We start from the raw sequence: 72,089 nt of genomic DNA, 5'->3' as shown, positions 1-72,089 counted from the left end.
TTCCCTTGGTGATCCTACTCAAAATATCACAGACAAGGTCGGATCTCCCGGATCAGAGAATGCTGCTTCATGATCCTATCCTATACCACAAAGGCCCTAATCGCCCTGTACCTCGGCTGAACTGATGCCTCCAAGTCCCCAACGAAGTCGTAGATTAGCCGTCTAAGAGATATATAATCAAGCTCGTGGTTCAATACTATCCCGTCAAGGAGTCACAAGAACCTATGTAGAATAGGAATGACGGTCAAGTCATACTCCCAATTCATTAGGATGGAGAACGAAGATACATCGTAGAATAGAATCAAGCATAGATTGAAATAGAACAATGATATTATTAATCCATAAAAATCAGCAGAGCTCCTAACCTTAACCTAGGAGGTTAGTGGCTCAGAGCTTATAGAAAGTAGTAATATAAATTCGAAAATATGGCATCTGGTCCTGGACAAGGGTGATCCTTGTTTTATATATACTAATCTAATAACTAAGAAGTACAAAAAATATGATAGAATATACTAGAGGTGCAAAATCCATCCTTGGGGCCACTTTGGTTGAGTACTTAGGCTAAGTTTGGCATCCACTTTGAGGAATGGGAAGTGAACCATGCTGCCTTCTGCTCTTGGTGGCCATTGAACGCCCATTAGGGGGTGGTTGGCGTTCAACGCCAGCTTTGGATCTCTTTTGGGGCGTTGAACGCCAGCTAGGGGGTGGCTGCTTGGCGTTCAACACCCAGAATGGGTAGGCTCCTTTGAAGAAAAATATAGACCATTATATATTGCTGAAAAGCTCTGGAAGTTAGCTTTCCAACGCCATTAAGAACGCGTAATTTGGATTTTTTTTAACTCTAGAAATGCTCATTTGAGTGCACGGAGGTCAGAATCTGACAGCATCTGCTACGCTTTCCTTGCTTCTGAATCAAACTTTGCCAAAACTCTTCAATTTTAGCCAGAAATACTTGAAATCATTATAAAAAAAACAAACTCAAAGTAGAATTCAAGAATGTGGATTTTGCACTAAAACCTATTAAAATGTAATAGAACTTAAACAAAACATAACAAAAACTATATGAAAATGATGCCAAAAAGCGTATAAAATATCCGCTCATCAGAACACCAAACTTAAACTGTTGCTTGTCTCCATGCAACCAAAAACAAGTAGGATTAAAAAGAAAAGAAAGATACAAAAAATCTCAGAGTTTTCAATGAAGCTCAGTTTCAATTAGATGAGCGGGACTAGTGGCTATTCACTTCTGAATAGTTTTGGCATCTCATTTTCCTTTTAAGCTCAGAAGTATTGACATCTTTAGGAACTTAGAATTCGGATGATATTATTGACTCTCCTAGTTTAGTTCTTCTTGATTCTTGAACACAGCTTCTTTTAAGTCTTGGTCGTGACCCTAACGCTTTGTTTTCCAGTATTACCACCGGATACATAAATGCCACAGACACTTAACTGGGTGAACCCCTTAGGATTGTGATTCAGCTTTGCTAGAATCCCCAGCTAGTGGTGTCCAGAGTTCTTAAGCACACTCTTTTGCTTTGGATCACGACTTTAACTACTCAGTCTCAAGCTTTTCACTTGACACCTTCACACCATAAGCATATAGTTAGGGGAGGAGCTCATTTGAACTCTTTAGGCCAAGATTTTGTTTCTTTTAGGCCCTCCTAATCATTGATGCTCAAAGCCTTGGATCCTTACTCTTGCCTTTTAGTTTAAAGAGCTATTGGATTTTTCTTTTTCTTTCTTTTTCTACTTTTTTCCGCATAATTTTATTTTTTCTTTTTCTTTTTTTTCTTTTTGCTACTTTTTCTTGCTTCAAGAATCAATTTTCTTTTGGATTTTTTAGAATACCAATAATACTTCTCCTTTTTCATCATTATTTCAAAAGCCAACATTCTTAACTCCAACATCAAACATGAACTGTTCATTCATGCATTCAGAAAGTAACAGCAATGCCACCACATCAAAATAATTGAACTATTCTTATAATATAACTCGAAATTCAAGTATCTCCCTATTCTTTTTCAAATAAAATTTTCTTTCAAGCAAGGTAAGAGATATATGGAATATTTCATGGCTTTAAGACATAAATAAAGATGATCATGCACTAGAAACAGACAACAAAAAAATACATGGAAAATAGAAAAAGTGACATAGGCAAGGGGATTAAGAGAACGGGACCACCTTAGTGACGGCGGCTACTACTCCCTCTGGAGAATCCAATGGAGCACTTGATTTCTTCTACGTCATGCCCCTGTCTCTGTTGCTCTTCTCTCATGGCTCTTTGATATTTTCTTATTTCATGGAGGATGGTGGAGTACTCTTGGTGTCCCATCCTCAGTTGATCCATGTTGGAGCTCAATTCTCCTAGAGAAGTATGCAATTATTCCCAATAGCCTTAGGGCGAAAAATGCATCCCTTGAGGCATCTCAGGGATTTCTTGTTGAGGCAGCTCCACATACTCGTGTTGTGGTTCATGCACCGGCTCTCTAACATGCTCCATCATTCTTTTAGTGATGGGCTTATCCTCCTCAATGGAGATTTCTCCTTCTATGATAATTCTAGTTGAATTGCATAAGTGACAGATAAGGTGGAGAAAAGCCAACCTTGCTAAGGTGGAAGGCTTCTCAGCTATCTTGTACAATTCTTGAGGTATTACCTCATGTACCTCCACCTCATTCCCAAGCATGATACAATGAATCATGATGGGTCGGTCAATGTTCACTTCTAACCGATTGCTAGTAAGGATGATAGAGTGATGAGCGGATAATTTATACGCTTTTTGGCATTATTTTTAGGTAGTTTTTAGTATGATTTAGTTAGTTTTTACAAAGTTTTTATTAGTTTTTATGCAAAATTTACATTTCTGGACTTTACTATGAGTTTGTGTGTTTTTCTGTGATTTCAGGTATTTTTTGGCTGAAATTGAGGGACCTGAGCAAAAATCTGATTCAGAGGCTGAAAAAGGACTACAGATGTTGTTGGATTCTGACCTCCCTGCACTCGAAATGGATTTTCTGGAGCTATAGAAACCCAATTGGCGCACTCTCAATTGCGTTGGAAAGTAGACATCCTGGGCTTTCCAGCAATATATAATAGTCCATACTTTACCTGAGTTTTGACAACGCAAACTGGCGTTTGAACGCCCACTTTCTACCCTATTCTGACGATTAATGCCAGAACTGGCATAAAAGCTGGAGTTAAACGCCCAAACTGGCACCAAAGTTGGCGTTTAACTCTAAAAAAAGTCTCTAGATGTGAAAGCTTCAATGCTCAGCCCAAGCACACACCAAGTGGGCCCAGAAGTGGATTTCTGCATCATTTACTCATTTCTGTTAACCCTAGCTACTAGTTTAGTATAAAAACTACTTTTAGAGATTTATTTTATGTCTTTTAGACCATCTTATGTTACGTTTGAAGGCTGGCCATTCGGCCATGCCTGGACCTTCATTACTTATGTATTTTCAACGGTGGAGTTTCTACACCCCATAGATTAAGGTATGGAGCTCTGTTGTTCCTCATGAATTAATGCAAAGTACTGTTGTTTTTCTATTCAATTCAAGCTTATTCTTATTCCAAGATATTCACTCGCACTTCAACCTGATGAATGTGATGATCCATGACACTCATCATCATTCTCACCTATGAACGCGTGCCTGACAACCACTTCCGTTCTATCTGCAATAGCTTGAGTGTGTATCTCTTAGCCTCTATTCCGAAAGATCGGAGCCTTCGTGGTATTCCGAGTAGGATCTGGGATGGGATGACTGTGACGAGCTTCAAACTCGCGAGTGTTGGGCGTAGTGACAGACGTAAAAGGATCAATGGATCCTATTCCAACATGAGTGAGAACCGACAGATGGCCGTGCGGTGACAGTGCATTTGGACCATTTTCACTGAGAGGACAGACGGTAGCCATTGACAACGGTGATCCCCCAACATACAGCTTGCCATGGAAAGGAATATGAATGATTGAATGAAGACAGTAGAAAAGTAGAGATTCAGAAGCAACAAGCATCCCCATACGCTTATCTGAAATTCTCACCAATGAATTACATAAGTATTTCTATTTTATTTTATATTTTATTTATATTTTAATTATCAAAACTTCTGGTTAGTTGTGCGGAGTTGTGAAAAGGAGTTGAGATTACAATCGTGTGTACCAAGTTGTTGGCGCAGTTGAGATCACAATTTCGTGCACCAAGTTTTTGGCGCCGTTGCCGGGGATTGTTCGAGTTTGGATAACTGACGGTTCATCTTGTTGCTCAGATTAGGTAATTTTATTTTAATTTTAAGCTTTTTGTTTTTATTATTTTTATTTTAGAAAAATTTTCAAATAAAATAAAATAAATTATTCTATGACTTCAGAATTTTTAAGAATGAATTCTAGAGTTTCATGATGATCTGTTGAAGTCTGGCTGGCTGTGAAGCCATGTCTAATCTTTTGGACCGAGGTTTCAACTTATCATCACAAGAGCTTGTTGATTTCTATCAATCTTGCTGTTGAATGTAATGCTATGGTAAAGCTTGGCTGGCCATTGGCCATATCTAGTGTTTTGGACTGGAGCTTTCACTGAAAGCTTGGCTAGCTAGTAAGCCATGTCTAATTCCTGGACCGGAGTTTTAGGCTAACATTGCATGATTCCTAGAATTCTCATTAAAAATTTTTGAATTCCTTATTTTCTCTTTTTCCAATTAATTTTCGAAAAAATACAAAAAAATTAATAAAATCATAAAAACCAAAAATATTTTGCATTTTTTGTTTGAGTCTAGTGTCAATTTTTAAGTTTGGTGTCAATTGCATGTCTTTATTCTTCTTGCATTTTTCGAAAGTGTGTTTTTGTGTTCTTCATTGATCTTCAAGTTGTTCTTGATGATTCTCTTTGTTCTGATCTTTAAATTCTCTTGTTTTGTGTCTTTTCTTATTTTTCATATGCATTTTCAATTTGTTAGTGTCTAAACAGTGAAAATTTCTAAGTTTGGTGTCTTGCATATTTTTCTTTTCTTAAAAATTTTCAAAAACATGTTCTTGATGTTCATCATGATCTTCAAAGTGTTCTTGGTGTTCATCTTGACATTCAAAGTGTTATTGCATGCATTGTTAGTTTTTATCCTAAATTTTTATGTTTTGTTTCATTTTTTCTGTTTAATGAAAAAAAAAAGAGAAAAACAACTAAATGATATCTTTTCTTTTTTCTCTTTCTTCATTGAAAATTCAAAAATAAAAAAAATATCCTTCCCTTATTCTTCTCATAAATTTCGAATATTTGAGTTGACTTAGTCAAAAATTTTAAAAAAAAAACTTAGTTGTTTCTATTGAGTCAAGTCAAATTTTCAATTTAAAAATCCTATCTTTTCAAAACTTTTTCAAAAATCAAATCTTTTTCATTTTTTCTATATTTTCAAAAACTTTTAAAAATTGATTTTCAAAATTCTTTTCTTATTTTTATTTCATATTTTCGAAATTAATGCTAACAATTAATATAATTGATTCAAAAATTTTAAGTTTGTTACTTGACTAGTAAGAAAGGTTCAATCTTTAAATTTTAGAATCATATCTTTTTGTTTCTTGTTAGTCAAGTAATTAACTTTAATTTCAAGGAAGAGGACCTGACAGAAATTTTCGAAAAAGAAGGAGATATGGCCGAACCCAATAACAATGGTGGAGATGCAAGGAAGATGCTTGGTGACTTTCTTGCACCCTCTTCTAACTTCTATGGAAGAAGCATCTCAATTCCTACCATTGGAGCAAACAACTTCGAGCTTAAGCCTCAATTAGTTTCTCTAATGCAATAGAATTGCAAGTTTCATGGACTTCCATTGGAAGATCCTCATCAGTTCTTAGCTGAATTCTTACAAATCTGTGACACTATCAAGACCAATGGAGTTGATCTCGAGGTCTACAGGCTTATGCTTTTTCCTTTTGCTGTAAGAGACAGAGTTAGAACATGGTTGGATTCACAACCTAAGGAAAGCCTGAACTCTAGGGAAAAGCTGGTCAGTGCTTTCCTGACCAAATTCTTTTCACCTCAAAAGATGAGCAAGCTTAGAGTGGAAATCCAAACCTTCAGATAGAAAGAAGGTGTGTCCCTCTATGAAGCTTGGGAAAGATATAAGCAATTGATCAAAAGGTGTCCTACTGACATGCTTCCAGAATGGAGCATCATATGTATATTCTATGATGGTCTGTCTGAGTTGTCAAAAATGTCATTGGAACATTCTACAGGAGGATCTCTTCATCTGAAAACCCTTGCAGAAGCTCAGGAACTCATTGAAATGGTTAAAAATAACCAGTTCATGTACACCTCTGAGAGGAATCCTGTGAACAATAGGACGCCTCATAAGTTCTTGAAATTGATACTCTGAATGCCATATTGGCTCAGAACAAAATATTGACTCAGCAAGTCAATATGATTTCTCAGAGTCTGAATGGATTGTAAGCTGCATCTAACAGTATTAAAGAAGCATCTTCTGAAGAAGAAGCTTATGATCCTGAGAACCCTGCAATGGCAGAGGTGAATTACATGGGAGAACCCTATGGAAACACCTATAATCCTTCATGGAGAAATCATCCAAATTTCTCATGGAAGGACCAACAGAAGCCTCAACAAGGCTTCAATAATAATGGTGGAAGAAATAGGTTTAGCAATAGCAAGCCTTTTCCATCATCTTCTCAGCAACAGATAGAGAATTCTGAACAGAGCCATTCTGGCCTGGCAACCATAGTCTCTGATCTATCCAAGACCACACTAAGTTTTATGAATGAAACAAGGTCCTTTATTAGAAATTTGGAGGCACATGTGGGTCAGCTGAGCAAGAAGATTACGAAAACTTCTCCCAGTACTCTCCCAAGCAATACAGAAGAAAATCCTAAGAGAGAGTGCAAGGCCATAACCATGACCAACATGGTCGAACCTGGAGAGAGTGAGGAGGACGTGAGTCCCGGTAAGAAAAGCCTCATGGGACGTCTTCTGGACAGAAAGGAGTTTTCTTTTGAGGAACCAAAGGAATCTGAGGCTCATACAGAGACCATAGAGATTCCATTGAACTTCCTTCTACCATTCATGAGCTCTGATGAACATTCTTCCTTTGAAGAGGATGAAGACATCACTGAAGAGCAAGTTGCTAAGTTTCTAGGAGCAATCATGAAGCTGAATGCCAAGTTGTTTGGTAATGAGACTTGGGAGGATGAATGGTATGCGAAATTGTTACTCTGAGGTTGTAAAATTTGTTGTTCGTTCTCTCCCTGGAAATGGCTCCAAAAATTGGTGCACAATACCATGGTCCAGACATAACTTCACAACTTCGCACAACTAACCAGCAAGTGCACTGGGTCGTCCAAGTAATAAAACCTTACGTGAGTAAGGGTCGATCCCACGGAGATTGTTGGTATGCAGCAAGCTATGGTCATCTTGTAGATCTCAGTCAGGCGGATATCAAATGGTTATGGAGTTTTCGAAAATAATAATAAATAAACAGAAAATAAAGATAGAAATACTTATGTATATCATTGGTGAGAATTTCAGATAAACGTATAGAGATGCTTTCGTCCCTCTGAACTTCTGCTTTCCTACTGTCTTCATCCAATCAGTCCTACTCCTTTCCATGGCTGGCTTTATGTAAGGACATCACCATTGTCAATGGCTACTTTTCATCCTCTCTGTGAAAATGGTCCGATGCGCTGTCACTACATGGATAATCATCTAGAGGCATCACCGTGGTCAATGGCTGCATCCCATCCTCTTGTGAAAATGGTCCAAATGCTCTGTCACGGCACGGCTAATCATCTGAGGTTCTCGATCATACTGGAATAGGATTCACCCTCCTTTTGCGTCTGTCACTACGCCCAGCACTCGCGAGTTTGAAGTTTGTCACAGTCATTCAATCCCAGAATCCTACTCGGAATACCACAGACAAGGTTTAGACTTTTCGGATTCTCATGAATGCCGCCATCAATCTAGCTTATACCACGAAGATTCTGATTAAGAGATCCAAGAGATAATCATCCAATCTAAGGTGGAACGGAAATGGTTGTCAGGCACGCGTTCATGGGGGAATGATGATGATTGTCACGTTCATCACATTCGTGTTGAAGTGCGAATGAATATCTTAGAAGCGGAATAAGTTGAATTGAATAGAAAAACAGTTGTACTTTGCATTAATTCATGAGGAATAGCAGAGCTCCACACCTTAATCTATGGAGTGTAGAAACTCTACCATTAAAAATACATAAGTGAAAGGTTCAGGCATGGCCGAATGGCCAGCCCCCATGATCTAAGAACTAGACGTCCCAAGATGTCTAATACAATAGTAAAAAGTCTTATTTATACTAAACTAGTTACTAGGGTTTACAAAAGTAAGTAATTGATGCATAAATCCACTTCCGGGGCCCACTTGGTGTGTGCTTGGGCTGAGCTTGAATGTTACACGTGCAGAGGCTCTTTCTTGGAGTTGAACGCCAGTTTGTAACGTATTTCTGGCGTTCAACTCTGGCTTGTAACGTATTTCTGGCGTTTAACTCCAGACTGCAGCATAGAACTAGCGTTCAACGCCCTTTTGCGTCATCTAAACTCGGCCAAAATATGGACTATTATATATTTCTGGAAAGCCCTGGACGTCTACTTTCCAACGCAATTGGAAGCGCGTCATTTTAAGTTCTGTAGCTCCAGAAAATCCACTTTGAGTGCAGGGAGGTCAGAATCCAACAGCATCAGCAGTCCTTCTTCAACCTCTGAATCTAATTTTTGCTCAAGTCCCTCAATTTCAGCCAGAAAATACCTGAAATCATAGAAAAATACACAAACTCATAGTAAAGTCCAGAAATGTGAATTTAACATAAAAACTAATGAAAACATCCCTAAAAGTAACTAGATCCTACTAAAAACATACTAAAAATAATGCCAAAAAGCGTATAAATTATCCGCTCATCACAACACCAAACTTAAATTGTTGCTTGTCCCCAAGCAACTGAAAATCAAATAGGATAAAAAAAAGAGAATATACTATAAATTCCAAACTATCAATGAAACATAGCTCCAATCAGATGAGCGGGACTTGTAGCTTTTTGCCTCTTGAATAGTTTTGGCATCTCACTTTATCCATTGAGGTTCAGAATGATTGGCATCTATTAGGAACTCAGAGTTCAGATAGTGTTATTGATTCTCCCAGTTCAGTATGTTGATTCTTGAACACAGCTACTTTATGAGTCTTGGCCGTGGCCCTAAGCACTTTGTTTTCCAGTATTACCACCGGATACATAAATGCCACAGACACATAATTGGGTGAACCTTTTCAGATTGTGACTCAGCTTTGCTAAAGTCCCCAATTAGAGGTGTCCAGGGTTCTTAAGCACACTCTTCTTTTGCTTTGGACCTTGACTTTAACCGCTTAGTCTCAAGTTTTCACTTGACACATGGTTAGGGACAGCTTGGTTTAGCTGCTTAGGCCAGGATTTTATTCCTTTAGGCCCTCCTATCGACTGATGCTCAAAGCCTTGGGATCCTTTTTATTTACCCTTGCCTTTTGGTTTTAAAGGTTATTGGCTTTTTGCTCTTGCCTCTTGGTTTTAAGAGCTTTTGGCTTTTTCTGCTTGCTTTTTTTCTCTTTCTATTTTTTTTTTCGCTATTTTTTTTCTGCAAGCTTTGTATTCACTGCTTTTTCTTGCTTCAAGAATCATTTTTATGATTTTTCGGATTATCAAATAACATGTCTCTTGTCATTATTCTTTCAAGAGTCAACATATTTAACATTCATAAACAACAACTTCAAAAGACATATGCACTGTTCAAGCATTCATTCAGAAAACAAAAAGTATTTTCACCACATCAATATAATTAAACTAAGTTCAAGGATAAATTCGAAACTCATGTACTTCTTGTTCTTTTGAATTAAAACAGTTTTCATTTAAGAGAGGTGATGGATTCATAGGACATTCATAACTTTAAGACATAGTTACTAAATACTAATGATCATGTAATAAGACACAAACATGGATAAGCACTTAACATAAAGAAAACGAAAAACAAAGAATGTAAGAACAAGGAATGAGTCCACCTTAGTGATGGTGGCGTTTCCTTCTTGAGGAACCAATAATGTCCTTGAGCTCTTCTATGTCTCTTCCTTGTCTTTGTTGCTCCTCCCTCATTGCTCTTTGATCTTCTCTAATTTCATGGAGTATGATGGAGTGCTCTTGATGTTCCACCCTTAATTGTCCCATGTTGGAACTTAATTCTCCTAGAGAGGTGTTGATTTGCTCCCAAAAATTCTGTGGAGGAAAGTGCATCCCTTGAGGTATCTCAGGGATTTCTTGATGGTGAGCTTCTTCATGTGCCTGTTGAGATCCATGAATGTGCTCTCTTGTTTACTCCATCCTTTTCTTAGTGATGGGCTTGTGAGATGAATCTTTCTATCTCTCATGGCTCAGAGGTGGAAGCAATTGTCTTCCCTTTCCTCTTTCTTGAGGTTTCTCTGGCCTCAGGTGCCATTAATGGTTATGGAAAAACAAAAAAGCTATGCTTTTACCACACCAAACTTAGAATCTTGCTCGCCCTCGAGCAAGAGAAGAAAGAATAGATGAAGAAGAAGAAGAAAATATGGAGGAGAGGAAGGAAAGGTGTATTCGGCCAAGAAGAGAAGAGAGGGTTGTGTGGTGTGAAAATGAGGAAGAATGGAGGGCTATATATAGGGAAGGGAGGGGGGGTAAGGTTCGGCCATAAGGGTGGGTTTTGGGTGGAAATTGATTTTGAATTTTGAAGTTAGGTGGAGTTTATGAGGTAGGTTTATGGGAAAGAGTGGATGATGTGAGTGGTGAAGTGGTGATAGGGAAGAGAGATTGAGGTGATTGGTGAAGAGTTTTGGGGAAGAGTGTTTATTGGGAAGGGAGGATGAACATTGAGAAGAGGGAAGAGAGTGAGTGGAGGTAGGTGGGGATCCTGTGGGGTCCACAGATGCTGAGTTGATCCTGTAGGGTCCACAGATCCTGAGGTGTCAAAGATTTGCATCCCTGCACCCATTAGGCATGTAAAATGCCTTTGTATGCAATTCTGGCGTTTAAACGCCGAATTGATGCTTGTTCTAGGCGTTCAAAGCCCAGATGCTCCTTACTGGCGTTTAAACGCCAGTAAGATCCTCCTCCAGGGTGTGATTTTCTTCTGCTGTTTTTGATTCCGTTTTCAATTTTTATATTTATTTTGTGACTCCACATGATCATGAACCTAATAAAACATGAAATAACAATAAAAATAAAATTAGATAAATAAAAATTGGGTTGCCTCCCAACAAGCGCTTCTTTAATGTCAATAGCTTGACAGTGGGCTCTCATGGAGCCTCACAGATGTTTAGAGCATTGTTGAGACTCCCCAACACCAAACTTAGAGTTTGGATATGGGAGTTCAACACCAAACTTAGAGTTTGGCTGTGGCCCCCCAACACCAAACTTAGAGTTTGACTGTGGGGGCTCTGGTTGACTCTGTTTTGAGATAAGCTTACTGTGCCTCTTTTCCATGTTTACAGAAGGATGACTGATAAACCACTATTTTATGATTTATCTTGTGCTCAATTGAGTGGATTTCATCAACTCTTTACCCACTTATTCATATTATTTGCATGGTTTTACATTTGCCTTCCTAATTATGTGCTTTGATTGAAAACATGCTTCTTTGATCTTATATTTGCTTATTATTAATCCTCTCTTATTACCATTAGATGCCTTGATATGTTTGTTAAGTGTTTTCAGATATTATAAGGCAGGAATGGCTTGGAGGATGCGAAGAAAGCATGCAAAAGTGGAAGGAATGCAAGAAGTTGGAGAAATTGCTAAGCTGTCCAGCCTGACCTCTCTGCACTCAAACGGCTATAACTTTAGCTACAAGGGTCCAAACGACGCGGTTTAAGTTGCGTTGAAAAGCTAACGTCCGGGGCTTCGATTTGATATATAATTAGCTATAGTTCCCCTGACGCTAGGTGACCCGACCGTGTGATCCATGCGGCCGCGTTGCAAGTGACGAAAATCAGCGAATCTGAATTCGCAACCAGCGAATTCTGGGCTATTTCTGACCCAGTTTGCGGCCCAGAAAACACAGATTAGAGGCTATAAAGTGGAGGAATACATCCATTCATAGGAGGCTCACACATTCACAATTTTAGGAGTAGATGTAGTTTTTAGAGAGAGAGAGGGTCTCTCCTCTCTCTTAGGATTATGATTTAGGATTTCTCTAGTTTTAGGAGTGACTCTCAATCCCAGGTTCAATATTCTTTTACTTTATATTTATCTCTTACTTTCAGATACTTTAATGCTTATATTAGTTATGTTGCCTATTTGGCTTATGCTACATTCATGTTATGATTTTCTTAATTAATATTATTTGAGGTATTTCAGATTTAAGATTGTTTTGCTTTTAATTTAATTTAGATATTTTTCTCCCTTTTGGCTTTGGTTAAATAATTGGTAACACTTGAGTTGTCAAACTCAGGAGTGGTTGAAATTGGCAGATTTTGCTTTAGCTAGGATTGCTCTAACACTAGTCTCTCCACAGGAGTTGACTAGGACTTGAGGATCAAGCTAATTAGTCCACTTGACTTAACTAAGTGGGATTAAAATCCAATTCTCATCACATCTGATAAGGATAACAAGGACAGGATTTTCGGTTCTCATACCTTGCCAAGAGTTTATTTTACAGTTATTTATTTATTTTTATTGCTCAAAAATATACCTGTGCGCATTGCCCAAACTTCCAAAACCCCCAATTTACAATCTTCATAACCAATAATAAGAACATACTTCCCTGTAATTCCTTGAGAAGAAGACCCGAGGTTTAATACTCGGTTATCAATTTAAAAAGGGGTTTGTTACTTGTGACAACCAAAACGTTTGTACGAAGGGATTTCTGTCGGTTTAGAGACTATATCTACAACGCGATTGTTTTTATGACATTCTTTACTGGCAAAAATCCTAACGGCACTCACCCTGGAGGAAGAGCTTACTGGCATTTAAACGCCAGTAAGAGTAGCAGAATGGGCGTTAAACACCTAGTCTGGCACCATTCTGGGCGTTTAACGCCAGAAATGGGCACTAGACTGGCGTTTAACGCCAGAAACAGGCACCAGACTGGCGTTTAACGCCAGAACTGGGCACCAAGTTGGCGTTAAACACCAAGAAAGGGAGAAAAGCTGGCGTTAAATGCCAGAAACAAGCAGCAATCTGGCGTTTAACGCCAGAATTGCACTCTAAGGGCGTTTTGCACGCCTAAATGGAGCAGGGATGATAAGTCCTTGACCCCTCAGAATCTGTGGACCCCACAGGATCCCCACCTACCCCCACTTCTTCTTCTCTCTTCTTCATACCTTTTCATAACACTCTTCCCCAAATACCCTTCACCAATCACCTCCATATCTCTTCCCAAATACCCTTCACCAATCACCTCATTCACTTTTTCCCAAAACACCACCTACCTTCAAATTCAAAACTCTCCCCCCCCCCCAAACCCAACCCCAAATACACGAACCTAACCCTCCCCCACTCCTATATATACCCCTCATCACTCCTTCAATTTCACACATCACAAACACCTTATACCCCATTGGCCGAACTCACCCTCACCATCCATCTCCTCCATTTTCTTCTTTTTCTCCTTCATATTTTTCTTCTTTGCTCGAGGATGAGCAAACACTTTAAGTTTGGTGTGGTAAAAGCATTGCTTTTTATTTTTTCATAACTATTTATGGCACCTAAGGCTGAAGAAACCTCTAGAAAGAGGAAAGAGAAGGCAAAAGCTTCCACTTCCGAGTCATGGGAGATGGAAAGATTCATCTCAAAGGTCCATCAAGACCACTTCTATGAAGTTATGGCCAAGAAGAAGGTGATCCCTGAGGTCCCTTTCAAGCTGAAAAAGGAGTGAGTATCCGGAGATCCGACATGAGATTAGAAGAAGAGGATGGGAAATTCTCTCCAATCCTATTCAACAAGTCAGAATCTTAATGGTTCAAGAGTTCTATGCAAATGCATGGATCACTAAGAACCATGATGAAAGTATGAACCCGAATCCAAAGAATTGGCTTACAATGGTTCGGGGGAAATACTTAGATTTCAGTCTGGAAAATGTAAGGTTGGCGTTCAACTTGCCAATGATGCAAGAAAACTCACGCCCCTACACTAAAAGGGTCAACTTTGATCAAAGATTGGACCAAGTCTTCATGGACATATGTGTGGAAGGAGCTCAATAGAAAAGAGACTCAAGAGGCAACTCGGTTCAATTGAGAAGACCGGACCTTAAGCCTGTGGCTAGAGGATGGTTGGAGTTCATCCAACGCTTTATCATTCCTACTAGCAACCGATCCAAAGTAACTGTGGATCAGGCCATCATGATCCATGGTATCATGATTGGGGAGGAAGTGAAAGTTCATGAGATTATACCTCAAGAACTCTACAAGGTGGCTGACAAGTCCTCCACTTTGGCAAGGTTAGCCTTTCTTCACCTCATTTGTCACCTCTGTAATTCGGCTGGGATTATCATAGAGGGAGACATCCTCATTGAAGAGGACAAGCCCATCACTAAAAAGAGGATGGAGTAAACAAGAGAGCCCACTCATGGACCTCAACAAGAGCATGAGGAAATTCCTCATCATGAAATCCCTTAGATGCCTCAAGGGATCCACTTTCCTCCACAAAACTATTAGGAGCAAATTAACACCTCCCTAGGAGAATTAAGTTCCAACATGGGACAACTAAGGGTGGAGCACCAAGAGCACTCCATCATTCTCCATGAGATTAGAGAAGATCAAAGAGCTATGAGGGAGGAGCAACAAAGGCAAGGAAGAGACATAGAGGAGCTCAAGAGCACCATTGGTTCTTCAAGAGGAAGAAGGCGCCACCCTCACTAAGGTGGACCCGTTCCTTAATCTCCTTGTCTATTTAATTTTTTTGTTCTCTATGCTTTATGTTTATTTATGTTTGTGTCTTTATTACATGATCATTAGTGTCTAATGTCTATGCCTTAAAGTTATGAATGTCCTATGAATCCATCACCTTTCTTAAATAAAAAATTGTTCTAAATGCAAAAGAACAAGAAGTACATGAATTTCGAATTCATCCTTGAGATTAGTTTAATTATTTTGATGTGGTGACAATACTTTTTGTTTTTGGAATGAATGCTTGAACAGTGGATATTTTTGAATTTGTTGTTTATGAATGTTAAAACTGTTGGCTCTTGAAGGAATGAGGGAAAAGGAGAAATGTTATTTGATAATCTAAAAATCATAAAAATGATTCTTGAAGCAAGAAAAAGCAGTGAAAAACTTGCAGAAAAAAAATATGCGAAAAAAAGAAAAGAAAAAAAGAGAGAAAAAGAAGAAAAAGCAAGTAGAAAAATCCAATAGCCCTTTAAACCAAAAGGCAAGGGTAAAATAAAAAGGATCCAAGGCTTTGAGCATCAGTGGATAGGAGGGCCCATAGGAATAAAATCCTGGCCTAAGCGGCTAAACAAAGCTATCCCTAACCATGTGCTTGTGGCGTGAAGGTGTCAAGTGAAGAGCTTGAGTCTGAGCGGTTAAAGTCGTGATCCAAAGCAAAAAGAGTGTGCTTAAGAACCCTGGACACCTCTAATTGGGGACTCTAGCAAAGCTGAGTCACAATCTGAAAAGGTTCACCCAGTTATGTGTCTGTGGCATTTATGTATCCGGTGGTAATACTGGAAAACAAAGTGCTTAGGGCCATGGCCAAGACTCATAAAGTAGCTGTGTTCAAGAATCAACATACTGAACTAGGAGAATCAATAACACTATCTAAATTCTGAGTTCCTATAGATGCCAATCATTCTGAACTTTAAAGGATAAAATGAGATGCCAAAACTGTTCAGAGGCAAAAAGCTACTAGTCCTGCTCATCTAATTAAAGCTAAGTTTCATTGATATTTTGGAATTTATAGTATATTTTCTTCTTTTTATCCTATTTGATTTTCAGTTGCTTGGGGACAAGCAACAATTTAAGTTTGGCGTTGTGATGAGTGGATAATTTATACGCTTTTTGGCATTGTTTTTACTAAGTTTTTATTAGTTTTTATGCAAAATTCACATTTCTAGACTTTACTATGAGTTTGTGTGTTTTTCTGTGATTTTAAGTATTTTCTGGCTGAAATTGAGGGACCTGAGCAAAAATCTGATTCAGAGGCTGAAAAAGGACTGCAGATGCTGTTGGATTCTGACCTCCCTGTACTCGAAATGGATTTTCTGGAGCTATAGAGACCCAATTGGCGCACTCTCAATTGTGTTGAAAAGTAGACATTCTGGGCTTTCCATCAATATATAATAGTCCATATTTTATCCGAGTTTTGACAACGTAAACTGGCGTTTGAACGCCCACTTTCTACCCTATTCTGGCATTAAACGCCAGAACTGGCATAAAAGCTGGAGTTAAATGCCCAAACTAGCACCAAAGCTGGCGTTTAACTCCAAGAAAAGTCTCTACATGTGAAAGCTTCAATGCTCAGCCGAAGCACACACCAATAGGCCCGGAAGTGAATTTCTGCATCATTTACTCATTTCTGTTAACCCTAGCTACTAGTTTAGTATAAAAACTACTTTTAGAGATTTATTTTATGTCTTTTAGACCATCTTATGTTATGTTTGAAGGCTGGCCATTCGGCCATGCCTGGACCTTCATTACTTATGTATTTTCAACGGTGGAGTTTCTACACCCCATAGATTAAGGTGTGGAGCTCTGCTGTTCCTCATGAATTAATGGAAAGTACTATTATTTTTCTATTCAATTCAAGCTTATTCTTATTCCAAGATATTCACTCGCACTTTAACCTGATGAATGTGATGATCCGTGACACTTATCATCATTCTCACCTATGAACGTGTGCCTGACAACCACTTCCGTTCTATCTGAAATAGCTTGAGTGTGTATCTCTTAGCCTCCATTCCGAAAGATCGGAGTCTTTGTGGTATAAGTTAGAATCAATTGGTAGCATTCTTGAGATCCAAAAAGTCTAAACCTTGTCTGTGGTATTCCGAGTAGGATCTGGGAAGGGATGACTGTGACGAGCTTCAAACTCACGAGTGTTGGCCGTAGTGACAGACGCAAAAGGATCAATGGATCCTATTCCAACATGAGTGAGAACTGACAGATGATTAGTCGTGCGGTGATAGTGCATTTGGACCATTTTCACTGAGAGGACGGACGGTAGCCATTGACAACGGTGATCCCCCAACATACAGCTTCCATGAAAAGGAGTATGAATGATTGAATGAAGACTGTAGAAAAGCAGAGATTCAGAAGCAACAAGCATCTCCATACGCTTATCTGAAATTCTCACCAATGAATTACATAAGTATTTCTATTTTATTTTATATTTTATTTATATTTTAATTATCAAAACTTCATAACCATTTGAATCTGCCTAACTGAGATTTACAAGATGACCATAGCTTGCCTCAAGCCGACAATCTCCGTGGGATCGACCCTTACTCACGTAAGGTATTACTTGGATGACCTAGTGCACTTGCTGGTTAGTTGTGCGGAGTTGTGAAAAGGAGTTGAGATTACAATCATGCGTACCAAGTTGTTGGCGCAGTTGAGATCACAATTTTGTGCACCATAGAGCATTGGATGAATTCCAACCATCCTCTAGCTACGGACTTAAGGTCAAGCCTTCTTAGTTTGACTCTTCTAGTGTATGGGTGTGGGTCTCCTTGCATTATTGGAAAATGGAGCGCAACCTTACACTTTCCGGGCTGAAATCCAAGGGTTGTCCTCGGACCATGGTGCTCTAATGTTTGGGGCTTGGGTCCACACTTGTATCATGATGTTTAGTGACCCATGCATTGGCGTAGAACTCTTGCACCATTAGATTCCAACTTCCGGGATAGGATTGCTTAGAACTTCCCAACCTCTCCTCCAAATTTCTTGTCAGATCTCCGGATACTCATTCTTTTTTAGCCTAAAGGGGTCTCCAGGAATCACCCTCTTCTTTGCCACTACTTCATAAAAGTGGTCTTGATGAGCCTTAGTAAGGAATCTCTCCCTTTCCCAAGGTTTGGAGGCAGAAGCTATGGCTTTTCCTTTCCTCTTTCTAGAGGACTCTCCGACTTTAGGTGCCATAAGTGTGAATGAAAAGCAAAAAGTAAGGCTTTTCCAAAATCAAACTTAAAAGCTTTGCTCATCCTCGAGTAAAATATGAACAAAAGGGGAGAAAAGAGTAGAAGAAGGAGAAGAGAATAGGGGAGATGGAGGGAGAGAGTGTTTTGGCCAAGTGGGGGCTTTTGTGTATAAGGTGTGTGTATAAAGGGTTGGAAGAAGGGGTATTTATAAGGGTGGGATAGGGTAAGGTTCGAATGAATGGGTGAGAATTGGGTGGAAAATATTTGAATTTGAAGTGGGTAGGGGTTGGTGGGAGTTATGATGGGTTTTGGAAAGAGAGAAAGGTGATGTGGTGTGATTGGTTTAGGGTTTATGGGGAAGAGTGTGTGGGGAAGAGTAAAAGTAAGAGAGTGGGGTAGGTGGAGATTTTGTGGGACCCACTGGTCCTGAGAGGCTAGGGAATTTAAATTCCCTGCCCCCTTGTGGGCATTGAACGCCCAGCTGCTGCTCCTTAGCTGGCATTCAATGCTAGTTGCATGCTCCATATAGGGCGTTGGACGCCCATTGAGGACACCCTTCCTGGCATTCAACGCCAGGCCTTTGCCTCCTTTAGGGCGTTGAACGCCCAGCCTCTTCTACCTGGCTGGCGTTCAACGCCAGCAATGCTGCTCTTCTTGGGTGTTGAATGCCCAGTTGAGACTCCTCTCTTGGCGTTCAACGCCAACTTTCTTACCCATTTGGGGCATTGAACGCCCTTCTTTCCTCCTTGTCTGGCGTTCAACGGCAGCAAGGGACTTACTCCAGGGTGTTCTGTTTCCATCTCTGGACATCTCTGTATCTGTTCTAACTACTGCACATGATCACACCTTAAAGGAATAAATATAAAAATTAAACTGATATAACTTAAATAAACTTAATGACAAACAAAAATAACTTTAATTATTGATGGGTTGCCTCCCAACAAGCGCTTCTTTAACGTCACTAGCTTGACGGTTAGATCCTTTATGGGGATAGATATGGGCTCATAATTTCACCCCCTTACAGTGAATTTCCTTCCTGTGCTCTCATGGATGAGTTCTACATGTTCTAGAGATAGGATCCTATTCACTGTATGTAGAATGACTGAATTGTTAGTGAAGACAACTCATGCCAGGTGAGAGGCCTTTAGTGGGGATCTTTTTGTCCCTTTAGCCTTTAGGTACCTTTTTCTTAGTACTAGTATTCTCAGTGCTTGATGATAGCCACCCAACACCAAACTTAAAATTGGTGTCTGGGGGTTCTATATAACTCTGCATTGAGAGAGAGGGTTGGAACACTAGGTGTTGCACAACTGTCTCTCTTTTGTCAGAGGGAGAGTTGGGGTTAGGTATCTTGAACAAGACGTAGTCCTCCCATAACTGTAGAATCAGCTCTTCTTTTGCTACATCAATGATGGCATTGGCAGTAGCTAGAAAGGGTCTGCCAAGGATGATGGATTCATCCTTGTCTTCCCTAGTATCCAAGATTATAAAGTCCGCAGGTATGTAAAGGTTTTCAACCTTTACTACAACATCTTCCACTAGACCATATGCCTTTTTCATTGATTTGTCTGCCATCTCTAGTGAGATTTTTGCAGCTTGTACTTCAAAGATTCCTAGTCTCTCTATTACAGAGAGTGGCATGAGGTTTATCCTTGACCCTAGGTCACACAGAGCCTTCTCAAAGGTAATGGTGCCTATGGTGCAAGGAATTAGGAAGCATCCGGAATCCGGCAGCTTTTGAGGCAGTTTTTGCTTAACCAAGGCATTGAACTCTTTGGTCAGTACTAGAGGTTCTTCCTCTAATGTTTATGTTCCAAATAACTTGGCATTTAGCTTCATGAGGACTCCTGGGTAATGAGCAACTTGATCTTCCCTAGTTTTCTCTTCCTCATCAGAGGAGGAGTGGTCTTCATAGTCCATAATTTGCAACAAGGCATTCAATGGAACTTCTATGGTCTCCTCATGAGCCTTAGTTGTCTTCAGTTCTTCAGTAGGGAAGTTTTTAGTGGGCATTGAACGCCGAACTACTCCTTTGCTGGCATTTAACGCCAATGATGGTTCTTCCTTAGGTGTTGAACGCCTAGTAGGGACTCCCTTACTGGCGTTCAACGCCAGTGATGGCTCTTCTTTGGGCATTGAACGCCCAGTAGGGACTCCCTTACTGGCATTCAACTCCAGAGCATCCCCTTCAGATTCGGCCTCAACTTCTACAGTGATGGCCTTGCACTCTTCTCTTGGGTTTACTTCAGTGTTACTCGGGAGAGTGTTAGAAGGGGTCTCAAGGATTCTCTTACTCAGCTGACCAATTTGTACCTCCAAATTTCTGATGGAGGACCTAGTTTCTATTATAAAACTATGAGTGGTCTTAGAGAGGTCAGAGACTATGTTTGCTAAGTCAGAGAGGTTCTGCTTAAAAGTCTCCATCTGTTACTGAGAAGGTGAGAATGGTCTGTTTTATTGAACTTATTTTGGTTTCTTCCATCTTGGTTGTTGTTGAAGCCTTGCTGAGACTTTTGTTGATTTTTCCATGAAAGATTGGGATGATTCCTCCATGAGGGGTTGTAAGTGTTTCCATAGGGTTCTCCCATGTAATTCACCTCCTCCATCACGGGTTGATCTGGATCATAAGCATCTCCTTCATAGGAGGTGTCTGAAGTGCTGCCAGCTGCAGCTTGCATTCCAGTCAAATGCTGATAGATCATATTGACCTGTTGGGTCAAGATCTTGTTCTGAGCAAATATAGAATTCAGAGTGTCAACCTCCAGGACTCCTTTCTTTTGAGCTATCCCATTGTTCACATGGTTTCTCTTAGAAGTGTACATGAATTAGTTGTTTGCAACTATTTCAATGAGTTCTTATGCCTCTTCAAGCGTTTTCTTCAAGTGGAGTGATCCACTAGCAGAATGGTCCAAGGAGATCTTGGACATCTCAGATAGACCATTATAGAAGATACCTAGGACAGTCCATTCTGAGAGCATGTCAGGAGGACATCTGCTAATCAGTTACTTGTATCTTTCCCAAGTTTCATAGAGGGATTCACCCTCTTTTTGTCTGAAGGTTTGAACTTCCACCCTGAGCTTACTCATCTTCTGAGGTGGAAAGAACTTGGCCAAGAATGCATTGACCAACTTTTTCCAAGAGTCTAGGCTTTCCTTAGGTTGAGAAACCAACCATATCCTAGCTTTGTCTCTAACACCAAAAGGGAAAAGCATTAGCCTGTAGACTTCAGGATCCACTCCATTGGTCCTAACAGAATCACAAATTTGTAAGAATTCAGATAGGAATGGATGTGGATCTTTCTGTGGAAATCCATGAAATTTGCAATTCTGTTGCATTAGAGAGACTAGTTGAAGCTTAAGCTCAAAGTTATTTGCACCAATGGCAGGTATAGAGATGCTTTTTCCATAGAAGTCAAAACTGAGTGGTCACCAAGAACCTTCCTTACATCTCCTCCATCATTCGGATTGGCTGTCATGTTTGTACTTTCAGTTTCTTGTTCAAAAAGTTCTGTGAGGTTTTCTCCGGAGTGTTGTGCTTTAACTTATTGTAAACGCCTCCTTAGAGTCCTCTTAGATTCAGGATCAGGATCAAAGAGAGGTCCTTTATCTCTGTTCTTGCTCATAAACAAGAAAAAGAAAACCAAGAAAAAAGAGAATGGGAGTTTCTATGTCAGAGTATAGAGAACTCCTAGTGAGATATGAAGAAGAAAGAAGAATGAAGATAGAGGAAGAGAGAAAATTCGAAATAGAGGGGGGTAGAAGTTTCTAATTTTAAGAGATAAAAAGGAAAACTAGAAGTAGAATATTTTTATTTTTATTTTATTTATTTATTGAATTCGAAAAACAAGAAGAAAATTAAAAGCCAATTAACTAAAAAGATTTGAAAATTAAAAGGTGATTTTCGAAAAAGAAGAAAGAAAGATTTGAAATTGAAAAAGTTTTGAATTTTAAAAAGGAAGTAAGTTAGGTAAGTTTTAAAATTAAAAAGATAAAGATAAGATAATGATTTTAAAAAGACAAGGTGATCTTTCTTAACCTCTTTTCAAAGATAGGATTTAAATTAAAAATATTTGAAAATCAAATTTGAAAAGATAATAAAGATTTAAAAAGATTTGAAATTTTAAAATTTAAAAGAAAGATAAGATATGAAAGAATCAAATTAAAAGAAAGATATGATAAGATTTGAAAAGTTTTGAAAAGATAGGATTTAAAATTTAAAAATGTAAACTTCACTAGCAAGAAAACACCAAACTTAAAATTTTTAAATCAAGAAAAAAAAGAAAGCAAGACTTTCGAAAATTTGAATAAAGGGAAAAGAAATTTTTTTGAAATTTTTTTTTCGAATTAATGAGAAAAACAACCAAAAGACACAAAACTTAAAATTTTTAGATCAAAGACGCTAGTTTTTCGAAAATTAGAAAGTCAAACAACTAAAAGACACCAAACTTAAAAATTTTAAGATCAAAACAAGAAAAGAAATAAGAACAACTTGAATACCAAGAAGAACACTCAAGAGAAAATTCGAAAATTTAAGGAAAATAAAGAACACACAAAGAACACCAAGCTTAAAAATTGACAAACCAAAAGACAAAGAAAAGATGGATTTTGAAAAAGTTTTTGAAAAAAGAAAACAAAAGACACAATTAAAAGAGCTACTAAACCTTAAAGTACCTAATTTAAGCAACAAGATAGTCTGGTAGTTTGTCAAACTCGGACAATCCCCGGCAACGGCGTAAAAAACTTCGTGCGTGAAATTGAACTCTGCAAGTTTTGCACAGATAGATCGGCAAGTGCACTGGGTCGTCCAAGTAATACCTCAGGTGAGCGAGGGTCGAATCCCAAGGAGATTGTCGGATTGAGCAAGCAATGGCTATCTTGTAGATCTTAGTTAGGCGATTAGAAAAGATAGTTGTTGGGAAAAACACATAAAAACAGAATAAAGATAAAATTACTTAATTGGTGCGAAATCAGTTACGAGAGAATGGTCGAGGCTTTGAAGATGCTTCCTCCTTCTGGATCAACTTTTCTCACTGTCTACTTCAACTTCTGATGATTCATTCCATGGCAGGTTGTAAGTGATTAACGCTAGGTCAATGGTCATTAATCTTCTCTGCTCAGTTTAAACGCTAGGTCAATGGTCATCCGATCTGAACGGGGGTGAAGCTCCTGCAGTCCATTTCCTTGGTGATCCTACTCAAAACGCCACAGACAAGGTCGGATCTTCCATATCAGAGAACGCTGCTTCATCATTCTATCCTATACCACAAAGGCCCTAATCGCCCCGTACCTCGGCTGAACTGATGTCTCCAAGTCCCCAACGAAGTTGTGGATTAGCCGTCTAAGAGATGTATAATCAAGCTCGTGGTTCAATACTATCCCGTCAAGGACTCGCAAGAACCCATGTAGAATAGGGATGACGGTCAAGTTACACTTCCAATTCATTAGGATGAAGAACGAAGATACATCTTAGAATAGAATCAAGCATAGATTGAAATAGAACAATGATATTATTAATTCATAAGAATCAGCAGAGCTCCTAACCTTAACCTAGGAGGTTAGTCGCTCAAGCTTACAGAAAGTAGTAATGTAAATTCGAAAATATGGCATCCGGTTCTGAATAAGGGTGATCCTTGTTCTATATATACTAATCTAATAACTAAGAAGTACAAAAATATGATAGAATAGACTAGAGGTGCAAAATCCATCCTTGGGCCCACTTTGGTTAAGTACTTGGGCTGACCTTGGCATCCACTTTAAGGAATGGGAAGTGAACCACGCTGCTTTCTGCTCTTGGTGGGCGTTGAATGCCCATTAGGGGGTGGTTGGCATTCAATACCAGCTTTGGATCTCCTTTGGGGCGTTGAACGCCAACTAGGGGGTGGCTGCTTGGCATTCAATGCCCAGAATTGGCAGGCTTCTTCGAATAAAAGTATAGACCATTATCTATTGCTGAAAAGCTCTAGAAGTTAGCTTTCTAACGCTTTTGAGAAGGATTCATTTGGACCTCTGTAGCTCCAGAAATTCTCGCATCATTTGGACCATTGACCTAACTCAAATTAGTCTTCTCTGTATTCAGTTTTACTTTCAATGCACTTTACATTTCCAATTTCCATTCCTAGAGCTATGAACAACTAAACCCTATTTCATTGGGTTAGGGAGCTCTGTTGTAATTCAATGGATCAATAATAGTTCTTATTGTTCTTCTTCTTTTCATTCTCTTTGATTTATTTGAAAGCTTTCGATCTTCATTCAATTGAGCAATTGTCTTGGAAGAGAAATTGTTCATACTTGGGTTTCCTTTGAGCTTTAGAAAAGGGATGAAGAAACCATGCTATAAATGCTTTCTCATGTTGGACTAGGTTAGGGGTTGGACGGATATAGTGACATATAATCCTCCCAATACTTTGATCTAGAAAAACATGTGGTATAATCAGTGATCGTACTTCATTTCTTCCCATGAGCAATTAGATCAAGGAATTGGGCAATTGTTCAAGCTTAGAGAGACTGAATTGCCAAGGAATTGGGAGTCAATCACCTAAGATTGCCAAGAGATCAATGAGTTGCATGGATTAAGGAAGAGATGAGAATGAACTTGATCCGGAGAATGCAACATCTCCTGAACCGAATGAGTTTCCCATTTCTTATCTTCCCATTATTTATCTTCTGTTGTTTACTTTGATGTTCATCACCCCCATTCCCATTTACTTTACTACAATTTACCTTCTGTCATTTACATTCCACTAATTACTTTTCTGCCATTTACTTTTCTTGCTATTTACGTCTCCCGCCATTTAAATTTCTACAAATTTCAATTCAACTCTGTTTAGTTCAACTAGAACACTCCACTGATTAAAGTTGCTCAACCAATCAATCCCTGTAGAATTCGACCTCACTCTACTGTGAGTTTTTACCTGACAAAAAATTCGGTATACTTGCCGAAGGAAATTTGTAGAGATATAAGATTCCATGCATCAAGTTTATGGTGCCGTTGCTTATCCCCAAACTTAAATCTTGCTTCTTCCCAAACTAACGTAGGTCTTCTTGGCCCCTTGGAGTGTGTCGCTCAAGTTAGTGGCACTAACTTGGCTCTTCTTGGCCCTTTGAGATGTTGCCCACGTTAGTGCCTACGTTAGTGGCACTAACATTGTCACTAACGTGGGTCCTCTTGGCCCCTTGGAGTGTGTCGCTTAAGTTAGTGACACTAACTTGGCCACTAACTTGGCTCTTCTTGGCCCTTTGGAGTGTGTCGCTTAAGTTAGTGGCACTAACTTGGCCACTAACTTGGCTCTTCTTGGCTTTTTGAGATGTTGCCCACGTTAGTGCCTACGTTAGTGGCACTAACTTGGCCACTAACGTGGGTCTTCTTGGATTCCTCCACGTTAACAATGGCGTTAGTGGCATTAACTTGGCCACTAACGCCACACCTCCTTCCTACTTTCCTCTGCTTCTTCTTGCCTGCTTCACCTTTTAAGTTCCTTTCTTCTTTCATGCTTGTTTAGTACTTTTTACTTCCTTTTCCACCAATTTCTACAAATTCAAACCAAATCAAAGAATTGAAAGTAATCTATGACTTAACCACAAAAATACTCAATAATTAAGTATGATCAATTAAATTTTGATATGAAAAAGCATAGAAAAACACAACATGATGCGCAGTCATCATAACACCAAACTTAAATCTTGCTTGTCGCCAAGCAAGAAAAGAACTATGCACAAAGAATTCTCTTAATTGGAATTTATTGAAGAATTGCTTATGATGCCTTAGTGGGTGAAGTGATTAAGTGACAGTGGGGTGAACTCCAATTTGTATGCTTATGCAAGGATTTCAGTGCTAATTAGTCCTTACACTTTGGAAGTCTTAGATCTTAGGACTTTCATTCAAATGATATTATGGAAGTCTCTTTATAGATTGTCACCTTTGAAGCAGCACTTATTTTCTAGCATTTTTCTTTTCTTTTTGTATCTTGGCCTCGACTCTAGGTGTCATGTCTCAAAGTGGCTTTTTAAGATAAGCTTTCAATCAATACTCCCAAACCAGTTAGTCTAAGGTATTAGGTGTTGAAGCACCCCTTAGGATTTACTTGCTCAAGCCTCCCTCTTTGACACGAACCCACTACAAGCATCTAACTAGGACAATAACTCTTTGAGTTCTTATTTCTTTCTTTTTCTTCCTAGTAATTGATGCTCAGAGCCTTGGACCTTGTTCTTTGTTTTTTCTTTTTCTTTTGTTGCTGCTTCTTGGATCAATAGATGTTTGAGAATTTCCATAATACTTCTCTGAACTTCCTTTCCTGTCTATGAGCTCCCATGCAAGTTTTCACAAACATGCAACCTCAATACACAATCATACAATCAGAACCTCCACTCCTCTTAATCTTTTGCTTGCCCCAAGATTTATAAAATTCTTCAACATTTTTCTTTCAAAAGAATGATTTTTTTTTGTATTCTTAGAGATATTGGGTGCAAGTAAAATTCAAGATGATAATCATGATATCATAGCAACATGTTACAAATCAATTATCAAATTATGCTTATTCACAAGGAGTAATCACACATGCATACAAAGAAAATAGAAGACAATCATGCAATTTAAAGTGCTGGAAATAAGTAAGAGGAAAAAGGAACTTTACCACCTTGTAGTTCATCTTCATTCTTATTGTCTTTTTCCTCCCATTCTTCCCCTTCCCACACCAAACTTAGAATGATTGCTTATCCTCAAGCAACAAATAAAATAGTGGTGATTGAGTTCTATGATGGGTCATGAATGTCTTAAACAATAAATTGTGAGTAATGCATGTGCTTAAGCAAGCAAAAATTAAGGCCACAATAGAGGCACAAGAACAAAGACATTGTGATTGTAAAACCAAGAGGGTGTGCATGATGCATTGCACAAAAGATAAGTGGCAACATCAAACTTAATGTGACACTTTCATTTGAAATTGATGCAAGTTCCTAGTGAAGGTTAAAAATCATATTATTGCATGGCAACACCAAACTTAGAATGCAATCATATGCCAATTTATTTGAAAGTAAACTAAGCAAAGAAAGAAAATATTACCTACGGTTGGGTTGCCTCCCAACAAGCGCTCTTTTAATGTCATTAGCTTGACATGTTGTTCATGACTTTCTTCCTCTTCTTCCAGTTTTTTAAGAGGAATGACCTCAAGAGGAAAAAGGAGCCAGTTAATGTCCCCTGTTTTGAGTGCCTCCCAGTAAGCTTTCTTTTGTTGTTAGCTTGAGTGAAGTTGCTTGTTGGGATAGGGGTGGGATTCCTTTTGGTTGACCTTTTCTTCTTCATGGATATGGTCCTTTGTTTCTTGGTCACAATCCTCTTTTTAGTGCTCCTGTCGATTGCCTTCACCACCTTGATTTCAAGACTTGGTTGTTGTGTACTGGTTGGAGTGTCCTCTTCATCAAGAGCTTCTTGAATTGGTGGTTTAATGAGCTCACCCTTTATGCAACTCTCTGTTTCATTGGAGTGTGGACTCCCTTAATTGACTTCCTCCCTTTCTTCTATAAGGTCTTGCATTGCATTCTTTGGGAGTGAGTTTGCATGTTCCTTTGTCACCCTTAGTAGTCTCTATAGGTATGGAGCTTTGGGCTTATATACTCTCACAACCTCCTCCTTGTTCATAGGAATCTCACTTGGTATGGGTGCCTCTTTTTCTTGTTCCTCCGATTCCTCCCTTGTACCCACCATTTGATCTTCATCCTCCTTGCTTAGCACTACTGCTCTTGTGGTATTGTTTTCTTCCCTTAGCCAAGGAAAGAGATCAGTTAATTCTCCGTCATAGGGTTGTGCTATTTGTCTTATTTTTTTCTTCATGGTCCCTTTTTACTATTTTCTCTTCCTCTCTATCTCTTTTGAGTTCTTTAACGAGGAGTTCAATCCTAGTAAGTCTATCTAAGGGAGGTTGTGTAGGTTGTGATGGTTAGTTGGGGTTGACTTGTGAATGAAATTGGTTGTTTTGTGGTTGCATGTTCTAGGAGTGGTATGAGCTTTGTGGGTGATGGAATGAGTTTTGTGGACTTGGAAAAGAATTTTGTGTGTAGTGGAATGAATTTTGTGGGTGATGAAATGAATTTTATGGATTTAGAAAGGAAATTTGTGTTGAGACATGCTCAAGTGATGAAGAATTTGGACATGTACAACTAGGAGGTGGGGTTAGATAATTAAGAGGTGATGGCTCTTGATGAATTGAGTATGAATGAGTGAAATCTCTTTGACTTTGATCTTCCCAGCCACAACATGAGTAGTGATTAAACTCATCAAAATATGGACTATTTTGTGGCCTTGGGAAGCACCCCATCATTCCTTGTTCTTGATATTCCCAACCACCATTATCATAATAACATGAATCATTTTGTGGTGGTGAGAAGTATCCCATGTAACTTGATTGACCAAAGGCTGATCTATACTCCATTTTTCTTTATAATGCTCTATATTAAACAACAATTACCAAAGAAATTGGAATTCCCCTTGTCACAATGAGGGATTCTTAGTGAGGCAATAACACAAATACCTTACTATCAAGAGAAAATTAAAAGAATTTAAATGACAAAAATAAAGAAAAAACTGTCTAATCAAAGTAATCAACCACCGGTAGTTTGTTAATCACAATTAATCCCTGGCAACGGTGTCATAAACTTGATGTGTGAAATCTTGTATCTCTACAAATTTCCTTCGGCAAGTATACCGAATTTGTCGTTGATGAGCGGATAATTTATACCCTTTTTGGCATTGTTTTTACATAGTTTTTAGTATGTTTTAATTACTTTTTATTATATTTTTATTAGTTTTTATTCAAAAATCACATTTCTGGACTTTACTATGAGTTTGTGTGTTTTTGTGTGATTTCAGGTATTTTCTGGCTGAAATTGAGGGACCTGAGCAAAAATCTGATTCAGAGGCTGAAAAAGGACTGCAGATGTTGTTGGATTCTGACCCTCCTGCACTCGAAGTAGATTTTCTAGAGCTACAGAAACCCAATTAGCGCGCTTTTAATTGCGTTGGAAAGTAGACTTCTTGGGCTTTTCAGCAATGTATAATAGTCCATACTTTTTTCTGAGATTAAATGGCCCAAACTAGCGTCCAAAGCCAGACTAAAACTTTCGGGCGTAAAACGCCCAAACTGGTACCAAAGCTGGCGTTTAACTCCAGGAACAGCCTATGCATGTGAAAGCTTCAATGCTCAGCCCAAGCACACACCAAGTGGGCCCCGGAAGTAGATTTCTGCACTATCTGCACTTAGTTACTCATTTTCTGTAAACCTAGGTTATTAGTTTAGTATAAAAACTACTTTTAGAGATTTATTTTACGTCTTTTGACCAGCTTTTTATCTTTAATCATCTCTGGACGTTTAGTCCTTAGACCTTTGGAATGGAGGCTGGCCTCACGGCCATGCCTAGACCTTTTTCACTTATGTATTTTCTACGGTGGAGTTTCTACACCCCATAGATTAAAGTGTGGAGCTCTGCTGTTCTTCATGAATTAATAGAAGTACTATTGTTTTTCTATTCAATTCACGCCTACTTCTTCTCCAAGATATACTCTCGTTCTTAATTCAGTTAAGTCAGAATGAAGGGGTGACCCGTGACAATCACCCAATCTTCGTTACTCGCTTAGCCAAGATCCGCATGCCTAACAACGACAAAGCGGTCTACATGATGTTCAACGTAGTCATTGGACGACAGCTGGAGTATATTCTCTTGGATATCTAATACACGGACCGAGTCTGTGAGATTAGTATCTTTGTGGTATAGGCTAGAACCAATTGGCAGCATTCCTGGGATTCGAAAAGTCTAAACCTTGTCTGTTGTAACACCCTAATATTCAAATCCTTATGCTCGAGTCATAAGTCAATGATATTACGGTGGTACGACTCTCAGGTGGATTTTTAATAAATAAATATAGGTAATTTCGAAAGGAGTATTAATCGAGAAGCCTGAAAAGAGTAGAAATAAAATCGCGAAGACGTATCTCTCACGTTTCGACAACAAAAAATAAACCGTGAAGCCGAAAACGATATACGGACAAGGCGTAAAGGAGATTAAGAGATAGATAACAGATAGATATATATAACATAAGTAAATAGCTACTAGTCGCGACTCGCGAAGTTTAGGTCAGCTAGAGTACATTATGAAATTAGTTGACAACAGTATATCCTAATCTCTCCCGAAGGAAACATGAGAGCCTCTATAGGCAAATTCAAAGAGTTCAATACATAATATAAACTTTCCAAAACAAAGGTGGAGAGATTCTAATCAAAACACAAAGTAGAGGAAATAAAGATCTTCGCCGTCTCTCAGACGACCCACAACTCACTTCTGAGCACCTGGACCTGTATCTGAAAAACAAGAGATATATACGGAATGAGAACCCCGGGCCCATGGGTTCCCAGTACGGTGAAAGTGCCAAATAAATTCAATGTACTGCAACAAAAACTCACTAAGCATCCTAAACTTCTTCACCAATTATTCATCCTAGGTTCTCGCTAATCCATGAATAGGCAACTGTCATAAGGGAGTGCTAAATTTAATTCATGTTTCACATGTTTCCCAACTCGCTGACTCTTCCACGAATCAGACTCAGAATCATAAGCAAAACCATCACCAGTTGTTCTGCCTCAGTAGTTCTATATCAATACATCATCATGCAATCGCATCATCAATTCATCCCATCAAGAACAGCCCTCACACCCACCGACACCAGCATGAAGGGCCTCTCAGTTGTACAAACACAAGCAATACAGGCAAGTAATACACAAACATGATACAAGTAGAACAAGTAGCATATAGTCAGGTAACATGGCATATATGATGTAGAAATCCAAGACAAATGGCAAACCCAAACAATTCAAACATATGCAAATGATGAATGCCTGCCCTATGGCTGATGATATCATCTGTCGGTTATATAGCCAACCCGACATGTCCTGGTAGCTAACCATTGGACAGAAACACCCCTTGCGGAGCAAGTAGGTTTGAGCTACAACCCCCTTGCTACTGCCCGCTCAACCCAGAGCCAGTGAAATAATCACTACTGCGGCTACTACCCAGGCGGGTGTCTAAAAGCTCAACCTGGAGCGAGTGGATTCACCACTACTGCCGCTACTACCCAGGCGTCGCAATCTCTGACCTGGAGCAAGTGGGACGAACCACAACCCTTGCTACTACCCAGGTATCTCAAGCATTGGCCCGGAGCAAGTGGGACGAACCACAACCCTTGCTACTACCCAGGTATCTCAAGCATTGGCCCGGAGCAAGTGGGACGAACCACAACCCTTGCTACTACCCAGGTATCTCAAACATATATTCATTCAATCTCAATTCATATTATCAACATTCATTGTTACCAAATCTCAAACATTAACTTGGAGCAAGTGGGACGAACCACAACCCTTGCTACTACCCAAGTATCACAAATAAACATTTATTCATAATCACCCTTCATTATTATCAATCCTCAGACAATGACCCGGAGCAAGCGGGACGAACCACGACCCTTGCTACTACCCAGGTATCACAAATACACATTTATTCAAAACCCCACGATTAAACTCGTTTATCATAATCCTCCTTTCCCGTCTCATACCCGGAGCAAGTGGACAATGCCACTGCCTACTACCCGGGGTCGCACATCACATTTCAATATTTTTTTTCATTATTATCCATTTAACATATTCATTCATTAATCATATATGCATTTATACTCAGCCATAAACAATAATGGCTTTGCCGTAACCCGGCAATAACTCAGCCATCCGGCTCATGGTCCAATCAAGAACGGGCCATTTATCAATAAATATAGCCCTCCGGCTCATGGCATACACGGTACTTCCACCGTCATCCTCCATATCTCATATAATCATCTTTGATCATCATTGATCATAACTTTTCCCCTTGCTTCACTCGCAATTTACCACATCCCCTAGCTCATTGCTAGGCATATCAGATTGATTTAATACATGAGAGGTGAGATCGGAGGCTTAGAAGTATGAGATTTGGCTTTTAAAACTCAAAAATCAACTTTGGCATGAAAACAGGGCCACGCGTACGCGCACTCCACGCGCACGCGTGGATGGCCACAAAACTCATCGACGCGCAAGCATCATACGCGCGGATGCGCGGGTTGAAAAATAGCCAAACGACGCGCAAGCGTCAGCCACGCGTACGCGTGGGTGCTCTTGCGCCCCAGGCACAAAACTGGCACAACTCTGGCACAACTCTCGGGAAAATAGCTGGGAATTTGGTGCAGCGCATCGACGCGCCCGTGCACACCACGCGCACGCGTGGATAGTGCCTTCTTGAAGAACGACGCGTACGCGCCAAGTGCGCCTACGCGTGGAGGGTCATTCTGCTAAAAATTTTCTAAGTTAAAAGCTGCAGAATTTACAGATTCAACCCCCAATCTTCCGACGGACATAACTTTCTCATTTTAAATCATTTTTCACCCGTTCTTCAAACGGCATGGACATCCCGGATCCAATTTCATTTCTAAACAGATTTGGCACAAAACAGAGATCCGTAGTCCAAGTTATGTCCCGTCAAAGTATGCCCAAAAACCATGTTTTCATACAAAACCACTAGGTGCCATTTTCAAAACAAGCCATTTTCAACTCTTTTCAAAATCAACCAAAAGATGCCAATTTCAACCCTTTTTGAAATCAATCAAAATGTACCAAAATCCACATCAAGCCATCCTCAACTCACACATTGACACTTTACCAAAAATTTCCAAAACCACATCTAACCATTTTAACACTTCTCAATCAAATGGCTAAAGGACAAACACAATATCGTGTCATACATCCTTCCTCATCCCAATTTCCAATAATACCATTTCCAATCAACCATCATTATACGTAATCAATATCATACTCACTATCACGTGATTTCACCCACAAATCAACCTTAATCATTCCCCAAGCATATATCACAACATACATATCTCTAATGCATCATTATACCATCAAGGCATCAATAATCATAATCACATATATGATCACATAATATATCTCAACCGAACCAAACATACCTCGTCTACATAATTTCACCCAAAATTACCAAATTCCACACTTCAACTTCTCAAACCTTATTATTCAATAACCAACCTAATCATTCATATATTCATTATCTGAAATTTATCCAATCACTTGTGCCATCATACAATGCACACATCGACTTACCTTTCTTACCTCTTTCCGGCCTCCGGCCCAAAATTCACGGCCTCCGGCCCAATTTTCACAATTTAAATGCATAAACCACAAATCAATACTCATTACCCAGTACATCAAATTCTCAATACACCAAGCATACAAGGTCACACAATTCTCAACCCAATCATTAATTCACATTACATATCAACTATGCATATTAGCACCAACCATTTACACAATCCAAACTTAATCCTAGGGGCATCTAGCCTAGGAATTCTCATCACAACACACGGTACTTAAATGAAACTTAAACCGTACCTCTTGTAGCCAAACCAATTGAGCCTCTTCTTTGGAATTCTTCACCAACCTTAGCTCCAAGCCTTACCAAAGCTCCTCAAGCAATACCAATCTCCCAATTGTGCACCAACATCACCAAATACACTAACATAACCAATGTCACATACATACATCAACCTAGGGCTCATAAAAATGACAAATCACAAGGGTTTGAGCACTTCTTACCTAAGCCCATATGAAGTAGGGATAGAACCCACTTAGAATCCATATTGGAGTATCCCTAAACACCCAAAATCACAAGATTTCAACACTAACTACCCAAAAACGTGTAACAGTGGGGAATTTCGAAAACTGGGCAGAGATAAATGAAATACTTACCACCAAACTTAGATAGAATTGTAGAGGATGAGAAGAGTAATGCGTGGCCACAAACGGCTCGTCAATCGGAGCTCCGTAGCTCAAGTTATGGTGGTTTGAAGATCAAAGAGAGTTAGGTTTTCTCTCTTCTCAAATCAGCGCCCCAACCCTTCTTTTTAGGGTAAAATGAGCTGAAATGCTCACAACTAATGTTTATATATGTTGGGTCTTGGGCCCACTTAGGCCCGGTTCACTTATTTTTGCCCATTGGCCAATTTTGGGCCAAAACCTTTAAGATTAGCGCTCTAAATCGCACTTTAAATATTTCTACCTTTCCTAATTATAATTCCTCATTTCTTAATCTTATTTACCCATAATCAATTTCCTCAGTTGTAGTACTAGACAGATCTCAGCCGGTACTGCCGGTCAAAATTCCACTGCGCACTTTTACGCATAAAACTATATTTTCCGACTCGGAAAAATTCACTGAATCCAAATATCATATTTAAATTATCAAATTCCAATTGCCAAATCTTCCAACCATATTCGCTCCTATTTAACTTATTATTTACTAAATTTCGGTTAGACCGGGTATTACATTCTACCCCCCTAACAGAAATTTTCGCCCTCGAAAATTCCATCCATCACTATCCTCTCCCTCTGCCAAGCCAATTACCACTAATCACAGCTCAACTCCAAGCATAACCTCCAAACTTACTTTCTTATTCTCAAACCTTCGAATTTCTACATGACTTGCAGTTATAAAGTCTCTGACTCATCAATCAAAAACCCATTTCATTTCTAGAAAGCAAATGAGTTTGAAATAACAATTTAACAAAAATCATGAGAATCCGCTTTCCTTTAATAATCTATAAAAGCATTCGAGACACATCTCTTTCGTTAAAGTTACTCATATAAAAAATTATCCTCAAAACCATAACCAACACTCTTTCAAATTTTTTGGAGAAAAATTTTCAACAGTACCTCCCCAAGAATTGGAGTTTACCACCCGTCACGGGCTCCCTCAAACCAATCTCAGTACTGCATCTGTATTTCAATTTAGTGGCTTTCACATTCATCTTTCAAAACTAATCATTATAAATCTCAATCTAATTCCAAGGTCACTATGACCAAACATCATGGTACTCATCTCTCAAACACGACAACTCGCACTCTCTCATCATCTAAATCCAATTATGCATCAATGATAATTTCCTCATCCGTTTCAGAACCATCAAGGCTCACAGCCGTAATTAATTCCAATTACCTAGAATCATTATCTGCATAGCTCACTAAACTTTTAAGTACTCAAAGCATAAAGCATTTCCAAACATGCTCTACTTTTCCTTATTATTATCATACTATGCTAACACTTTAGCAAGCTTCTGCTATGCCACCTTGATTTCTCGTCAAGTATTAGTTCCATCACTTATTTCCTCAAGTACTAAACCACCACTTAACTTGATCGACAATTCGAATTAACGTTTCCAAATCCATCATTTAGGACCATCCCTTATCTATTTAAATCAAAGGAACTAAAAGTCACGAGTTCAATCCATTTCACCAAAAATCCAGAAATCAACCAACTACATAACAAACACAACACATCATTCTCAACAGAAATTCATTTACATCACAGGAATTTATCCATTTGTATTAAGGCAATTACCTCAATCTTACTGTCGCAATCGGCCCGCATCCTGACTCTCTCCTTGTTGGCAATTTCTTGATACATGCCCTGGTAACCCGCACTTGTAACATACACCTAACCCCAATCGGCACGGCCTATTTGGGTGATGACTTCCACATCTCTGACAGCTTGAAACATCAGAAGCAGCCGCTGCCCGTTTTCCCTTACCATTCCTTTGGGACTCCTTACTCGTCGCAAAGTTATTCTGTCCTTGGGGAAAGTGTTGTACGTATCCTCTCTCCTTAAACTCTCGACCCCTTGGTGCGAATCCTTGGTTGTGCTCTCTATGACTTCCCTTCTCTGCAACCCTCCTTTTCACACACTCTTCAGCAATTTTGCTCTTATTCACTAACTCTGAAAAAGTTCGGATCTCCATTGGTCTCACTGAACTTAAGATGTCGCTCCGGAGCCCTCCTTCATACTTAATGCATTTCCATTCCTCGAAGTCTCCCGGAGCTCCTTGACACATGCGGGAAAACCTGAATAGCTCCTCAAATTTGTCTGTATACTCAGATATGGACATAGCACCTTGCTTTAGCTGCAGTAACTCCAATTCCTTGGCTGTCCTGGCGGAATTCAGAAAGTACTTCTTATAGAATTCCACCTGGAAGGCATCCCAAGTGATATGATCATTCCCCTGTTGCAGGAGACGTCGAGCCCCTTGCCACCAATGCGATGCTTCCCCGGTGAGTAGATAGGTAGCGAATTCAACACGCTGCTCTTCAGGCACCAACTGCGCTTGCAGTGCTCGCTCCATGGCCTGAAACCAAGTATCAGCTTCAGTCGGATTGGTGGTTCCCTTGAACTTAGGTGGATTAACCTTTAAGAAGGTTGCCAGTGTCATCGGGCCCTGAGCTTCCCTTCCGCCATTGCCATTATTGTTCATCTGTTGCCCAAGAGCCTCCGTAGTGGCCTGCATAGCAGCAGCCATATTCTCCAACGCCGCCATAAGGTTTACCGGGTTATTCGGGTTGATTTCCGGTTCTTGCGTATTAGTACGATCTCTTTCACGTCCCCGACCGGGTCCACGAGGTGCCATCTGGTTCCTATACACACCAAACAATCGATATCAAGTTGATTAGTCTCAATATCGGAAGTATAGTGCTTCAAAGTACCAAAGGTACACTCATGGACTTCATGCTAGATGTATCGATTAGATACCCTAACTAGCACAGGCACAGACTCAGAGTATGCATTGAAGCATAAGCAGTTCCATCCCTCAGGCTCACGAGGACAAACTGCTCTGATACCATAATGTAACACCCTAATATTCAAATCCTTATGCTCGAGTCATAAGTCAATGATATTACGGTGGTACAACTCTCAGGTGGATTTTTAATAAATAAATATAGGTAATTTCGAAAGGAGTATTAATCGAGAAGCCTGAAAAGAGTAGAAATAAAATCGCGAAGACGTATCTCTCACGTTTCGACAACAAAAGATAAACCGTGAAGCCGAAAACGATATACGGACAAGGCGTAAAGGAGATTAAGAGATAGATAACAGATAGATATATATAACATAAGTAAATAGCTACTAGTCGCGACCCGCGAAGTTTAGGTCAGCTAGAGTACATTATGAAATTAGTTGACAACAGTATATCCTAATCTCTCCCGAAGGAAACATGAGAGCCTCTATAGGCAAATTCAAAGAGTTCAATACATAATATAAACTTTCCAAAACAAAGGTGGAGAGATTCTAATCAAAACACAAAGTAGAGGAAATAAAGATCTTCGCCGTCTCTCAGACGACCCACAACTCACTTCTGAGCACCTGGACCTGTATCTGAAAAACAAGAGATATATACGGAATGAGAACCCCGGGCCCATGGGTTCCCAGTACGGTGAAAGTGCCAAATAAATTCAATGTACTACAACAAAAACTCACTAAGCATCCTAAACTTCTTCACCAATTATTCATCCTAGGTTCTCGCTAATCCATGAATAGGCAACTGTCATAAGGGAGTGCTAAATTTAATTCATGTTTCACATGTTTCCCAACTCGCTGACTCTTCCACGAATCAGACTCAGAATCATAAGCAAAACCATCACCAGTTGTTCTGCCTCAGTAGTTCTATATCAATACATCATCATGCAATCGCATCATCAATTCATCCCATCAAGAACAGCCCTCACACCCACCGACACCAGCATGAAGGGCCTCTCAGTTGTACAAACACAAGCAATACAGGCAAGTAATACACAAACATGATACAAGTAGAACAAGTAGCATATAGTCAGGTAACATGGCATATATGATGTAGAAATCCAAGACAAATGGCAAACCCAAACAATTCAAACATATGCAAATGATGAATGCCTGCCCTATGGCTGATGATATCATCTGTCGGTTATATAGCCAACCCGACATGTCCTGGTAGCTAACCATTGGACAGAAACACCCCTTGCGGAGCAAGTAGGTTTGAGCTACAACCCCCTTGCTACTGCCCGCTCAACCCAGAGCCAGTGAAATAATCACTACTGCGGCTACTACCCAGGCGGGTGTCTAAAAGCTCAACTTAAAGCGAGTGGATTCACCACTACTGCCGCTACTACCCAGGCGTCGCAATCTCTTACCTGGAGCAAGTGGGACGAACCACAACCCTTGCTACTTCCCAGGTATCTCAAGCATTGGCCCGGAGCAAGTGGGACGAACCACAACCCTTGCTACTGCCCAGGCATCTCAAACATATATTCATTCAATCTCAATTCATATTATCAACATTCATTGTTACCAAATCTCAAACATTAACTTGGAGCAAGTGGGACGAACCACAACCCTTGCTACTACCCAAGTATCACAAATAAACATTTATTCATAATCACCCTTCATTATTATCAATCCTCAGACAATGACCCGGAGCAAGCGAGACGAACCACGACCCTTGCTACTACCCAGGTATCACAAATACACATTTATTCAAAACCCCACGATTAAACTCGTTTATCATAATCCTCCTTTCCCGTCTCATACCCGGAGCAAGTGGACAATGCCACTGCCTACTACCCGGGGTCGCACATCACATTTCAATATTTTTTTTCATTATTATCCATTTAACATATTCATTCATTAATCATATATGCATTTATACTCAGCCATAAACAATAATGGCTTTGCCGTAACCCGGCAATAACTCAGCCATCCGGCTCATGGTCCAATCAAGAACGGGCCATTTATCAATAAATATAGCCCTCCGGCTCATGGCATACACGGTACTTCCACCGTCATCCTCCATATCTCATATAATCATCTTTGATCATCATTGATCATAACTTTTCCCCTTGCTTCACTCGCAAGTTACCACATCCCCTAGCTCATTGCTAGGCATATCAGATTGATTTAATACATGAGAGGTGAGATCGGAGGCTTAGAAGTATGAGATTTGGCTTTTAAAACTCAAAAATCAACTTTGGCATGAAAACAGGGCCACGCGTACGCGCACTCCACGCGCACGCGTGGATGGCCACAAAACTCATCGACGCGCAAGCATCATACGCGCGGATGCGCGGGTTGAAAAATAGACAAACGACGCGCAAGCGTCAGCCACGCGTACGCGTGGGTGCTCTTGCGCCCCAGGCACAAAACTGGCACAACTCTGGCACAACTCTCGGGAAAATAGCTGGGCATTTGGTGCAGCGCATCGACGCGCCCGCACACACCACGCGCACGCGTGGATAGTGCCTTCTTGAAGAACGACGCGTACGCGCCAAGTGCGCCTACGCGTGGAGGGTCATTCTGCTAAAAATTTTCTAAGTTAAAAGCTGCAGAATTTACAGATTCAACCCCCAATCTTCCGACGGACATAACTTTCTCATTTTAAATCATTTTTCACTCGTTCTTCAAACGGCATGGACATCCTGGATCCAATTTCATTTCTAAACAGATTTGGCACAAAACAGAGATCCGTAGTCCAAGTTATGTCCCGTCAAAGTATGCCCAAAAACCATGTTTTCATACAAAACCACTAGGTGCCATTTTCAAAACAAGCCATTTTCAACTCTTTTCAAAATCAACCAAAAGATGCCAATTTCAACCCTTTTTGAAATCAATCAAAATGTACCAAAATCCACATCAAGCCATCCTCAACTCACACATTGACACTTTACCAAAAATTCCCAAAACCACATCTAACCATTTTAACACTTCTCAATCAAATGGCTAAAGGACAAACACAATATCGTGTCATACATCCTTCCTCATCCCAATTTCCAATAATACCATTTCCAATCAACCATCATTATACGTAATCAATATCATACTCACTATCACGTGATTTCACCCACAAATCAACCTTAATCATTCCCCAAGCATATATCACAACATACATATCTCTAATGCATCATCATACCATCAAGGCATCAATAATCATAATCACATATATGATCACATAATATATCTCAACCGAACCAAACATACCTCGTCTACATAATTTCACCCAAAATTACCAAATTCCACACTTCAACTTCTCAAACCTTATTATTCAATAACCAACCTAATCATTCATATATTCATTATCTGAAATTCATCCAATCACTTGTGCCATCATACAATGCACACATCGACTTACCTTTCTTACCTCTTTCCGGCCTCCGGCCCAAAATTCACGGCCTCCGGCCCAATTTTCACAATTTAAATGCATAAACCACAAATCAATACTCGTTACCCAGTACATCAAATTCTCAATACACCAAGCATACAAGGTCACACAATTCTCAACCCAATCATTAATTCACATTACATATCAACTATGCATATTAGCACCAACCATTTACACAATCCAAACTTAATCCTAGGGGCATCTAGCCTAGGAATTCTCATCACAACACATGGTACTTAAATGAAACTTAAACCGTACCTCTTGTAGCCAAACCAATTGAGCCTCTTCTTTGGAATTCTTCACCAACCTTAGCTCCAAGCCTTACCAAAGCTCCTCAAGCAATACCAATCTCCCAATTGTGCACCAACATCACCAAATACACTAACATAACCAATGTCACATACATACATCAACCTAGGGCTCATAAAAATGACAAATCACAAGGGTTTGAGCACTTCTTACCTCAGCCCATATGAAGTAGGGATAGAACCCACTTAGAATCCATATTGGAGTATCCCTATACACCCAAAATCATAAGATTTCAACACTAACTACCCAAAAACGTGTAACAGTGGGGAAATTCGAAAACTGGGCAGAGATAAATGAAATACTTACCACCAAACTTAGATAGAATTGTAGAGGATGAGAAGAGCAATGCGTGGCCGCAAACGGCTCGTCAATCGGAGCTCCGTAGCTCAAGTTATGGTGGTTTGAAGATCAAAGAGAGTTAGGTTTTCTCTCTTCTCTTCTCTCTTCTCAAATCAGCGCCCCAACCCTTCTTTTTAGGGTAAAATGAGCTGAAATGCTCACAACTAATGTTTATATATGTTGGGTCTTGGGCCCACTTAGGCCCGGTTCACTTATTTTTGCCCATTGGCCCAATTTTGGGCCAAAACCTTTAAGATTAGCGCTCTAAATCGCACTTTAAATATTTCTACCTTTCCTAATTATAATTCCTCATTTCTTAATCTTATTTACCCATAATCAATTTCCTCAGTTGTAGTACTAGACAGATCTCAGCCGGTACTGCCGGTCAAAATTCCACTGCGCACTTTTACGCAGAAAACTATATTTTCCGACTCGGAAAAATTCACTGAATCCAAATATCATATTTAAATTATCAAATTCCAATTGCCAAATCTTCCAACCATATTCGCTCCTATTTAACTTATTATTTACTAAATTTTGGTTAGACCGGGTATTACATCTGTGGTATTTCGAGTAGGATCTGGGAAGGAATGACTGTGACGAGCTTCAAACCTGTGAATGTTGGGCGCAGTGACAGTGTGCAAAAGGATCAATGGATTCTATTTCAACGCTAGCAGGAACTGACAGATGATTAGCCATGCGGTAGCTGTACCTGGTATTTTTCATCCGAGACGAGAAATCCGACAGTTGATTAGCCGTGCAGAAACCGTAGAGGACCATTTTCACTAAGAGGATCCTACAGCTTGCCGTGGAAGGAAGTAATGCATGGTTGGAAGAAGGAAATAGGAAAACAGAAGTTCAAAAGCAACAAAGTATCTCTAGACGCTTATCTGAAATTCCCACCAATGAATTACATAAGTAACTTTATTTTATTTTATGTTTTATTTATCTTTTAATTATTAAAACCTCATTACCATTTGAATTCACCTGACTGAGATTTACAAGGATGACCATAGCTTGCTTCAAGCCGACAATCTCCGTGGGATCGACCCTTACTCACGTAAGGTTTATTACTTGGACGACCCAGTGAACTTGCTGGTTAGTTGTACGGAGATGTGAAAAGTGTGAATCACGATTTCCACGCACCAAGTTTTTGGCCCTGTTGCCGGAGATTGTTCGAGTTTGGACAACTGACGGTTCATCTTGTTACTTAGATTAGGTAATTTTATTTTATGTTTAAACTTTTTATTTTAATGTCGAAAAATCCAAAAAATAAATTTTGTTCTTCAGAATTTTTAAGAATGAATTCTAGAGTTTCATGAGATATGTTGAAGCCTGGCTGGCTGTTAAGCCATGTCTAATCTTTTCGACTGAGGCTTCCACTTCTCATTGACATGCTTGTATGTTTTATGCTAAAGCTTGGCTGGCTATTTGGCCATGTCTAATCTTTTGGACCGAAGCTTTCACTTAAAGCTTGGCTGGCTATTTGGCCATGTCTAATCTTTTGGACTGGAGCTTTAGACTAACATTGCATGATTCCTGGAATTCTTATTAAAAATTTTGTATCTCTTTATTTCTTTTCCAAAATAATTTTTGAAAAATCACAAAAAAAAATTAATAAAATCATAAAAACAAAAAAAATTGTGTTTCTTGTTTGAGTCTAGTGTCAAATTTTAAGTTTGGTGTCAATTGCATCTTTTTAATTTTCTTAAAATTTTTGAAAATTTATCATGTGTTCTTCATTGATCTTCAAGTTGTTCTTGATGATTTTCCTTGTTTAATCTTGTGATTTTCTTGTTTTGTGTTTTTTCTTATTTTTCATATGCATTTTCAAATTATTAGTGTCTAAAGTTTAAAAATTTTTAAGTTTGTTGTCTTGCATGTCTTTATTTTCTTAAAAATTTTTAAAAATATGTTCTTGATGTTCATCATGATCTTCAAAGTGTTCTTGGTGTTCATCTTGACATTCAAAGTGTTCTTGCATGCATTACTTGTTTTGATCTTAAATTTTTATGGCATGCATCATTTTGATGTTTTTCTCTCTCCTCATTAAAAATTTAAAAATCAAAAAATATATTTCCCTTATTTCACTAATAAATTTCAAAAATTTGAATTGATTTAGTCAAAAGTTTTAAATTTTAGTTGTTTCTTGCTAGTCAAGTCAAAATCTTAATTTTAAAAAAAAAATTCTATCTTTTCAAATCTTTTTCAAAAATCAAATCTTTTTCAATTTTCTTCTCAGTATTTTCGAAAATTTCATAATTGATTTTCAAAATCTTTTTCTTAATTTTATTTCATATTTTCAAATTTATTGCTAACATTTAATATTTTGAGTAAAAAATTTTCAAGTTGTTACTTGCCTATTAAGAAAGATTCAACCTTTGAATTCTAGAATCATATCTGTTAGTTTCTTGTTAGTCAAGTAATCAACTTTAATTTCAAAAATTAAATCTTTTTAATTTTTTTTTCAAATCTTTTTCAAAATGATTTTCAATCATATCTTTTTCAAAACTCAATTTCAAAATCCTTTTCTAACTTCCTATCTTTTCAAAATTGATTTTCAAATCTTTTTCAATTAACTACTTGACTTTTTGTTTGTTTACTATTTCTTATCTTTTTCAAAATCACCTAACTACTTTTCTCTCATTAATTTTCGAAAACTACTAACAACTTTTTCAAAATTCCTTTTGATTAACTAATTGCTTTAAATTTCAATTTAATTTTATTTCTCTTCTTAAATTTTGAATTCTAACTAATGATTAAAATAAAAACAAAAATATTTTTCTTTTCTTTTTAAATATTTTTCGAATACACTCTCTCTCTCATCTCTTTCTGTTTATTTTATTTATTCACTAACATCTCTTCTTCTTAAAATTTGAACCATCTCCCTCTCTGTGTGTTCGAATTCTTCTTCTTCTCCCTTCTTCATTATATTCTTCTATTCTTCTACTCACATAAAGGAATCTCTATACTGTGACATAGAGGATTCCTCTTCTTTTCTGTTCTCTTCTTTTTCATATGAGCAGAAATAGAGATAAAGACATTCTTGTTGAAACAAATCCTGAACCTGAAAGGACTCTAAAGAGGAAGCTAAGAGAAGCTAAAGCACAACACTATGGAGAGGAGTTAACAAAAATTTTTGAAAAAGAAGAAGTTATGGCAACCGAAAATAACAACAATGGTGGAGATGCAAGGAAGATGCTTGGTGACTTTACTGTACCAACTTCTGACTTCTATGGAAGAAGCATCTCAATTCCTGCAATTGGAGCAAACAACTTTGAGCTTAAGCCTCAATTAGTTTCTCTAATGCAGCAGAATTGCAAGTTTTATGGACTTCCATTGGAAGATCCTCATCAGTTCTTAGCTGAATTCTTGCAAATCTATGACACTGTTAAGACCAATGGGGTTAATCCTGAGGTCTATAGACTTATGCTTTTTCCCTTTGTTGTAAGAGACAGAGCTAGGATATGGTTGGACTCACAACCTAAAGAAAGCCTGAACTCTTGGGAAAAGTTGGTCAATGCCTTCTTGGCCAAATTCTTTCCACCTCAAAAGTTGAGCAAGCTTAGAGTGGAAGTCCAAACTTTCAGACAAAAGGAAGGTGAATCCCTCTATGAAGCTTGGGAAAGATACAAGCAATTGATCAGAAGGTGTCATTCTGACATGCTTTCAGAATGGAGCATCTTATGTATATTCTATGATGGTCTGTCTGAATTGTCCAAGATGTCATTGGATCACTTTGCTGGAGGATCTCTCCATCTGAAGAAGACGCCTGCGTAAGCCCAAGAACTCATCGAAATGGTTACAAATAACCAGTTCATGTACACTTCTAAAAGAAATCCTGTGAATAATGGAATGACTCAGAAGAAAGGAGTTCTTGAGGTTGATACTCTGAATGCCATATTGGCTCAGAACAAAATATTGACTCAGCAAGTTAATATGATTTCTCAGAGCTTGACTAAAATGCAAGCTACATCTGGCTGTACTACAGAAGCCTCCCCTAAAGGAGAAGCATATGACCCTGAGAATCCTGTAATGGAAGAGGTGAATTATATGGGAGAATCCTATGGAAACACCTATAATCCTTCATGGAGGAATCATCTAAATTTCTCATGGAAGGATCAACAGAAGACTAATCAAGGTTTCAATAATAATTATGGGAGAAATAAGTTTGGCAATAGCAAACCTTTTCCATCATCTTCTTAGCAACAGATAGAGAATTCTAAGTAGAGCCTCTCTGACTTAGCAACCATAATTTCTGATCTAAGTAAGACCACTAACAGTTTCATGACTGAAACAAGATCTTCCATTAGAAATTTGGAGGCACAAGTAGGTCAGCTGAGTAAAAGAGTTACTGAACTCCCTCCTAGTACTCTCCCAAGCAATACAGAAGAAAATCCAAAGAGAGAGTGCAAGGCCATCAATATGTCCAACATGGCCGAACCTGTAGAGGAGGAAAAGACAGTGATTTCTAGTGAGGAAGACCTCAATGGACATCCACTGGCCACTAAGGAGTTCCCCATTGAGGAACCAGAGGAATCTGAGGCTCATATAGAGACTATAGAGATTCCACTAAACTTACTGTTGCCATTCATGAGCTCTAATGAGTATTCTTCCTCTGAAGAGGATGAAAATATTGTTGAAGAGCAAGTTGCTCAATATCTAGGAGCAATCATGAAGCTGAATGCCAAGTTATTCGGTAATGAGACTTGGGAGGATGAACCTCCATTGCTCATTAATGAACTGAATGCTTTGGGGCAACTAAAGTTACCTCAGAAGAAACCGGATCCCGGAAAATTCTTAATACCCTGTATCATAGGCACCATGACCTTTAAGAAGGCTCTATGTGACCTTGGGTCAAGTATAAACCTCATGCCACTCTCTGTAATGGAGAAACTAGGGATCTTTGAGGTACAAGCTGCTAAAATCTCACTAGAGATGGCAGACAATTCAAGGAAACAAGCTTATGGACTTGTAGAGGATGTCTTAGTGAAGGTTGAAGACATGTACATCCCTGCTGACTTCATAATCCTAGACACTGGGAAGGATGAAGATGAATCCATCATCCTTGGAAGACCCTTCCTAGCCATAGCAAGAGCTGTGATGGATGTGGACTGAAGAGCGGATAATTTATACGCTTTTTGGCATTGTTTTTAGTATGTTTTTAGTAGAATCTAGTTACTTTTAGGGATGTTTTCATTAGTTTTTATGTTAAATTCACATTTCTAGACTTTACTATGAGTTTGTGTGTTTTTCTGTGATTTCAAGTATTTTCTGGCAAAAATCAGATTCAGAGGTTGAAGAAGGACTGCTGATGCTGTTGGATTCTGACCTCCCTACATTCAAAGTGGATTTTCTGGAGCTACAGAACTCAAAAAGGCGCGCTTCCAATTGCGTTGGAACGTATACATCCAGGGCTTTCCAACAATGTATAATAGTCCATACTTTGGCCGAGTTTAGACGACGTAAAAGTGCGTTGAACGCCAGTTCTACGCTGCTGTCTGGAGTTAAACGCCAGAAACAAGTCACAAACCAGAGTTGAACGCCAGAAACACGTTACAACCTGGCGTTCAACTCCAGAAAGAGCCTTTGCACGTGTAACATTCAAGCTCAGCCCAAGCACACACCAAGTGGGCCCCGGAAGTGGATTTATGCATCAATTACTTACTTCTGTAAACCCTAGTGACTAGTTTATTATAAATAGGACTTTTTACTATTGTATTATCCATCCTGGATTGTAATTCTGATCCTGTGATCACGTTTTAGGGGGCTGGCCATTCGGCCATGCCTGGACCTTTCACTTATGTACTTTTAACGGTAGAGTTTCTACACTCCATAGATTAAGGTGTGGAGCTCTGCTGTTCCTCAAAGATTAATGCAAAGTACTACTGTTTTCTATTCAATTCATCTTATTTCGCTTCTAAGATATTCATTCGCACTTCAACCTGAATGTGATGAACGTGACAATCATCATCATTCCCTATGAACGCATGCCTGACAACCACTTCCGTTCTACATTAGATTGAATGAGTATCTCTTAGATCTCTTAATCAGAATCTCCGTGGTGTAAGCTAGAATGATGGCGGCATTCAAGAGAATCCGGAAAGTCTAAACCTTGTCTGTGGTATTCTGAGTAGGATTCAATGATTGAATGACTGTGACGAACTTTAAACTCGCGAGTGCTGGGCGTAGTGATAGACGCAAAAGGAGGATAAATCCTATTCCAGCATGATCGGGAACCTCAAATGATTAGCCGTGCCGTGACAGGGCATCTTGGATCATTTTCACAAGAGGAGGGGATGTAGCCACTGACAACGGTGATGCCCTTGCATAAAGCCAGCCATGGAAAGGAGTAGGATTGATTGGATGAAGGCAGCAGGAAAGCAGAGATTCAGAGGAACGAAAGCATCTCTACATGCTTATCTGAAATTCTCGCCAATGAATTACATAAGTGTTTTTATCCTTATTTTCTGTTTAATTAGTATTATATTCGAAAACTCCATAATCAATTTTTATCCGCCTGACTGAGATTTACAAGGTGACCATAGCTTGCTTCATACCAACAATCTCCGTGGGATCGACCCTTACTCACGTAAGGTTTATTACTTGGACGACCTAGTGCACTTGCTGGTTAGTTATGCGAAGTTGTGAAGATATGTTTAGACCATGGTTCTGTGCATCCGTTTTTGGTGCCATTGCCAGGGAATCAATTTCGAACAACAATTCACAACCTGAGTAACAATTTCGCATTCCAAGTTTTTGGCGCCGTTGCCGGGGATTGTTCGAGTTTGGACAACTGACGGTTCATCTTGTTGCTCAGATTAGGTAATTTTCTTTTTGCTTTATTTTCAAAAATTTTTCAAAAATCTTTCAAAAATTTCTCATCTGTTTTCAAAAAAAATATATAAAAAATAAAAATATTTTCAAAAATATATTTTTCTTCAGAATTTTTAAGAATGAATTCTAGTGTTTCATAAAGCATGTTGAAGCCTGGCTGGCTGTAAAGCCATATCCAAACTCCTTTGGGATTGGTCTTCAACTAATCACCTCAATGGATGTAATTCCATTCTAAAGCTTGGCTGGCTATTAAGCCATGCCTGACCCTTTGATTAGAGCTTTAGACTAAAGAGCATAAGATTCCTGGAATTCATATTAAAAATTTTGGAATCCTTATTTTTCTTTTTCAAAATGATTTTTGAAAAATATAAAATAAAAATACAAAAAAATCATAAAATAAAAAAAATCAAAAATATTTCATGTTTCTTGTTTGAGTCTTGAGTCATGTTATAAGTTTGGTGTCAATTGCATGTGCATCTTGCATTTTTTCGAAAATTCATGCATTCATAGTGTTCATCGTGATCTTCAAGTTGTTCTTGGTAAGTCTTCTTGTTTGATCTTTGCATTTGCATGTTTTGTGTCTTTTCTTGTTTTTCATATGCATTCTTGAATTCTTAGTGTCTAAGCATTAAAGAATTCTAAGTTTGGTGTCTTGCATGTTTTCTTTGCATTAAAAATTTTTCAAAAATATGTTCTTGATGTTCATCATGATCTTCATAGTGTTCTTGGTGTTCATCTTGACATTCATAGCATTCTTGCATGCATTCATTGTTTTGATCTATAACTTTCATGCATTGCATCATTTTTCATGTTTTTCTCTCTCATCATTAAAAATTCAAAAATTAAAAAAATATCTTCCCCTTTTTCTCTCATAAAATTCGAAAATTAGATTTGACTTTTTCAAAAAATTTTAAAATCTAGTTGTTTCTTATGAGTCAAATCAAATTTTCAATTTAAAAATCTTATCTTTTTCAAAATCTTTTTCAAAAATCAAAATTTTTTTTTTCAGTTTTTTTTAGTTATTTTCGAAAATTATAAAAATATTTTCCAAAAATCTTTCTTAATTTTATATCATAATTTTCGAAAATAACATCATCAATTAATGTTTTGATTCAAAAATTTCAAGTTTGTTACTTACTTGTTAAGAAAGATTCAAACTTTAAGTTCTAGAATCATATCTTGTGATTTCTTGCGAATCAAGTCATTAATTGTGATTTTAAAAAATAAATCTTTTTCAAAACTAATTTCAATCATATCTTTCTATCTTTTTCAAAAATTTGATTTCAAAATATCTCTTTATCTTATCTTTTCCAAAATTTGATTTCAAAATATCTTTTCTAACTTCTTATCTTCTTATCTTTTTAAAATTGATTTTCAAAATTTTGTTTCAACTAACTAACTAACTTTTTGTTTGTTTCCTATCTTTTTCAAAACCACCTAACTAACTCTCTCTCTCTAATTTTCGAAAATATCTTCCCTCTTTTTCAAAAATTCTTTTTAATTAACTAATTATTTTAATTTTTTTATTTTAATTTTCGAAAAAAAATCACTAACCTTTTTCAAAAACTATTTTCAAAAATTACTAACCATTTTTCAAAAACAATTTTCAAAAATTTCCTCTCTCTCTTTTCTTCTCCTTTTCTTCCACTCACCTAAAGGGAACCTCTATACTTGGGTAAACAGGATCCCTATTATTATTATTTTTCTGTGCCCTCTTCTTTGTCATATGAGCAGGAGCAAGGACAAGAATATTCTTGTTGAAGCAGATCCAGAACCTGAAAGGACTCTGAAGAGGAAACTAAGAGAAGCTAAATTACAACTATCCAGCAAGCACCTGTCAGAAATTTTCGAACAGGAAGAGGAGATGGCAGTCGAAAATAATAATAATGCAAGGAGGATGCTTGGTGACTTTACTGCACCTAATTCCAATTTACATGGAAGAAGCATCTCCATTCCTGCCATTGGAGCAAACAACTTTGAGCTGAAACCTCAGCTAGTTTCTCTGATGCAGCAGAACTGCAAGTTTCATGGACTTCCATCTGAAGATCCTTTTCAGTTCTTAACTGAATTTTTGCAGATATGTGATACTGTTAAGACTAATGGAGTAGATCCTGAAGTCTACAGGCTCATGCTTTTTCCTTTTGCTGTAAGAGACAGAGCTAGAGTGTGGTTGGATTCTCAACCCAGAGATAGCCTGAACTCTTGGGATAAGCTGGTCACGGCTTTCTTAGCCAAGTTCTTTCCTCCTCAAAAGCTGAGCAAGCTTAGAGTGGATGTTCAAACCTTCAGACAGAAAGAAGGTGAATCCCTCTATGAAGCTTTGGAAAGATACAAGCAACTGACCAAAAAGTGTCCTTCTGACATGCTTTCAGAATGGACCATCCTGGATATATTCTATGATGGTTTATCTGAGCTATCAAAGATGTCATTGGACACTTCTGCAGGTGGATCCATTCACCTAAAGAAAACGCCTGCAGAAGCTCAAGAACTCATTCACATGGTTGCTAATAACCAGTTCATGTACACTTCTGAGAAGAACCCTGTGAATAATGGGACGCCTATGAAGAAGGAAGTTCTTAAAGTTGATACTCTGAATGCCATACTGGCTCAAAACATAATATTGACTCAGCAAGTCAATATGATTTCTCAGAGTCTGAATGGAATGCAAGCTGCATCCAACAGTACTCAAGAGGCTTCTTATGAAGAAGAAGATTATGATCCTGAGAACCCTGCAATAGCAGAGGTAAATTACATGGGTGAACCATATGGAAACACCTATAATCCATCATGGAGAAATCATCCAAATCTCTCATGGAAGGATCAAAGGCCTCAACAAGGCTTTAATAATGGTGGAAGAAACAGGTTTAGCAATAGCAAGCCTTTTCCATCATCCACTCAGCAACAGACAGAGAATTTTGAGCAGAATCCATCTAGCCTAGCAAATTTAGTCTCTGATCTATCTAAGGCCACTGTGAGTTTCATGAATGAAACAAGGTCTTCCATTAGAAATTTGGAAGCACAAGTGGGCCAGCTGAGTAAAAGGATCACTGAAATCCCTCCTAGTACTCTCCCAAGCAATACAGAAGAGAATCCAAAAGGAGAGTGCAAGGCCATTGACATAAGCACCATGGCTGAACCTGTTAGGGAAGGAGAGGACGTGAATCCCAAGGAGGAAGACCTCCTGGGATGTCCAGTGATCAATAAGGAGCTTCCCTCTGAGGAACCTAAGGAATCTGAGACTCATCTAGAGACCATAGAGATTCCATTGAACCTCCTTATGCCATTCATGAGCTCTGATGAGTATTCCTCTTCTGAAGAGAATGAGGATGTTACTGAAGAGCAAGCTGCCAAGTTCCTTGGTGCAATCATGAAGCTAAATGCCAAATTATTTGGTATTGAAACTTGGGAAGATGAACCTCCCTTGTTCACCAATGAACTAAGTGATCTGGATCAACTGACATTGCCTCAAAAGAGACAGGATCCTGGAAAGTTCATAATACCTTGTACTATAGGCACCATGATCTTTAAGGCTCTGTGTGACCTTGGTTCAGGGATAAACCTCATGCCCCTCTCTGTAATAGAGAAACTGGGAATCTATGGGGTACAAGCTGCTAAAATTTCACTAGAGATGGCAGATAATTCAAGAAAACAGGCTTATGGACAAGTAGAGGACGTGTTAGTAAAGGTTGAAGGCCTTTACATCCCTGCTGATTTCATAGTCCTGGATACTGGAAAGGAAGAGGATGAATTCATCATCCTAGGAAGACCTTTCCTAGCCACAGCAAGAGCTGTGATTGATGTGGACAGAGGAGAATTGATCCTTCAATTGAATGAGGACAACCTTGTGTTTACAACTCAAGGATCTCTCTCTGTATCCATGGAGAGGAAGCATAAAGAGTTTCTCTCAAAGCAGAGTCAACCAAAGCCCCCACAGTCAAACTCTAAGTTTGGTGTTGGGAGGCCACAACCAAACTCTAAGTTTGGTGTCAAGCCCCCATATCCAAACTCTAAATTTGGTGTTGGGAGGTCTCAACAAAGCTCTGCACATCTGTGAGGCTCCATGAGAGCCCACTGTCAAGCTATTGACATTAAAGAAGTGCTTGTTGGGAGGTAACCCAATGTTTATTTATCTAATTTTCATTTTTTTTCATGTTTTATTAGGTTCATGATCATGTGGAGTCACAAAATAAATATAAAAATTGAAAACGGAATCAAAAACAGCAGAAGAAAAATCACACCTTAGAGGAAGACCTTACTGGCGTTTAAACGCCAGTAAGAAGCATGTTTTGGGCGTTCAACGCCAGAACAGAGCATGGTTCTAGCACTGAACGCCAGAAATGGCAGCATCTGGGCGTTTGAACGCCAGAAATGTACCCTGGAGGAGAGCTGGCGCTGAACGCCCAGAACAAGCATAGTTCTGGCGTTCAACGCCAGAAATAGGCTACAAATGGGCGTTCAACGCCCAGAACAAGCACCAACCTGGAGCTGAACGCCCAGAGTTGTGTGCAAGGGCATTTTACATGCCTAATTTGGTGCAAGGTTGTAAATCCTTGAACACCTCAGGATCTGTGGACCCCACAGGATCACCTCAGGATCTGTGGACTCCACAGGATCCCCACCTACCTCCACTCACTTCTTCTCACCCCTCTTTCACACAATCCCATAAACACTCTTCCCCAAAACCCTTCACCAATCACCTCAATCTCTCTTCCCCATCACCTCTTCACCACTCACATCCATCCACTCTTCCCCATAAACCTACCTCATAAACTCCACCTACCTTCAAAATTCAAAACCAATTTCCCACCCAAACCCACCCTAAATGGCTGAACTTACCCCCCTCCCTTCCCTATATATAACCTCCATTCTTCCTCATTTTCACACAACACAACCCTCTCTTCCCCTTCTTGGCCGAAACACACACCTTCCCCCTCTTCTCCATCTTTTCTTCTTCTCCTTCATCTTTTCTTTCTTCTCTTGCTCGAGGGCGAGCAAAATTCTAAGTTTGGTGTGGTAAAAGCATAAGCTTTTTGTTTTTTCATTACCATTGATGGCACCTAAGACCGGAGAATCCTCTAGAAAAGGGAAAGGGAAGACAAAAGCTTCCACCTCCGAGTCATGAGAGATGGAAAGGTTCATCTCCAAAGCCCATCAAGACCACTTCTATGATGTTGTGGCCAAGAAGAAGGTGATCCCCGAGGTCCCTTTCAAACTCAAAAGAAATGAGTATCCATAGATCCGACATAAAATTCAAAGAAGAGGTTGGGAAGTTCTAACAAACCCCATCTAACAAGTCGGTATCTTAATGGTTCAAGAGTTCTATGCTAATGCATGGATCACTAGGAACCATGATCAAAGTAAGAACCCGAACCCAAAGAATTATCTCACCATGGTTCGGGGGAAATACTTAGATTTTAGTCCGGAAAATGTGAGGTTGGCGTTCAACTTGCCAAACATGGAAGAGAACGCACGCCCCTACACAAGGAGAGTCAACTTTGATCAAAGGTTGGACCAAGTCCTCATGGACATATGTGTAGAAGGAGCTCAATGGAAGATTAACTCAAAAGGCAAACCGGTTCAACTAAGAAGACTGGACCTTAAGCCTGTAGCTAGAGGATGGTTGGAGTTTATTCAATGCTCGATCATTCCCACTAGCAACCGGTCTGAAGTTACTATAGACCGGGCCATCATGATCCATAGCATCATGATTGGAGAAGAAGTGGAAGTTCATGAGATTATACCTCAAGAACTCTACAAAGTGGCTGACAAGTCCTCCACAATGGCAAGGTTAGCCTTTCCTCACCTCATCTGCCACCTATGCAATTCGGCTGGGATTGATATAGAGGGAGATATCCTCATTAAAGAGGACAAGCCCATCACTAAGAAAAAGATGGAGCAAGCAAGAGAGCCCATTCATGGAGCTCAAGAGGCGCATAAAGCTCATCACCATGAGATCCCGGAGATGCCTCAAATGCATTTTCCTCCACAAAACTATTGGGAGCAAATCAACACCTCCCTAGGAGAACTAAGCTCCAACATGAGACAATTAAGGGTGGAACATCAAGAGCACTCCATCATCCTTCATGAAATTAGAGAAGATCAAAAAACAATGAGGGAGGAGCAACAAAGACAAGGAAGAGACATAGAAGAGCTCAAGGACATCATTGGTTCCTCAAGAAGGAAACGCCACCATCACTAAGGTGGATTCATTCCTTGTTCCTATTTCTTCTGTTTTTCGTTTTCTATGTTAAGTGCTTATCTATGTTTGTATCTTCATTACATGATCATTAGTAGTTAGTAACTATGTCTTAAAGTTATGAATATCCTATGAATCCATCACATCTCTTAAAAAAACTGTTTTAATTCAAAAGAACAAGAAGTACATGAGTTTCAAATTTATCCTTGAACTTAGTTTAATTATATTGATGTGGTGACAATGCTTCTTGTTTTCGGAATGTATGCTTGAACAGTGCATATGTCTTTTGAAGTTGTTGTTTAAGAATGTTAAATATGTTGGCTCTTGAAAGAATGATGACTAGGAAACATATTATTTGATAATCTGAAAAATCATAAAAATGATTCTTGAAGCAAGAAAAAGCAGCAAAGAACAAAGCTTGCAGAAAAAAAATAGGCGAAAAAAAATAGAAAGAAAAAGAAAAAGCAAGCAGAAAAAGCCAAAGCTCTTAAAACCAAGAGGCAAGAGCAAAAAGCCAATAACCCTTAAAACCAAAAGGCAAGGGCAAAAGGATCCCAAGGCTTTGAGCATCAGTAGATAGGAGGGCCTAAAGGAATAAAATCCTGGTCTAAGCGGCTAAACCAAGCTGTCCCTAACCATGTGCTTGTGGCGTGTAGGTATCAAGTGAAAACTTGAGACTGAGCGGTTAAAGTCAAGGTCCAAAGCAAAAAAAGAGTGTGCTTAAGAACCCTGGATACCTCTAATTGGGGACTTTAGCAAAGCTGAGTCACAATCTGAAAAGGTTCACCCAATTATGTGTCTGTGGTATTTATGTATCCGGTGGTAATACTGGAAAACAAAGTGCTTAGGGCCACGGCCAAGACTCATAAAATAGTTGTGTTCAAGAATCATCATACTGAACTAGGAGAGTCAATAACACTATCTAAACTCTGAGTTCCTATAGAAGCCAATCATTCTGAACTTCAATGGATAAAGTGAGATGCCAAAACTATTCAAGAGGCAAAAAGCTACAAGTCCCGCTCATCTGATTGGAGCTATGTTTCATTGATGGTTTGGAATTTATAGTATATTCTCTTCTTTTTATCCTATTTGATTTTCAGTTGCTTGGGAACAAGCAACAATTTAAGTTTGGTGTTGTGATGAGCGGATAATTTATATGCTTTTTGGCATTGTTTTTAGTATGTTTTTAGTAGAATCTAGTTACTTTTAGGGATGTTTTCATTAGTTTTTATGTTAAATTCACATTTCTGGACTTTACTATGAGTTTGTGTATTTTTCTGTGATTTCAGGTATTTTCTGGCTGAAATTGAAGGACTTGAGCAAAAATCAGATTCAGAAGTTGAAGAAGGACTGCTGATGCTGTTGGATTCTGACCTCCCTACACTCAAAGTAGATTTTCTGGAGCTGCAGAACTCAAAAAGGCGCGCTTCCAATTGCGTTGGAAAGTAGACATACAGGGCTTTCCAGAAATGTATAATAGTCCATACTTTGGCCGAGTTTAGATGACGTAAAAGGGCGTTGAACGCCAGTTCTACGCTGCTGTCTGGAGTTAAACGCCAGAAACAAGTCACAAACCAGAGTTGAACGCCAGAAACACGTTACAACCTGGCGTTCAACTCCAGAAAGAGCCTCTGCACTTGTAACATTCAAGCTCAGCCCAAGCACACACCAAGTAGGCCCCGGAAGTGGATTTATGCATCAATTACTTACTTTTGTAAACCCTAGTGACTAGTTTATTGTAAATAGGACTTTTTACTATTGTATTATCCATCCTGGATTGTAATTCTGATCCTGTGATCACGTTTTTGGGGGCTGGCCATTCGGCCATGCCTGGACCTTTCACTTATGTACTTTTAACGGTAGAGTTTCTACACTCCATAGATTAAGGTGTGGAGCTCTGCTGTTCCTCAAAGATTAATGCAAAGTACTACTGTTTTCTATTCAATTCATCTTATTTCGCTTCTAAGATATTCATTCGCACTTCTGTAAGACCCGGTTAATTAACGGCTAATTAACCCATATATGAGAATTTATTCTAGAAAGCCAAAAATGATATTTTTATGGCTTAATATGATAGAGGAAATTGAGACGAGAATTTCGGTACCAATTTTATAGAATTCGGACCAAGATTGGACCGAACGGGCCAAACCGGGCCAACCGGACCCAAAGTGGGCCCTTGGCCCAACATAACTAAACCAAAACTCTAGTTTTCAGCACTCTCTCTCCTCACAACACACTCAAACACGCTGAAATTGAAGAGAGGGGAGGAAGAACACTCTCTCAAGTTCTTTCTCTCACTTGATCTTCAAACCACCATAACTTTTGATCTAGAGCTCCGATTGCCGCTCCGTTTGCGGCCACGCGTTCACCGCGGAGAGCTCTACAAAACCCATACAACTAATCTTGAGGTAAGCCACGTTTTACTGTTTGAAATTCCAGCCCTTGATTTCGAGTTTCATGAGTAAAAATGTTGAGATTTTGGGTTCTTTGATGTTATAGGACCCAACTCTCTTGAAGGAGAAGGTTAATCTTGTCTCCTTGGACCTTGGGTGTGGTAAGATTCTCAACCCTAGTATAATTTGTTGTTCTATGATGTTTGGGTATTGAGATGTTGTGTATGGGTATGATGATTGTGGCTTAGGTTGTGTATATGTGAATATTGGAGCTTGATTGGTGATTTTGGAAAGCTTGGAAGAGGGTTTTGTGTGATAAAATCTGTTCTTGGAGGTGTTGATACCTTGAGAGCTTGTGGACAAGTGGTTTGGAAGTGCTCCGGTTGAGCTTGGGGAATCGGCTAAGGTATGGTTTTAGTTTCCCATATCTAATATGTAATGTGGTAGGAAATACTTAGGCTAGAGGCCCTAAGATAGGCATTGAATTGTTGGTGTTGTTGAATGGTTGAAATATATGATGTGTTCATATATGTGATTATGAATATTGATGCCTTGATTGTGTGAAATATGAGAAATGCATGTTGTGATATATGCTTGATGGATGATTGAGGTTGAATTGATGGGTGGTACCATGTTGATGGTGAGTATGATGTTGATTATGTATAATGATGGTTAATTGGAAATGGTATTATTGGAAATTGGGATGAGGAAGGATGTATGACATGATATTGTGTTTGTCCTTTAGCCATTTGATTGAGAAGTGTTAAAATGGTTGGATGTGGTTTTGGAAACCTTGGTAAAGTGTCAATGTGTGAGTTGAGGATGGCTTGTTGTTGATTTTGGTACATTTTGAATGATTTCAAAGAGAAGGATTGAAATTGGCATGTTTGATTGATTTTGAAAAGAGTTGAAAGTGGCTTGTTTTGAAAATGGCACCTTGTGGTTTTGTATGAAAACATGGTTTTTTGGGCATACTTTGACGGGACATAACTTGGACTACGGATCTCTGATTTGTGCCAAATCTGTTTAGAAATGAAATTGGATCCGGGATGTCCATGCCGTTCAAAGAACGGGTGAAAAACGATTTAAAATGAGGGAGTTATGTCCGTCGGAAGATTGGGGTTTGAATCTGTAAATTCTGCAGCTTTTAACTTAGAAAATTTTTAGCAGAATGACCCCTCGCGCATAGGCGCACTTGGTGCGTATGCGCCGTTCTTCGAGAAAGCGCCATCCACGCGTGCGCGTGGAGTGCGCGTACGCGTGGACCTGTTTTCATCCCAAAGTTGATTTTTGAGTTTTAAAAGCCAAATTTCATACTTCTAAGCCTCCGATCTCACCACTTATGTCTTAAATCATTATGATATGCCTAGCATGAGAAAAAGGGCTAGTGAATGTGGTAACTTGCGAGTGAAGCAAGGAAAAAAATGAATGATCATTGAGGATCAAAGATGATTATGTGAGATGCGGAGAATGGCGGTGGAAGTGCTTGTTGTGCCATGGGCCGAAGGGCCGTAATTGTTAATGAATTGGCTGGTTATGGATTTAACCGTGAGCCGGATGGCTAGATTATTGCCGTGTTACGGCGGAGCCATGTTTATGGCCAAGTATAAATGCATATATGATGTTGATTGAATTGTGAAGGTTTGCACTTCCACCATTGGAGATGAGGGTTTCCCTGGGTAGTAGCAATGGCTAGCCACCATGTGCTCCAGGTTGAGACTCGAAGCTCTTTTGACCCTATGTCGTAAGTGTGGCCGGGCACTGTGAAAGGCCCGGATGAGCTCGCCCCCATAAATATTCACCAGTGATGGTGATGGATAAATATTCACCAATGAGGGTGATGGATATGGATCATGATTATGATCAAGTTTATGATGAGTATAACTCGAGTTGGGGATGCATGACAGAGGGACAGTCCAATGGTTAGCTACCAGGACTTGTCGGGTTGGCTCTATAACCGACAGATGATATCATCAGCCACTAGGGACAGGCATTCATCATATGCATACTATGTGAATTGTTTGAGATTGCCTATTTGACTGCATATTACTTGCTAATTGTCTAAATGTCTTAACTGCTCCTATTTGTATATTCTTTGTCTGATATAACTGTGTTTGCTATAATATACTCCTGCTGGTGGTTGGGAGGTTTGAAGGAATTGGAAAGGGAAGTATTAGTTAGACTGAAGAATCTTTAGTCAGATACCCTTATATGGTTTAGCTTGTTTATAAGCTTTGATATTATCTGGAGGAAGTTCTAGGATTGCCTTTGGCTTTCCTCTATTATTATGTATTATATATGTGGAAGCTGTTACCGTGCTGGGGACCTCTGGTTCTCACCCATGCGGATTTTGTGGTTTTCAGATGCAGGACGCGAGGCTTCTCGTTGAGGCATGCTGGAGACTTCTGGATTAGCGAAGATCTTTTGTTCTCGGGACTCTGTTTTGGTTTATATATCTTGTTTAGATACTTTTATCTCCATTAAATAATACAAACTGTGATGACTCCTTCTAGAGGGGATTTTGGAGAATAGGTTTTATGTATTTGTGTCCCTTTGGGTTTCCTTTGGGGTTTCCTTATTTTATTATATGTATATATTATTATGCTCGGACCGGTTATCTTCGCAGCCGGATTTTGAGTCTTGATATTCCTGTTTTTTTGACACTCTTTTGTATATATATGATCTCGCGTTGGTTTATCCTTTGCTCGTTCGTTATCGATCGGAGTGTTGCGCGTTCGAGTTACGGTTTTTGTTTACCCCCTTTTTCTACAAAGGCTCCTAGTTATAATCGATCATTCCTACTACTATACGTACTAAATTTTTGTTTTAGAGGTCGTAATACCTTGCCATCTCTGAATTATGACTTAAGCATAAGACTCTGTATGGTAGGGTGTTACATTATGGTATCAGAGCAGTTCGTTCCTGTAGAGCCTGAGGAATGGACTGACTATGCTTCTGTGCATTCTCTGTGTGTATGTTATGTGCTACTAGTATATCTGCTTGATATAATTGGCATAAACGTTCATGAGCATGCATTTGGGACTTTGAAGCACTGAACTTCCGATATTGAGACTGATCAACTTAATATCGATTGTTTGGTGTGTATAGGAACCAAATCGCGCCTCGTGGACGCGGTAGAGGCCGTGGGAGAGGTCGTACTAATGCTCGTGTGCCGGAGACTAACCCTAATGACCCGGTGAACTTTATGACTGCATTGGAGAATATGGCTGCTGCTATGCAAGCCACTGCTGAGGCTCTTGGTCAACAGATGAACAACCATGGTAATGACGGAAGTGGAGTTCAGGGCCCGATGACACTGGCGAACTTTTTGAAGGTTAATCCACCTAAGTTCAAGGGAACTACTAGCCCGACTGAGGCCGATACATGGTTTCAGGCTATAGAGCGAGCACTGCAAGCACAAGTGGTACCTGAAGGACAGCGTGTCGAGTTCGCTACCTATATGCTCACAGGTGAAGCGTCGCATTGGTGGCAAGGTATCCGTCGTCTTCTGCAGCAGGGTGATGATTATATCACCTGGGATGTCTTCCAAGAGGAGTTCTATAAGAAGTACTTTCCGACTTCTGCTAGGACGGCCAAGGAGCTTGAATTGTTGCAGCTGAAGCAGGGTACTATGTCCGTATCTGAGTATACTGACAAGTTTGAGGAGCTGTTCAGATTCTCTCGTATGTGTCAAGGGACTCCGGTGGAATATGAGGAATGGAAGTGTGTTAAGTACGAGGGAGGACTCCGGAGTGATATTTTCGGTTCGGTGGGGCCAATGGAGATTAGGACTTTCTCCGAATTGGTGAACAAGTGTAGGGTTGCTGAAGAGTGTGTGAAGAGGGCAGCCGCTGAGAAAGAAAGTCACAAAGGATCATTTCCACAGAACCGAGGGAAGAGCTTTGCACCTAGAGGTCTGTCTTTCAAGAGGGGAGGTTCTTTTAGGAGGCCCAACAACAACTACTCCCAAGGGAAAAGGTTTGGGAAGCAGCCTCAGAATGATCAAGCTTGTACTAGGTGTGGGAGTCACCATCCGGGAGTACCATGCAAGGCCGGATGGGGTTTGTGCTACAATTGTGGAAAGGCGGGGCATAAAGCCGCAAGTTGTCCAGAGAAGCAAAAGCAAGGTGCTGGGAAAGCACAACAGACTGGTCGGGTGTTCACCACCTCAGCTGTGGGTGCAGAAGGATCTGAGACACTCATTCGAGGTAACTATGAAATGGCTGGTCAAACTTTAAATGCTTTATTTGATTCGGGAGCATCGCATTCATTTATTGCATTTGAGAAAGCCCATGAGTTAGGATTGAAGATCGTAACCTTAGGTTATGACCTAAAGGTACATAATGCTACCCATGAAGCCATGGTAACTAGACTAGGATGCCCGAAAGTTTCGTTTAGGTTCAAGCAGCGTGATTTTGTCCATAATCTAATCTGCTTACCGATGATCGGTCTTGATCTTATCTTGGGATTGGACTGGTTATCCGAAAACCATGTCTTGCTTGATTGTTCTACCAAGTCGGTGTACTTTATGCCGGAGGATACAGAAGGGCCGGTTGTGGTGAATAATTATTACTTGAATTCAATGATGGTGAACTGTTCTGGAACCGAATATCAGGGTATCCTGTTGTTAACCGCTGGTGTTTCGGGTGATGATCAAAAGTTGGATCAGATTTCGGTAGTGTGTGAGTTTCCGGAAGTGTTTCCCGATGATATTGAGGAATTTCCACCTAACCGAGAGGTCGAGTTTGCTATTGAGTTGGTGCCTGGGGCGGGACCAATCTCAAGTGCTCCTTATAGGATGTCACCGTTAGAGATGGCCGAGCTAAAGTCTCAGTTAGAGGAATTGTTGGGTAAAAACTTTATCCGACCAAGTGTTTCCCCGTGGGGTGCTCCAGTATTACTGGTAAAGAAGAAAGATGGAAGTATGCGGCTCTGTGTGGATTACAGGCAGCTGAACAAGGTCACCATAAAGAATAAATACCCATTGCCGAGGATTGATGATCTCATGGATCAATTACAAGGAGCTGGGGTTTTCTCCAAGATCGATTTGCGATCCGGTTATCACCAGATAAGGGTGAGGGGTGAGGATATCCCTAAGACTGCTTTCAGGACTCGTTATGGTCATTACGAGTATACTGTAATGTCTTTTGGGTTGACGAACGCTCCTGCAGTGTTTATGGATTACATGAATAGAGTGTTCCGTCCGTTTCTGGATAAATTTGTTGTTGTCTTCATTGACGACATACTAATTTACTCCAAGACCGAAGAAGAGCATGCGGAACACTTGCGGACCGTGTTGCAAATTTTAAAGGAGAAGAAACTCTATGCGAAATTGTCTAAGTGTGAGTTTTGGAAGGATGAGGTAAAGTTTTTGGGTCACGTGGTGAGTAAGAGGGGAATAGCCGTAGATCCAACTAAGGTGGAGGCTGTGATGGAATGGAAGCAACCAACCACAGTAACTGAGATAAGGAGTTTTCTGGGTTTAGCTGGCTATTACCGAAGGTTCATCAAAGGCTTTTCGCAATTAGCTTTGCCGTTGACAAAGTTAACTCACAAAGACACTCTGTTTGTTTGGACTCCTGAGTGCGAGGAGAGCTTTCAGGCATTGAAGAAAAAGTTGACCACTGCACCTGTGTTAGTGTTACCTGAGCCGAACGAGCCTTTTGAGGTGTACTGTGATGCATCGTTGAAGGGTCTAGGGTGTGTGCTGATGCAGCACCATAATGTGGTGGCGTATGCCTCACGACAGTTGAGACCTCATGAAGTTAGTTACCCTACGCACGATTTGGAACTCGCTGCGGTTGTGTTTGCCTTGAAGGTGTGGAGGCATTATCTCTATGGGGTTAAGTTCCAAGTTTTCTCTGATCATAAGAGCTTGAAGTATCTCTTTGATCAGAAAGAGCTTAATATGAGGCAGAGAAGGTGGATGGAATTGTTGAAGGACTACGACTTTGAGTTAAATTACCATCCTGGAAAGGCGAATATAGTGGCGGATGCGTTAAGTCGAAAGTCGTTATATGCGTCTTGGATGATGCTTCAAGAGGAGAAGTTGCTCAAGGGATTCGAGAGTCTAAAAATTGGTGCTCGAGAAGTATCTGGAACCTTGTGTTTGAGCCGATTAGAAATCTCGAGCGACTTTAAGTCCGAACTCCTAAAGGCTCATGAAAATGATGAAGCGTTATGGAAGGTGTTACCGGCTATCGAGCAAGGAAAACAGTGGAGAGTGTCGGAAGAGAAAGATGGGTTATGGAGATTCAAGGGTAGGATCATGGTGCCGGATGTTGGCACTTTGAGGCAAGATATCTTAAAGGAGGCACATAAAAGCGGATTCTCCATTCACCCGGGAAGTACTAAGATGTACCATGATTTAAAGGCGATGTTTTGGTGGCCGAGTATGAAGAATGATGTGGCGGAATATGTTTCAAAGTGCTTAACTTGTCAAAAGGTAAAGATTGAACATCAAAGACCTTCTGGGATGTTGCAACCCTTAGAGGTTCCGCAATGGAAGTGGGAAAGTATTGCAATGGACTTTGTGTCGGGATTGCCAAGGACTAGGACTGATTTTGATGCTATCTGGGTGATCGTGGACCGACTGACGAAGTCAGCTCACTTTTTACCCGTTCGGATGACTTACACCCTTGAGGAGCTAGCTCGGTTATACATAAAGGAGATTGTGAGACTCCATGGTGTACCTGCTACTATAATCTCTGATAGAGATCCTCGTTTCACTTCGAGATTCTGGGGTGCATTTCAGAAAGCTTTTGGAACTCGATTAAGCTTGAGTACAGCGTATCATCCTCAAACAGATGGTCAATCCGAGAGGACGATCCAAACACTAGAGGATATGTTGAGAGCTTGTGTTTTGGACCAACCGGCGAGTTGGGATCGGTATATGCCGTTAGTAGAGTTTGCATACAATAATAGTTACCATGCGAGCATCGGAATGGCTCCGTATGAGGCTTTGTATGGGAGAAAATGTCAATCTCCACTATGTTGGTATGAAGCTGGAGAGAAAGGCTTGTTGGGGCCGGAAATGATAGTTGAGACCACTGAACAAGTCAAGAAAATCCGAGATAGGATGCTTACGGCGCAGAGTCGTCAAAAGAGTTACGCCGATCAAAGGCGGAAGCCCTTAGAATTTGAGGCAGGAGATCATGTTTTCCTGAAAGTTACTCCGACCACAGGAGTAGGTAGAGCGATTAAAGCAAAGAAGTTGAATCCTCGATACATTGGTCCATTTCAGATCTTGGAGAGGATTGGGCCGGTGGCGTATCGGGTGGCTCTACCACCCCATCTTTCAAACCTGCACGACGTATTTCACGTGTCGCAGCTTCGAAAGTACACTCCTGATGCTAGCCATGTGTTAGAACCCGAATCGGTTCAGTTAAGAGAAGATTTGACGCTTCCAGTGGCTCCAGTCAGAATTGATGATACTAGTATCAAACGGTTGCGTGGAAAAGTGGTTTCATTAGTCAAAGTGGCTTGGAGTCGAGGCAGTGTTGAGGAACACACTTGGAAACTTGAGTCGGAGATGCGAACGGATTATTCGCACTTATTCTCAGGTAATTGAATTTGAATTTGAATTTTGTGGGCAAAATTCCCAATTAGGTGGGTAGAATGTAAGACCCGGTTAATTAACGGCTAATTAACCCATATATGAGAATTTATTCTAGAAAGCCAAAAATGATATTTTTATGGCTTAATATGATAGAGGAAATTGAGACGAGAATTTCGGTACCAATTTTATAGAATTCGGACCAAGATTGGACCGAACGGGCCAAACCGGGCCAACCGGACCCAAAGTGGGCCCTTGGCCCAACATAACTAAACCAAAACCCTAGTTTTCAGTACTCTCTCTCCTCACAACACACTCAAACACGCTGAAATTGAAGAGAGGGGAGGAAGAACACTCTCTCAAGTTCTTTCTCTCACTTGATCTTCAAACCACCATAACTTTTGATCTAGAGCTCCGATTGCCGCTCCGTTTGCGGCCACGCGTTCACCGCGGAGAGCTCTACAAAACCCATACAACTAATCTTGAGGTAAGCCACGTTTTACTGTTTGAAATTCCAGCCCTTGATTTCGAGTTTCATGAGTAAAAATGTTGAGATTTTGGGTTCTTTGATGTTATAGGACCCAACTCTCTTGAAGGAGAAGGTTAATCTTGTCTCCTTGGACCTTGGGTGTGGTAAGATTCTCAACCCTAGTATAATTTGTTGTTCTATGATGTTTGGGTATTGAGATGTTGTGTATGGGTATGATGATTGTGGCTTAGGTTGTGTATATGTGAATATTGGAGCTTGATTGGTGATTTTGGAAAGCTTGGAAGAGGGTTTTGTGTGATAAAATCTGTTCTTGGAGGTGTTGATACCTTGAGAGCTTGTGGACAAGTGGTTTGGAAGTGCTCCGGTTGAGCTTGGGGAATCGGCTAAGGTATGGTTTTAGTTTCCCATATCTAATATGTAATGTGGTAGGAAATACTTAGGCTAGAGGCCCTAAGATAGGCATTGAATTGTTGGTGTTGTTGAATGGTTGAAATATATGATGTGTTCATATATGTGATTATGAATATTGATGCCTTGATTGTGTGAAATATGAGAAATGCATGTTGTGATATATGCTTGATGGATGATTGAGGTTGAATTGATGGGTGGTACCATGTTGATGGTGAGTATGATGTTGATTATGTATAATGATGGTTAATTGGAAATGGTATTATTGGAAATTGGGATGAGGAAGGATGTATGACATGATATTGTGTTTGTCCTTTAGCCATTTGATTGAGAAGTGTTAAAATGGTTGGATGTGGTTTTGGAAACCTTGGTAAAGTGTCAATGTGTGAGTTGAGGATGGCTTGTTGTTGATTTTGGTACATTTTGAATGATTTCAAAGAGAAGGATTGAAATTGGCATGTTTGATTGATTTTGAAAAGAGTTGAAAGTGGCTTGTTTTGAAAATGGCACCTTGTGGTTTTGTATGAAAACATGGTTTTTTGGGCATACTTTGACGGGACATAACTTGGACTACGGATCTCTGATTTGTGCCAAATCTGTTTAGAAATGAAATTGGATCCGGGATGTCCATGCCGTTCAAAGAACGGGTGAAAAACGATTTAAAATGAGGGAGTTATGTCCGTCGGAAGATTGGGGTTTGAATCTGTAAATTCTGCAGCTTTTAACTTAGAAAATTTTTAGCAGAATGACCCCTCGCGCATAGGCGCACTTGGTGCGTATGCGCCGTTCTTCGAGAAAGCGCCATCCACGCGTGCGCGTGGAGTGCGCGTACGCGTGGACCTGTTTTCATCCCAAAGTTGATTTTTGAGTTTTAAAAGCCAAATTTCATACTTCTAAGCCTCCGATCTCACCACTTATGTCTTAAATCATTATGATATGCCTAGCATGAGAAAAAGGGCTAGTGAATGTGGTAACTTGCGAGTGAAGCAAGGAAAAAAATGAATGATCATTGAGGATCAAAGATGATTATGTGAGATGCGGAGAATGGCGGTGGAAGTGCTTGTTGTGCCATGGGCCGAAGGGCCGTAATTGTTAATGAATTGGCTGGTTATGGATTTAACCGTGAGCCGGATGGCTAGATTATTGCCGTGTTACGGTGGAGCCATGTTTATGGCCAAGTATAAATGCATATATGATGTTGATTGAATTGTGAAGGTTTGCACTTCCACCATTGGAGATGAGGGTTTCCCTGGGTAGTAGCAATGGCTAGCCACCATGTGCTCCAGGTTGAGACTCGAAGCTCTTTTGACCCTATGTCGTAAGTGTGGCCGGGCACTGTGAAAGGCCTGGATGAGCTCGCCCCCATAAATATTCACCAGTGATGGTGATGGATAAATATTCACCAGTGAGGGTGATGGATATGGATCATGATTATGATCAAGTTTATGATGAGTATAACTCGAGTTGGGGATGCACGACAGAGGGACAGTCCAATGGTTAGCTACCAGGACTTGTCGGGTTGGCTCTATAACCGACAGATGATATCATCAGCCATTAGGGACAGGCATTCATCATATGCATACTATGTGAATTGTTTGAGATTGCCTATTTGACTGCATATTACTTGCTAATTGTCTAAATGTCTTAACTGCTCCTATTTGTATATTCTTTGTCTAATATAACTGTGTTTGCTATAATATACTCCTGCTGATGGTTGGGAGGTTTGAAGGAATTGGAAAGGGAAGTATTAGTTAGACTGAAGAATCTTTAGTCAGATACCCTTATATGGTTTAGCTTGTTTATAAGCTTTGATATTATCTGGAGGAAGTTCTAGGATTGCCTTTGGCTTTCCTCTATTATTATGTATTATATATGTGGAAGCTGTTACCGTGCTGGGGACCTCTGGTTCTCACCCATGCGGATTTTGTGGTTTTCAGATGCAGGACGCGAGGCTTCTCGTTGAGGCATGCTGGAGACTTCTGGATTAGCGAAGATCTTTTGTTCTCGGGACTCTGTTTTGGTTTATATATCTTGTTTAGATACTTTTATCTCCATTAAATAATACAAACTGTGATGACTCCTTCTAGAGGGGATTTTGGAGAATAGGTTTTATGTATTTGTGTCCCTTTGGGTTTCCTTTGGGGTTTCCTTATTTTATTATATGTATATATTATTATGCTCGGACCGGTTATCTTCGCAGCCGGATTTTGAGTCTTGATATTCCTGTTTTTTTGACACTCTTTTGTATATATATGATCTCGCGTTGGTTTATCCTTTGCTCGTTCGTTATCGATCGGAGTGTTGCGCGTTCGAGTTACGGTTTTTGTTTACCCCCTTTTTCTACAAAGGCTCCTAGTTATAATCGATCATTCCTACTACTATACGTACTAAATTTTTGTTTTAGAGGTCGTAATACCTTGCCATCTCTGAATTATGACTTAAGCATAAGACTCTGTATGGTAGGGTGTTACAACTTCAACCTGAATGTGATGAACGTGACAATCATCATCATTCCCTATGAACGCGTGCCTGACAACCACTTCCTTTCTACATTAGATTGAATGAGTATCTCTTAGATCTCTTAATCAGAATCTCCGTGGTGTAAGCTAGAATGATGGCGGCATTCAAGAGAATCCGGAAAGTCTAAACCTTGTCTGTGGTATTCCGAGTAGGATTCAATGATTGAATGACTGTGACGAACTTCAAACTCGCGAGTGCTGGGCGTAGTGACAGACGCAAAAGGAGGATAAATCCTATTCCAGCATGATCGGGAACCTCAGATGATTAGCCGTGCCGTGATAGGGCATCTTGGACCATTTTCACAAGAGGAGGGGATGTAGCCACTGACAACGGTGATGCCCTTGCATAAAGCCAGCCATGGAAAGGAGTAGGATTGATTGGATGAAGGCAGCAGGAAAGCAGAGATTCAGAGGAACGAAAGCAGCTCTACATGCTTATCTGAAATTCTCGCCAATGAATTACATAAGTGTTTTTATCCTTATTTTCTGTTTAATTAGTATTATATTCGAAAACTCCATAATCAATTATTATCCGCCTGACTGAGATTTACAAGGTGACCATAGCTTGCTTCATACCAACAATCTCTGTGGGATCGACCCTTACTCACGTAAGGTTTATTACTTGGACGACCCAGTGCACTTGCTGGTTAGTTATGCGAAGTTGTGAAGATATGTTTAGACCATGGTTCTGTGCATCCATTTTTGGTGCCATTGCCAGGGAATCAATTTCGAACAACAATTCACAACCCGAGTAACAATTTCGCATACCATGGACAGAAGAGAGTTAGTCCTTCAATTGAATGAGGCCTACCTTGTGTTTAAGGCTCAAGGATCTTCTTCTGTAACCATGGAGAGGAAGCATGAAAAGCTTCTCTCAGCACAGAGTCAAATAGAGCCCCCACACTCAATTTTTAAGTTTGGTGTTGGGAGGCCATCATCAAGCTCTAAGTCTCTGTGAGGCTCTCTAAGAGCTCACTGTCAAGCTATTGACATTAAAGAAGTGCTTATTGGGAGGCAACCCAATGTTATTTAATTATATTTATTTATTTTCTATTGTTATTCTATGTTTTCCTTAGGTTGATGATCATGTGAAGTCATAAAAACAGCTGCAGAATTAAAGCAAAATGAAAAATAGCATGAAAAATAGCACACCCTGGAGGACAGGCTTACTGGCGTTTAAACGCGAGTAAGGATAGCAGAATGGGCATTTAACGCCCAGCCTGGCAGCATTCTGGGCCGTTAAACGCCAGAATGGTGCAGGGAGCAGAATTCCTTGACACCTCAAGATCTGTGGACCCCACAGGATTCCCACCTACCCCACCTCTTCTTCTCTCCTCTTCACACATTTCCATAACACTCTTCCCCAAATACCCTTCACCTATCAAATCTTACCCTCTTCTCCATAATCTCTTCACCACTCACATCTATTCATCATAAAACCCCACCTACATCACCATTCAAATTCAAAATATTTCCCTCCCAAACCCAACCCCTCATACACGAATTCCCTCTCTCTCTTACCCTATAAATACCCCTCCTTACCACATTCAATTTCACACATCATACACACTACTACCACCCTTGGCCGAAACCACTAACACCCTCCATCTCCTCCATTTTTTCTTCTTCTCCTCATTTCTTTCTTCTTTTTCTCAAGGACGAGCAAACCTTTTAAGTTTGGTGTGGAAAAAGCCCTGCTTTTTTATTTTTCCATAATCACTAATGGCACCTAAGGCCGGAGAAACCTCTAGAAAAAGGAAAGGGAAGGCAATTGCTTCCACCTCTGAGTCATGGGAGAATGAGAGATTCATCTCAAAGGTCCATCAAGACCACTTCTATGAAATTGTGGCCAAGAAAAAGGTGATCCCCGAGGTCCCCTTCAAGCTCAAAAAGAGTGAATATCCGGAGATCCGACATGAGATTCAAAGAAGAGGTTGGAAAACTCTCACCAACCCCATTCAACAAGTCAAAATCTTAATGGTTCAAGAGTTCTATGCTAATGCATGGTTCACTAAGAACCATGATCAAAGTATGAACCCGAACCCAAAGAATTGGCTCACAATGGTTCGGGGAAATTACTTGAATTTCAGTCCGGAAAATGTGAGGTTGGCATTCAATTTGCCAATGATGCAAGGAGATCCTCACCCTTTCACTAGAAGGGTCAACTTTGATCAAAGATTGGACCAAGTCCTTAGGGACATTTGTGTGGAAGGAGCTCAATGGAAGAGAGACTCAAGAGGCAAGCCGATTCAACTAAAAAGGCTTGACCTCAAACCCGTGGCTAGGGGATGGTTGTAGTTCATCCAACGCTCTATCATTCCTACTAGCAACCGTTCTGAAGTTACAATAGATCGGGCTATCATGATCCATAGCATCATGAATGGAGAGGAAGTAGAAGTTCATGAGATCATATCCCTAGAACTCTACAAGGTGGCGGACAAACCCTCTACTTTGGCAAGGTTAGCCTTCCCTCATCTCATTTGTACCCTATGCAATTCAGCTGGAATTGTCATAGAGGAAGACATTCTCATTGAAGGAGACAAGCCCATCACTAAGAAGAAGATGGAGCAAACAAGAGAGCCCACTCATGGACCTCAACAAGAGCATGAGGAAATTTCTCATCAAGAAATCCTTGAGATGCCTCAAGGGATGCATTTTCCTCCACACAATTATTGGGAGCAAATCAACACCTCCTTAGGAGAATTAAGTTCCAACATGGACAATTAAGGATGGAACACCAAAAGCATTCCATCATCCTCCATGAAATTAGAGAGGACCAAAGAGCCATGAGGGAGGAGCAACAAAGACAAGGAAGAGACATAGAGGAGCTCAAGCACTCCATAAGATCTTCAAGAGGAAGAACTAGCCGCCATCACTAAGGTGGACTCGTTCTTTAATTTCTTTGTTCTTATTTTCCTGTTTTTTTATTTCCATGCTTTATGTTTTATCTATGTTTGTGTCTTTATTACATGATCATTAGTGCCTAGTGTCTATGTCTTAAATCTATGAATGTCCTATGAATCCTTCACCTTTCTTAAATGAAAAATATTTTTATTTGCAAAAGAACAAGAAGTGCATGATTTCGAGTTCTATCTTGAAATTAGTTTACTTATTTTGATGTGGTGGCAATACTTTTTGTTTTCTAAATGAATGCTTGAACAGTGCATATTTTTTAATTTGTTGTTTATGAAAGTTAAAATTGTTGGCTCTTGAAAGAATAACGAAAAAGGAGAAATGTTATTGATAATCTAAAAAATCATAAAATTGATTCTTGAAGCAAGAAAAAGCAGTTAATAGACAAAGCTTGCGAAAAAAATGGCAAAAAAAATATATAAAAAAAAAAGAAGAAGAAAAAGCAAGCAGAAAAATCCAATAGCCCTTTAAACCAAAAGGCAAGGGTAAAATAAAAAGGATCAAAGGCTTTGAGCATCAGTGGATAGGAGGGCCCATAGGAATAAAATCCTGGCCTAAGCAGCTAAACAAAGCTATCCCTAACCATGTGCTTGTGGCGTGAAGGTGTCAAATGAAGAGCTTGAGTCTGAGTGGTTAAAGTCGTGATCCAAAGCAAAAAGAGTGTGCTTAAGAGCTCTGGGCACCTCTAACTGGGGACTCTAGCAAAGCTGAGTCACAATCTGAAAAGGTTCACCCAGTTATGTGTCTGTGGCATTTATGTATTCGGTGGTAATACTGGAAAACAAAATGCTTAGGGTCACGGTCAAGACTCATAAAGTAGCTGTGTTCAAGAATCAACATACTGAACTAAGAGAATCAATAACACTATCTGAATTCTGAGTTCCTATGGAAGCCAATCATTCTGAACTTCAAAGGATAAAGTGAGATGCCAAAACTGTTCAGAAGCAAAAAGGCTACTAGCCCCGCTCATCTAATTGGAACTAAGTTCATTGATAAGTTTGGAATTCATTGTATATTCTCTTCCTTTTATCCTATTTTGTTTTTAGTTGCATGGGGACAAGCAACAATTTAAGTTTGGTGTTGTGATGAGCGGATAATTTATACCATTTTTGGCATTGTTTTTATATAGTTTTTAGTATGTTTTGATTACTTTTTATTATATTTTTATTAGTTTTTATTCAAAAATCACATTTCTGGACTTTACTATGAGTTTGTGTATTTTTCTGTGATTTCAGATATTTTCTGGCTGAAATTGAGGGACCTGAGCAAAAATCTGATTTAGAGGCTGAAAAAGGACTGCAGATGCTGTTGGATTCTGACCCTCCTGCACTCAAAGTAAATTTTCTGGAGCTATAGAAGCCTAATTGGTGCGCTCTTAATTTCGTTGGAAAGTAGACATTCTGGGCTTTCCAGCAATATATAATAGTCCATACTTTTCCCGAGATTTGATGGACCAAACTGGCGTCTAAAGCCAGCCTAAAACTTTCTGGCGTAAAACGCCCAAACTGGCACCAGAATTGGAGTTAAACGCCCAAACTGGTATCAAAGCTGGCGTTTAACTCCAGGAACAGCCTATCTGTACTTAGTTACTCATTTTCTGTAAACCTAGGTTACTAGTTTAGTATAAAAACTACTTTTAGAGATTTATTTTACGTCTTTTGACCAGCTTTTTATCTTTAATCATCTCTGGACGTTTAGTCCTTAGACCTTTGGAATGGAGGCTGGCCTCACGGCCATGCCTAGACCATTTTCACTTATGTATTTTCTACGGTGGAGTTTCTACACCCCATAGATTAAGGTGTGGAGCTCTGCTATTCTTCATGAATTAATACAAGTACTATTATTTATCTATTCAATTCACGCCTACTTCTTCTCCAAGATATACTCTCGTTCTTAATTCAGTTAAGTCAGAATGAAGGGGTGACCCGTGACAATCACCC

At 39.6% G+C, this 72,089-nt stretch overlaps 1 protein-coding gene and 2 non-coding genes across 3 annotated transcripts; 2 read left to right on the top strand and 1 right to left on the bottom strand.

The window, feature by feature from the left end:
* Positions 1–21,068: 21,068 nt before the first annotated feature.
* LOC148563855 (small nucleolar RNA R71) lies at positions 21,069–21,172 on the top strand. The gene has a single exon (XR_015884885.1). It is a non-coding gene; the product is annotated as a small nucleolar RNA R71 (small nucleolar RNA).
* Positions 21,173–44,399: 23,227 nt separating this feature from the next.
* On the bottom strand, positions 44,400–44,503 carry LOC148563854 (small nucleolar RNA R71). Its single transcript, XR_015885210.1, has one exon. It is a non-coding gene; the product is annotated as a small nucleolar RNA R71 (small nucleolar RNA).
* Positions 44,504–59,532: 15,029 nt separating this feature from the next.
* Positions 59,533–60,507, top strand: LOC148563853 (uncharacterized; the record flags this gene model as incomplete). The annotated part of the gene is made up of 1 exon (XM_088486967.1): positions 59,533–60,507. A coding segment is annotated over exon 1 (975 nt), but the record flags the coding sequence as incomplete, so codon positions are not given.
* Between the last annotated feature and the right edge of the window lie 11,582 nt (positions 60,508–72,089).

This window comes from Arachis ipaensis, chromosome B5, assembly GCF_059453495.1.
Source record: "Arachis ipaensis isolate K30076 ecotype BB chromosome B5, ASM5945349v1, whole genome shotgun sequence".
NCBI lineage: Eukaryota > Viridiplantae > Streptophyta > Magnoliopsida > Fabales > Fabaceae > Arachis > Arachis ipaensis.
This window is presented reverse-complemented; position numbering and strand designations above follow the sequence as displayed.